The sequence below is a fragment of a genome, unplaced genomic scaffold (assembly GCF_019419815.1).
Source record: "Pyrus x bretschneideri cultivar Hongxiangsu unplaced genomic scaffold, Pyrus_bretschneideri_v1 Contig61, whole genome shotgun sequence".
Lineage (NCBI taxonomy): Eukaryota > Viridiplantae > Streptophyta > Magnoliopsida > Rosales > Rosaceae > Pyrus > Pyrus x bretschneideri.
Window position 1 is genome coordinate 1470836 of NW_025999800.1, and position 71302 is coordinate 1542137.

The 71302-nt window shown below is 37.4% G+C and overlaps 2 protein-coding genes, 2 long non-coding RNA genes and 2 pseudogenes across 9 annotated transcripts; 3 read left to right on the forward strand and 3 right to left on the reverse strand.

Moving 5' to 3' along the window:
- Nucleotides 1-11007: 11007 nt before the first annotated feature.
- LOC103935926 lies at nt 11008-28978 on the reverse strand (annotated as a pseudogene).
- LOC103935916 lies at nt 17292-19465 on the forward strand. Of its 3 annotated transcripts, none has more exons than XM_048572446.1 (3): nt 17292-17670; nt 17749-17851; nt 19032-19465. In XM_048572446.1, the coding sequence occupies exons 1-3, from the start codon at nt 17307-17309 to the stop codon at nt 19045-19047; spliced, it is 483 nt and encodes a 160-aa protein (XP_048428403.1). In that variant the 5' UTR covers nt 17292-17306; the 3' UTR covers nt 19048-19465. The 3 variants fall into 3 exon arrangements, with proteins under 3 accessions (XP_048428403.1, XP_048428402.1, XP_048428404.1); XM_048572445.1 differs by lacking the exon at nt 19032-19465 and adding an exon at nt 18470-19017; XM_048572447.1 differs by lacking the exon at nt 19032-19465 and adding an exon at nt 18470-19017 and having other exon boundaries at nt 17757-17851.
- A 4384-nt stretch (nt 28979-33362) lies between the features above and the next one.
- Nucleotides 33363-43383, forward strand: LOC103938460 (annotated as a pseudogene).
- LOC103938458 lies at nt 34266-37663 on the reverse strand. 3 transcript variants are annotated; one of them, XR_007253809.1, is made up of 6 exons: nt 37252-37663; nt 37003-37135; nt 36583-36636; nt 36343-36473; nt 35585-35648; nt 34266-34588 (listed from the first exon to the last, which is right to left on the reverse strand). It is a non-coding gene; the product is annotated as an uncharacterized LOC103938458 (long non-coding RNA). The 3 variants fall into 3 exon arrangements; XR_007253807.1 differs by having other exon boundaries at nt 36583-36656; nt 37252-37661; XR_007253808.1 differs by having other exon boundaries at nt 36566-36656; nt 37252-37661.
- Nucleotides 43384-48241: 4858 nt separating the features above from the next.
- LOC108866516 (cycloartenol synthase-like) lies at nt 48242-55850 on the reverse strand. Of its 2 annotated transcripts, XM_048572431.1 has the most exons (18): nt 55441-55850; nt 53616-53801; nt 53293-53382; nt 52958-53152; nt 52785-52869; nt 52412-52578; nt 51877-52065; nt 51603-51716; nt 51363-51485; nt 51159-51281; nt 50995-51093; nt 50499-50555; nt 50354-50400; nt 50127-50270; nt 49850-50027; nt 49588-49668; nt 49298-49381; nt 48242-48497 (listed from the first exon to the last, which is right to left on the reverse strand). In XM_048572431.1, the coding sequence occupies exons 1-18, from the start codon at nt 55654-55656 to the stop codon at nt 48384-48386; spliced, it is 2292 nt and encodes a 763-aa protein (XP_048428388.1). In that variant the 5' UTR covers nt 55657-55850; the 3' UTR covers nt 48242-48383. The 2 variants fall into 2 exon arrangements, with proteins under 2 accessions (XP_048428388.1, XP_048428389.1); XM_048572432.1 differs by lacking the exon at nt 55441-55850 and having other exon boundaries at nt 52958-53156; nt 53616-53757.
- A 1617-nt stretch (nt 55851-57467) lies between these two features.
- On the forward strand, nt 57468-59917 carry LOC125471738. The gene is made up of 2 exons (XR_007253815.1): nt 57468-57948; nt 58049-59917. It is a non-coding gene; the product is annotated as an uncharacterized LOC125471738 (long non-coding RNA).
- Nucleotides 59918-71302: the final 11385 nt, after the last annotated feature.

Genomic DNA, 71302 nt, shown 5'->3' on the forward strand with positions numbered 1-71302 from the left:
AATCGGGCCAAGCTTCAAGCCCAAGCCTCATTTGTGCAATCTAGGGCCTTCGGCCAGTTGACCCTAAACCCTAAACCATTCCCCTTTGGGCTGGGCCTTAAGCTCAAAACCCTTTGGACCCAACCCGGTCCAACCCAATACCCCTGACCTGGTTTGACTCAACCCTGTTTGACTGACCCGTTGACCCAGTTAACGGTTAGCGTTGACTTTGACTTTGACAGGTCAATGATCAACGTTGACTCTTTGATTTTTTTCGAGTTTTCATTCGGGACCCCTCTTAGGCTAATTTCAACATCATGGACCTATTTATGACGTTCGTTTTCCCAAATTAAATCGTTTGAGTGTAGTTTTACTAATCGTACCCCTTTATGTTGTTCATATCTGTGTCCATATCAATGCGAGTATCCGTGTCCCCATCCGAATGTTTTTGCATCATCTATAATGTTACCTCTTTTTGCCTCATCAACTGCATATGTATAGAAGTTAATATATATGTTAGCCCTTTAGTCGAACTTGGGGAGAGTATATCGAGTATACTGGAGCCAATACGAATACAAAATCCTAGCTATATGTTATTGAATTACGAACTGCGACACTATGACGAACTTAGTGAAAACAAAAACCAAATTCTTTCCACGACTGTATGGTTCATCCACAATATCTTTACTAACAGAATGACTTTGTTCCTTAGAGTTTTATCTTGTCGGTCAATGATTGCCACTGGTTCCTCAATATAGCTCACATCTTGACTCACCTCTAATGGTTTCGGCTGAATGACATGGGAGGGATCCGATACATATTTCCAAAGCATGGAAACATGAAAAACGTCTTGAATCTGCGACAACTCTAGTGGTAGCTCTAACCTATAAGCAATCGCACCAATTCTTTCTATGGTCTAATATGGGCCAACATAACGAGGACTCAACTTCCCTCGCTTACCAAAATGAACCACACCCTTCCAGGGTGACAACTTCAGAAAGACAAAGTCACAAATCTCGTAGTCACGATGATCCCTGGAATGTCGGTCAGCGATGCTCTTCTGTCAATCTTGTGCCGTATTCAAATTCCTCTTAATCAACTGGATATTAGTATTAGTGGTGTCGACAATCTCCAGTCCCACTAACACTCGTTTACCGACCTCTGTCCAACATAATGGCGTCCGACATGCCTTTCCATACAATGCCTTTCCATACAGTGCCTTAAATGGTGCCATGCTAATACTGGAGTGGTAGATGTTGTTCTAGGCAAACTCAAATAGTGACAAATAGTTATCCCAACTACCATTCCACTAGAAAACACACAGTCTCAACATGTCCTCCAAGGTCTGAATCATCCTCTCTAATTGACCATCAATTTGTGGATGGTAGGCAGTGCTATACAACAACTTAGTATTCATGGCTTCATGGAACGCCCTCCAAAACTTGGAGGCAAATCTTGGATCTCTGTCCGGAACAATGGTGACGGGCGCATCGTGAAGTTTAACGATATTATCAATGAATAATCATGTTAACTTCTCTAATGTGTAAGTCTGTCAAACAGGTAAAAAATGAGCAATCTTGGTGAGTCGATCCATGATCACTCAGATGCCATCAAACCTCAACCATGTGCTTGGCAAACCATACAGGAAATCCATGGTGATGTCTTCCCATTTCCACACGGGTATAGGTAGATTCTACATTAGCCCTTCGGGTCTCTGTCTATCTGCCTTCACATGCTGACAAATAATACATTTCCTTACATACTCTGCCGTATCCTGCTTCATCCCATACCAGTAGTAGAACGGACAAATGGGGTGATACAACTTGGTATTCCCCGGATGCATGGCATACGGCGAAATATGGGCTTCATCAAGAATTTCCTTTTTCACCACTTCATCATCCTTAGGTACAAACAACCTGTTTCCCAACATTAAGGCTCCATCTCTTCGGATTTTCAAATCTCATTTTGAACCATTCTGCACCTATTTCTTTAGTTCTGCACACTATTGGTTGAGCTCCTGAGCTTCTCGAACCAAATCCACCAAAACAGGTTGAATTTGGAAGTGTGCCAACAAAGCTCCATGTGAGTCTGGTGTCACTGCAATGTCGGTTTCTCGAAGAAAAAACAATAGCAGAACATGGATAGCTAGAATGGAGGCAAGTTGTCCATAAGATTTCTGGCTAAATGCATCCGCTACGACATTTGCGTCGCCAAATTTTTAGAGCAAAAACCACTACTCTGAGTTCCAGATCATGAGTGGGATAGTTTTTCTCATGAGTTTTGAACTGCCTGGAGGCATAGGCAATGATTTTCCTATGCTACATCAGAACACAACCCAATCCTAACACGATGCATCACTGTAACTCTCAAACTCACCGTCATCATTCGGAAAAGCAAGGACGGGGGCATGAGTAAGACGCTGCTTAAGTTCTTGAAAACTCAGTTCATAACTTTCATCCCAGTCAAATTTGACCCCCTTTCAGGTCAACTTAGTAAGAGGTCGAGCAATCACTAAGAAGTCTTCCACAAAACGTCGGTAATAGCCAGCCAGTCCCAGAAAACTCCTCACTTCAGTGACATTCCTCGGTTGTTCCCACATAGACATTGCAGAAATCTTCTGAGGGTCCACACAAATTCCCCTAGTGGAAACTACATGCCCGAGGAAACTAATCTGGTCAAGCCAAAACTGACACTTACTAAACTTTGCATATAGCTGGTTCATCCTTAACCTTTCCAATAATAACTTCAAGTGTTTCCTATGCTCAATATTACTCTTGGTGTGGCTCAGGATGTCATCAATGAATACAATTACAAACCAGTCAAGATACAGTCTGAAAACTCTATTTATCAAATCCATAAATGCTGCAGGTGTATTCGTTAACCCAAAAGGCATGACACGAAACTCATAGTGTCCATACCTAGTGCGGAAAAGCAGTCTTTGGTACAACTTCATCTCGGGTCAGCAGTTGATGATAACCCAAACGAAGATCGATCTTAGAGAACACCTGAGCACCCCTTAGTTGGTCAAATGGATCATCAATCTAAGGCAGGGGATAACGGTTATTCATTGTCACCTGATTAAGCTGCTTGTAGTTGATAAACAGTACATAAGCGCCCTAAGAAGACATGTTGGGCTGGATATAACCTTTATACATAAGCTCTTGAACTTAGATCTTCAATTCCCTCAACTCAACTGGTGCCATTCGGTAGGGTGCCAAGTAAATAGGGTTGGTACCTAGAAGTAAATCAATGGTGAACTCGATTTCCCTCACAGGTGGTAACCCTGGCCAATCCTATGGAAAACATTGGTGAATTCATTCACCACTGGCACATTCCTAGGACATAAAGAAAGTTCATCTCGTGTGACAACATGAGCTAAGAATCCTACACAACCTTTATGTAGTAACTTCGTCGTCTGGATGAGAGAAATAATGTTATTTTGTAGGATTTGTCGCTCACCCTGAAATGTGATCGCTGGTTGTCCAGGCTGATCAAATGTCACCATTTTCTCGATGCAGTCAACATAAGCATTATGCCTAGATAGCCAATCCATTCCCAGAATGATATCGAACTGTACAAGCTCGAATGGAATTAAATTGGCCTCTAAGAATTCCCATTTAACACTAATAAGGCAATCCCTATACTTCCACTATGCACAAAACAAATCTCCGGGGGCAATTGTATGTGCATATCATATCCGAGCGAAGTAGGTTGCGAGTTAACAACCCGTGCAAATTGTAGAGATATGAAAAAAATAAGTAGCACCCGAATCAATCAGAACCTGAACTAAATTACCAAAAGCACGTAACGTACCAGTAATGACTCGAGGGTCTTGTTCCGCCTCCTGCTGAGTTATGGCGTTGATACACTCATGGGCCTTATGTCCAGGACCACTGTTATGACCACCATGAGTCCTAATACCCTGAGTGTTACGGCTCGCTCGATTCCCCTAAGACCAACTGCCTGAAGCTACTCTTGAAAATTGCAGTTGTCTCTGAGTAGAAACCTGAGTACTCAGATTACCACTACCGCCATAACACTAAGTGCTCGAATTATTACTCCCACCGTAGTTAGAACCAGGAGTAAAATCATTAAATGAAGGTGCAGTGCCACAGTTACGAGCGATGTGTCCAAAGCCGCCACACCTGTAGCACTCATCCATATTAGTGGCATAATCACCCCGATGACGTTTACCACAATGCTCACAAGCTGTAACTGTCGGATTAAAATGGCTGAAGGATCGCCTCGCCGACTCACTGCCTGATCCCTCACTAGATGATCCCGAACCCTGACCTTGTCGTTTGAACAACTAAAAGTGTCTAGGGCCTAAGGAATTAAAAGAAGTAGGCTGCTCCCTCATACTCTGGGATAAAAAACCACGACCCCATTGATTCTAGTTCCAAGGCCTGTTCTAGTTTTGTGGTTAACCTTGATTCTAGTGTTGATCCCCTTGAAGTCTGTTCCACTGGTACTGCTCAACTTTCAAGGCCGCCTCAATCATATCCTTATAAGATACATACCAATGTGGTGCCAATAACTCACAGATGTCATCATTCATAGCAATCTCCAGCTATATCATCATCTAGTGAGAATTATCATAAACCATAGGGTGGTGTCTCGCCAAATGCCGAAAAGTGTTATCAAACTCTATGATAGTCAGGTCGCCTTGGCGAAAGTTAGGAATTCTTGTCTCTTCCTCAACTGATACTCTGGACTAAAAAGTGTTCGCTGAAGAGTCTCCTGACCGTAAGCCAAGTTATAAAAAGGTTATGTGGGCAGGAGTCCTTCACTGACTTCCACCAAAGTCTCGCTTGCCTCTGAAGGAAATAACCAGCGATACTCGCCCACTTACCCACTGGGCACTTCATACCCCCAAGCGTATCCTCTATTTTCTCAAGCCAATCCTCAGCCTCCTCACATGCACCAACTACTCTTAACTCAATAACGTCGTGGCTATGAGTAATTTCCATACAAGTACGAGTCAGCCCGCTATGACTAGGAAAAGCATTTCGCAAAGTGAAGGTCAACTGCTGAATTCCTCCCGTTAGACTAGAACGAGGTTGCTGAGGCATATTCGACACATTCCCATAAGAAGGATCCATGATTCTGATAAGAGGCAAAGAAGATTTAGAAAGACGAAAGATTGTGGCCACAAGAGGGATTATGATTACCAAATGGAAGAATGAAGTCCTAAGTATGCTCTGATACCAATCTCACACACCCTGATCCCAATGTCCAGGGGACAGTAGGATGGCCACATACTGGCCGGCACCCGAGGGTGATGCAAGCTATTTAATGAATGCATATGCCAAGAATATGTGAAACATGCATATAAATTTCACACAACTATGCAAGTAATATTCAAAATACAACTTTTCCGAATTATAAGAATATTAAACTGCTAACAATGAATTAGTGACAATGCATGAAATGTTCAGAGCATACTACTAAAACAGATTACAAGCGGAAGGTAATACAGAAGTGCCATTACAAGTGATGTCAAATGTAAACGAGATGACACAAGGATCACTGGTAGGAGAAGTTCTCGTAGCTCGGATTGTAAGCCTCATTTCTAAGTCCTGAGCGGGCGCAAAACAAACATGAGTGAGCCAAGTTGATATATAAGTAGTACGAACATAAATATTCCACAAAGTACTAACCCCCTCAAAGTTTATGAAAACTAGTAGCATATTAAGTGATAGGTTTTCCGAAAACCCAAGCATGCCATAAAACCTTTCATAAAACATATATCATATATAATATGCTAAATAATGGTATCAGTATCGCTTGAAGGCAGAACATTGCCCGTAGGCAGAGCATCGCCCGTAGGCAGAACATTGCCCGAGGGTATTTTGGAGATCTAGTACTAAACGAGTTGTGTTTTTCGTTTTCATTTCATATACGTTATTAACAGATCGTGTCATGTCAAGCTCGTTATCTTAACGTGTTCTTAAAAATTGACCCGATAACGACATAATACTCACTTTCTGATTTGGCCTAATAAAAAAAATGTCACATGTTCTTTGGTTTTTAAAGCACAAGAAAAATTAATAACATGTCAATCCTTTACTAGAGCAATAACATGTGTAAAAAAATATTGGACAAAATTAAAAGATGAGTACACGCTTATGAGTACCCAAGTATTATCCTTAAAAGTAAAGGATATCATTTGCAAAAGTTTTGCAGGTTATTGATGCATGAATTATACGCACACAAATTAAACCCTCTTTTTGACAATTGTAGTAAGTATATAAGTAGGGATCGTTCTGGACTGGGGATTAGGAGGGATTGTTAATCACTTGGATTTGACTCAAAAACGTAAAAACAAGTTTAAAACTCTATACTAGACTCAAAGAATGCAAAACTCAAAATAAGATAGATTAAGACTAAGACTTAAACAAAATATGGGGGGGGGATTGAGGTTTGGACGAGATTAAACTAAAATGGATAGATTGCAAAGAAAACAAATTGTAAATACGAATTTGACGGAAATGAATGGATGGGAAGCTAGCTAAGGGGTTCATCTCCACACATGTTATACTTGCATACAAAACGATTTCTAAATGCTTTTCAATAAACCATGAATTCTCAACACCCCGGGTTAATTAAGTCCGCTTAAATTAACCGTCAAGTTTTCCTTAAGTTAATGAATTGGATGATTGCATACGACAACCCAAAGCATTCCCCACAAGTTCCCTACATGAATTGCATAATAGAGATACAAGCAAGAATCATTAAGTTCTTTGAAAACTATAAGTGTTGACGAGGCATTCGTTACTATGATTGCATGAAACTTATGCCAAGAATTTATTTAACGCGATTGTTTATAAGCAACCTCCAATACTTGTGAATATAAGTTCATAACTATTAGGTGAAACTCACTTATATTCTAGCGTCATATTCATGCATGAAAATTAAGCGTGCACTCTCAATAAACATACATAAATAGGTTATCAATCAAACAGTTAAACAAATTGAATTCACAACTTATGAAACGTAATTAGAAGTAATAAAATCATATTGCAAGCATAAACATATATTTTGAATCCCCCCCTAGCTAAGGGGGGGGTTTAGTTCCTCATACGTACAAAACAAAGAGAATTGAAATTAAACATTGAAATCGAGGAAAAGAAAACACCTAAAAATTCCAACAACTCAAACTTGAATTGTATGAACGTTTAGGCCCTTCTCCTCCTCTTTGTTGTAGTACAAGGTCTAGGGATAGTTGGTTTGGGGGGATGGAAGTGTGGAATGGAGTGGGGAGTGATGGAAATGGAAGAGGAGTGGTGTTTGGATTATAAGGGAGACTCACGGCATGGAATGGGGAAGTGTTTGTGTTGTGGTATGTACAATGGAATGAGGTGTCTTGAATGACAAATGAATGAAGTGTGTGTGGTTTATATAGGGAGAGAAATGGGTGAATGTGCATGTGGCTGCAAGGTGTGAATGATTATGGGTGCATGTGGGTGAAATAATTAAGGGAATGCATGTGCAAAATAGCTAGGAAAAGTTGTGGAAATCTGGAAATGCATAAGGGGTACACGTCAAGACTTGTTGTTGGTGCTGGAATTGCATGTGTGTGCATGTGAAAGCTGCCAAGATGGGGGAAAATATGGAAAATGGAAGTGTGATGCACGGCTAAGGGATTAATGGGATAGAAATGGGAGTGAATGTGGCTTAATGATGAATATGGAAAGCTGGAAAGCATGTGGCAAGGTGTGTAGGTGCTGGAATTGTTGGTGAATGCACGGCAAAGGGGTAGAATTGGCTGCTAGGATGGATATGTAATGCACGGCAATGGAGATGTTGTTGGTGTGTGAATGCATGTGTTGAATTGGTGGTGCAATGATGAAAGAATAAGTGCATGTGGCTGAATTGAATGAATGCAAAGTGAATGAATAATGAAATGTGAAAGCATGACCAAGGTTGTAGTTTAGGGTGAATGGTGTGTACGGTTTTTGGGAGAGAATGTGTGTTGGATGCAAGTGTTGAATTGTGGTGCAATGATGAATGATTTAAAGAATGGGAAAGCATGTGGATTAAAAAGGAATATGGAAGTGAATAAATCAGAATAGGGCTGCAAGGTTAAGGGGCTAGGGTTTAAGTACATAGAATGGGCCTAAAATAGGGTGGTTTGCATGGCAAGGGAAGGGGAGAAGGGATAAGCCACGGCAAGGTTATGTAATTGGGCTAGGGCCATTGTTTTGTGTCCTAAAGTGCCTCAATTTCGTCCAACACCTTGGCTCCAAACATAAGCTATCCATCCTTAGCCCAAAAGTGCTCCAAAAGGCTTCAAAATGCACTTCTTTGCTCCTTAACCCCTTAGAACCTGAAAACACACAAAAGAAGCATAAAGGACTAAAATAACTAAAGAAACATAACGTAAATGCACAAGAACAAGTCATTTAAGTCGCATGAATATGCTCCTATCAGTTATTTGAATAGAGTGAAGCTAGGAGACCACATATTTATACCATGTCACATAATCTAGCAAATGTTTCATACAATCATTAGCCAATGAAATGAATTTATTAACTAACATGTCAAGTACACAACAGTTGCTACATTAGATAGTACATCAATGTGATACCAAATATGATTTCCGTAACATTTATCATTTGGATATTAGGATATTTTTGTTATATGTTGGATTAAAAATATTCTAACAAACACTTTTTATGGAAGGTGCGGTGCGAGAGGGATGCATGCATTTTAACTTCTCATCATTATTTTATCTCTATATAGACACACAAGAAAGTCCTTATTTGAAAAGAGTCTTCTTAGCATTTCTCTACCAAGTAATAGTATTATGTGATTTACCAACCAATTAGTCTATTAGGCAACGACTAGATGCATGTTAGGCTGTTAGCCAATAGAAAATATCCAACTACATGTTTTTGTGCAATCGTCTTTTTAGAGAGGACTAGGCAATGCTGCCCGCGCGTTGCAGCGGGATTGAAAAGTATGTTGGTTACCATGCTTGAAAAACGGAGAGAGTGCAAGAAAACAGCAAGATAAATGTAGATATACAAAAGATTGGGACCATTTACCATACTTCGTTGTTTTCACCCAATTCTAAATTGGGACCAGCATTTGTATACAAAAGATCAGAAAATGCTAGACTATGTACATGCAAAAAATATTGACCAACCTAAAATACACATTCTGGACAACATTTACACAGAAAGCATTGGAAAATGCTGGCCTATGTACATGCCCAGAATATTGATCAACCTAGATAACAAATTGGGACCAGCATTTGCATAAAAAATATTACAAAATGCTGGGCTATGTACATGCAAAAAATATTGTCTACACTGTTTGATGCATATTGATTAAAGGAGCGATAATAACATCAATTCAAAAGGAAGATTCAGAGTTCTTTCTGCAACAAATGGACAAGAGAAAGTTGATAACCGCCTTTTGCATGATCTGAAAAATACGATAAAACCAAGTGTTGTTTCAAGTAAGAAAATAGAGAAAGACAATCAGATAAAAGTATGTGGTATGTATTTTTTTTGTATAAGATAGAAACAGATAAAATGCTCTGGAGGAAAATTAAACAAACAATATTATATCAATTCGAAATAAAGTATATGCTAAGAACGCTAAATTTCGACTGAAGTGAGTTGGATGGAAAATGCTTAAATAATTGGAAAGTGAAAATAGATGTGTTTGATTTGTGTACAAACAAATTAACACTTGCAGAACAAGTAAGCATTAAAGGTAGTTACCTAGTCTTTTTTGGAGGGACCGGAATATGTTTTTGCAGCAGCCGGAGACGATATATTTTTCAACAACTTGATAGGAACTTCATCACTGTCTTAAATTTGTGACAAAAGCTGGCAAACATGAGTATACGATAGTTTAAAGATTGCACATTGCCAAAAATAAAAAAAAATAAAAAAATTATTAACTGAGGAACGACCTTTGTTCAGGACTGGCAAAAAGACATCTTCTGGCTGATTCTCTATTTCTTTTGAATGACTGGGCACTTGTGTCACGCATAGAAGTAGAAGATAAAACTGTGATTGACGACACTGCGATATCTCTTAGCAAGTTCTGTGGAGTTGCTGGTTCTATGGTTGAATCTTCAGAAACATTGTAAATCAAGACATTGTTCGTGTTCAACATGCTCTTCCTGGTTCCAAACCACAAATGAAAAATTTTCTTCTGCCCTATCAATCTCAGAAATTCGCTGGGCAAGTGGTGTTGATCGACCAGTCTTTGATTCATCACCAAGTCTTTACAACTTGTGCCAAAGAGTTTCTCACGAGATTTACCAATAATCAAAGCGTTCATAAAATCATTGCAAAAATAAATAAAGGAAAGCAAAACCAGACGGATAAATCCCATCAATGAGAAGGACTCCCAATCCAACACACCATCCTTGACTTCAAAGGTTCTTCTACAATACCCAAGTAAACAGAGATATTTGTGGCACTAATAAGTAGAGTGATTAGCATAGTTACATATGTGGCCTCAAGCCAACCTTATTTTCATTTTGGAAAGTTGGCGAGGGATGAGAAGTGTTATGTTTCTTTGATTATTTGCCTTATGTTTGAGGGACTTTCAAAATTTCAGGGCATTTTATTCTAAATTGTGAAAAATGCACTACAAGAACATTATCAATAAATTACTCAGTCAATATAAAAACACTAGAAATGCACTATAAAGACACTGACCAAAGGACTTTCAAAATGACACCTTGGTTATTTGAAAGTTTTCTCAAATTTATTGCATCTAATCATTTCAAGTCCTTCCATCTTATTTTTGTACGCAATACATTCTTAACGACTTTGGCCTAAATTCTTGCAATACACCCTTTAGTAACATGTCTCACAATCTATATTCGTCCTATAATATTGTAATTTTAGTCATCTAATAAGAAAATAAAGAATAAAAAATATAGCCGGCAAAAATAGATTTTTATTTTATGTTATATTTTCAGTTTGAATAAGTATAATTTCACTGATTTCCAAATAGGTAAATCTTGCTTCCTCATCTGATCGATACACAATTTGTATTATACATAATTTCAAGAACTGGCATTTATGCTTATTAAATGATGCTGCATGCAAGAGCTAAACAATACAGAAAGCCTAATTAGGCTTTGGAAGGCAATGGAACCCGCTTGCGGTGTTCTGCAAAAGCCCACAGTGGGTAGATGTTTCTATAAGCTGCATAATGTAGCATGCAGTTCTTCATGAACACTCCAATGATTTTCTGCCATATATAATTAGTGATTGGATGTTATAAAACGTTGCAAGTAAAATTTGAGCATACGTACGCAACACGATATGTTATTGTGTTTCATCTTTTTTACTGGTCAAGCTTCCAATGCAAGTGATGTTAGGGAAATATTTTTGGTTGGAATAGATGTTAGGGTAACCAAGATACCTGCTGAGGAAAATCACCATTTTCCAGCTGAGAGTTTATTATCAACTTTGCTGCACGATGAAGAGGTGTGGGGTCTCTTTCCGCCTGTCCTGCATGAATCAAACTGTTGATTTTCAAGGAATGAATTGTATCTTATTCATTCATCGTCTCTAGTTACAAGAACAACAAAACATATATAGAGGAACCTATAGAAAACTAAGAGGAAAGCTACGGAAACAATGGAGAGTTGAGACCCCTCCATGACACCTCCACCTAACTTAAACCACTAATTAATCCTTACAATGATGATGAGGTCTCCACTCTACCTAACTAAACATCATCAAGGCTTGCATTATGCCTAAAGTAGATATTAAACTAAGATGCACTAAAGCATCACTTAAGTTTTAGCCGAAAGTTTGAATCCATGCATTAGCTAGCTTTCCATTATTCTATTCTTCCATGATACTCCATGATGCTTCCATCTCTTAGGAACCCTACTTCCAACCCTACTTCAAATAAACAACCATCCAATACTCCCCTTCAAGCTGGATCCAGAAGGTTGATGGATCCAAGCTTGGAGAGGAGTCTTTGAAACTGATGAGAGGCCAGAGGTTTGGTGAATATATCGGCCAGCTGATCGGAGCTTTTTACATAATGTGTCTGAATCACCTGCGACTGTACTTGTTCACGAACATAGTGACAGTCGACTTCAATGTGCTTCGTCCTCTCGTGAAAGACTGGATTTAATGCTATGTGCATAGCAGCCTGGTTGTCACAAAATAAGGTCATTGGTTGAGTCGTGAACACACCTAAGTCACATAGAAGTCCTTTTAGCCATATCAGCTCACACGCGGTTGAGGCCATTGCACGATATTTAGCTTCGGCACTTGATCTTGCGATGACAGTTTGTTTTTTGCTCTTCCATGTGACCAAATTTCCACTGACAAAGGTACAGTAACCAGTGGTGGACTTGTGATCGATGGCATTTCCTGCCCAATCTGCATCGCAGTACCCCATGATTTGAGTGTTGTCATTCTTCGTCATGAGGATGCCACGACCAATGGACCCTTTTAAGTAACGTAAGATCCTTTTTACAAGGTTCAAATGCTCGATGGTGGGGGAATGCATGAATTGACTGGCTATACTCACTGAATATGAGATGTCAGGTCTGGTGATCGTTAGGTAAATCAGCTTACCGACAAGCCTCTGATAGGAGCTGATATCCGAGAGTGGTCTGCCTCCCAAGTCAAGTTTGAGCTTGCTATCGAGAGGAGTAAGTGCAGGCTTAGCATCGCTCATATTAGCATCCTTGAGTAGGTCCATGACGTATTTTCGTTGATTAAGAAATAGTCCCTTGTGAGAAGATGCCATTTCGATTCCAAGAAAATACTTCAGCACCCCAAGATCTTTAATCGCAAATCTTTGTTGAAGTGACTTTTTGAGTGTGGAGATCTCTGCAGCATTATCACCTGTAATTATTAAGTCATCCATGTATATCAACACAACTAATTTGCTTGCAGCTCCCGTGCGAACAAATAATGATGAATCTGCATTACTCCTTTTGAAACCAACACTATGAAGAACTGAACTTAGTTTTGCATACCAAGCACGAGGCGATTGCTTCAATCCATAAATCGACTTATGCAACTTACACACCAAATCAGGCTCCTGGCTTTGAGGGTGTCCTGGTGGCAATCTCATATAGACCTCTTCTTCAAGATCACCATGTAGAAAGGCGTTCTTTACGTCCATTTGGTACATGGACCAACCCTTATTGACGGCAACAGACAATAGGACCCTAACTGAGTTCATTTTTGCAACAGGAGCAAATGTTTCTTTGTAATCTACCTCAAATGTTTGAGTGAATCCTCGAGCCACCAGCCTGGCTTTATGTCTTTCAATTGAACCATCAGAATTAAACTTGATCTTATAGATCCATTTGCAGCCCACTGCCCTTTTTCCTTTTGGAAGTTTGGTGATGCTCCAGGTGTTATGTTGGTCCAGTGCTTTGAGTTCATCTCGCATTGCTTCTTTCCACACAACTTGGTTATTAGCCTCATGAAAGTTTTGAGGCTCACTGTGACTTGAAATGGTATTAAGAAAAGCAGCATGAGATGGAGTCACCTTTTGATACGACACGCAATTGGAGATTGGATACCTCGGTTTATATGTGACAAAATCTTGAAGTCTTGTGGGAGGTTGTCTATCACGCCGAGGGTTGCGTCGAGGTACTGGGAGAGTTGTCTCATCCTCGTTCAAATTATCAGCCACACTTTGAAGATTTTCTTGGTTGCCGCTATTATCATCATCCACAGAACCATCAGGATGAGTGCCTTCATTGTTGACTTCAGTGAATGGTGTAGGAGATTCATCATTGTTGTCATGGTTAGAACCTCTTTCGTTTAAAACATCTGGAGTGCTGATTTCATCTGGAGTGCTGATTCTAGGTAGAGGAAGCAGATCAAAGATACACTCCCCCTGACCTGTGGCTTCAAGTGACTTGCTAAAAAAAGGGTTAGCTTCATGGAATCGAACATCTTTGGATACAATGATTTTTCTCAGTTGGGGATCATAGCACTTATATCCTTTTTGTGTTGATGAATAACCAAGAAAAATGCATTTGAGAGCTCTAGGGTCCAATTTATCTCGATGGTGTGACTGAACATGAACAAAACAGACACAACCAAAGGTTCTAAGATGTGAGAGGTCGATTTTTCTTCCTTTCATGACTTCAAGGGGAGATTTAAACCCCAAGACTCGGCTAGGAAGTCTATTGATGATGTACACAGCCGCCATGGCTCCTTGGGACCAAAATCTCTTTGGTACATTCATGTGTAACATTAATGCTCTTGTTTTTTCCAGTATGTCACGATTTTTCCTTTCGGCTACACCATTTTGTTGAGGTGTGCCAACACAGCTTGTTTGATGCATGATACCATGATTGCTCAAATATTGTGACATGAGATGGGACGTGTATTCGATGCCATTGTCAGATCTTAAAGTTTGAATTTGAGAAGAAAAATGGTTCTTAACAAGGTTGTGAAAATCCTTAAATACTTCCATCACTTCACTCTTAGACTTTAAAAGGTACAACCAAGTGGCTCTAGAGAAATCATCAACAAAGATCACATAATACTTATAACCATCAAAAGATTCAAACGTTGGTCCCCATACATCTGAGTGAACTAGTTCGAAAACTTTACTAGTCCTAGATAAGGATAGGTTAAAAGGCAATCTAGTGTCCTTAGACAAATGACAGGTTGCACACGAAATTAAATCATTCCCTAAATTTGGAAACAAAGATGACAAAACAGGTTGAGAAGGATGAGCTAGACGTTGATGCCACAATTGACTATCTTGGGATGGATTTGACTTGGCTTGAAATCCCCTGGGACTGCTCTTTGATATGTAATAGAGACCATCTAGATAAAACCCTTCACCAATCGTCTTCTTGGTGAGACAATCCTGAAAAATGACATTGTGAGGAGAGAATATGGCTAAACAATTCAAGGTATTGATGATTTTTCTCACAGATAGAAGTTGAAATGGAAAAGAAGGAACATATAAGGCTACTGACTCAATTTTGTTCGACATTAAGTGGATATTTCCCTTGCCTAAAACCTTGGAACTCTCACCATTGGCAGTTGAGACTTGACAAGGTTGCGAAAATTTTTCAAACTTTTGAAACTTAGAAACATGATTGGTCATATGATCTGTGGCACCCGAATCAACAATCCAAAAATCATGCAACATATTTACATATAGAGCAGTTTTGAAAGCAGTCATGATACCTTGCATGTCATCTCGAGACATGTGTTGTGTGTCTGTCAAAAAACCAACGAACTTGCCTAGCAAAGCTGTTGAGTTTCCATCTTCAAAAACAACCGTTTGATCACTCTTAACCTCTTCTTTCTTGCTTTGAAGATATGCTGCAAACTCATTTATGAGTGCAGTCGGATTTGCTGTGAAGCTCTTGAGTGCGTCAGACCCATGTGAGGTTGAGGTAGATGCATTGTTGGCTCTGTGTGGTGCACGGTTCAGTCTTTGTGAGCCCTTGTTATCCTTCATGAACTCTGGCTTTAATTCTGGATGTAAAATCCAGCATGTCTCCTTAACATGGCCAGTATAGTTGCAATGTTGGCACTTCAAGTATGGATTCTTCACTTTGTATTTTCTTTCGTTGGTTAGGTAAGACCTTGCTTCAGTTACATTGGTCTTTGTGCCAATGTTCATGACTTTCCTTCGTACTTCTTCACGTTGGATTGTTGCACATACACTGGTGAAGGAAGGTAGTTCGGGGTTCATGAGTATGTGGCTTCGTAGGTCTTCGTATCCTGAATCGAGGCTTGACAAGAGTTGGAATATCTTGTCTTCTTCTGCCCTTTTCAGTAGCACGGACGCTTCAGTTGTATGAGGCCGATACATTTCCAACTCATTCCACATGCTCTTCATGCTGCCAAGAAGTTGAACAAATGGCTTTCCTTCTTGTTGCAGGTTAGAAATGTCCTTCTTTAGTTGAAACACACGTGCAGCATTGTTTTGACTGCCATACATCTCCTTGACTGTCTCCCATAGCTCGAATGATGATTCAGAATAACTGAATATTTCAGCTAGTTTACGCTCCATGGAATTTAGGAGCCATGACATAACTAGCTGATCCTTGCAAAGCCAATTTTCATATGTTGGTGAGGAAGCATCAGGAACTTCGATGCTTCCATTTATGAACCCTAGCTTGGACCTTCCACCTAGAGCAAGGCTCACTGCTCTCGACCAAGGTAAGTAATTAAACTCATTTAACAAGACTGAGCTTAACCTTTGATTTGGATTGACATCCACCTCAAACATATTTCCGGAAGAAAGAACCGGTGAACTTTCAGCATCTGACCTAAGAGGATTGTCTTCAGCCATCTTGAGGATTGATCACGTTCGGATGAAGCAGAAGCAGGTTATTTTTCCTGCTCTGATACCATGTTGATTTTCAAGGAATGAATTGTTCCATTATTCTATTCTTCCATGATACTCCATGATGCTTCCAACTCTTAGGAACCCTACTTCCAACCCTACTTCAAATAAACAACCATCCAATACAAACCCAACATAGCCCAAGCTGTGTGTACTAAATTTGATCGGTTTCCTTCAAGAGGAACGCACTCATGCATCACCCACCACAGATTGAAATATTTTAGTCTAAGACAATGAGATTAACTAAGAGACTTGGAGCTAGCTTCAAACATAATCCACCACCCATATTTTACCTTTTATGGACATGAAAGGTAGCTCTCTCCCCAACCACCGTTCTCTTTCTGGATTGCGAGTAGAAAATTACTAGCCTTGCGTATAACTGCACGGTTGTTGAAAGTCTTGCCAGCAGCTGTCAACCCTCCAAGAGCAAACCAGGTACCATACTCCCCAGTTCCCGTACCTGTGCAAATGTTTCTTAACTAAGTTGTTTCTCTGCTATAGTTGTTAATCAAAGAAACTGTGTATAATCAAATTTTTATTCAATAATATGATATATATACCATGAACCATATTCCATTTATATATTTTCAAGGTACTGTGCAGCGTTGGTAATAAATTGATCCATCTCTTTCTTCCTAAGGCCGGCGTACAACTTCTTAAACAAAACTAAAGCCCGAATAGCAGATGAGGTGCCTTCAACATATTCATGCTCAACAACAATGTCTGCGAAGAATTCCGTGGGATTCAACATCCGGGGAAAGAAAAAAAAAAGAAGTGAGAATGTCCAGTAAGTATATACTAATTAATAATGCCTTCAAAAACTTTAGTTTCTTACGCATCTAACTAAGTTCGACAAGATTACTCCAGTTCTTTAAAATTCTTACTTCTAACCATTCTGCTGCTCCAGCTGGTTCCCAGGCTGCTAATGTTACACCCCACCCCCGAATTATAGTGTAATTTCATAAATCCCCTAAAAAGTTTATGAAATGTCCAATTTGGTCCCCTATCTTAACCAAATCCGGACCCTCTATCTAGATTTCCAAACTCCCTCAAGCTGCCACGTGGCAGCACTCCCCAATTCCCCACTTCTCTCTCTTTCCCCCACCCCGAGGCCTCACTCTCTCACCCTCACTTTCAACTCTCTTTCTCTCTGCACTCACTCTCCCTCTCTCGAGACCCTCACCTCTCGCTCTCGGACTATTTCCCGATCGGCACACACACACAAGCAGCCACCATCACAATCACACCACCATCAACACCCGGTCGTCTCTCTCTCTCTCTCTCTCGTCGCTGCAAGGCGTGGCGAAGCCCAGAAAACACTTCGGCGAGTTTCCTCGTCTTCCCGACTCGGTAAGCCTCGGGTTTTCCCTCTCTCCGTTTTAGATTGATGCTTGGATGCGATTATTGAACGTTATACTCGTGGTCAAGGTTTTCAGAAAAATGGCTCGGAAAGGAAGCCCAGTTTTCCGGTGAGCCGTGGGTGTGTGAGCTTAAACCCGACCACCTCAGGCCCTTCCATGGTGAATCGAAGGTGAGAAAACACTTCCCCTCACCTTGCACGTCCTTTTTGTGCCTAGATCGGACCCTAGAACTAAGTGTCGCCGTCGGCCGGAGCTGGGGAAGCTCTTTGCCCCTCCGTCGAAATCCAGGCCCTTTAGGCCGTTCTAAACCCTCGGGCCTTAGGCCCGTTCGAAAACCCAACCCAAAACCCTTTTTAAATTATTTTGTTTTTATTTCCTTAAAACCCAAATACAAGCTGGCCAGGCCTAAAAGCCCAGCCCAATTGGAAACCTTGTGAACCCAGGCCCATGTGAGCAAACCAAGGCTTCAAGCCCTTAGAGTTAGGCCTTCGGGCCATGTGAGAACCAGGGCCTTCGGCCCGCTTACCTAAAACCCTAAACCCTTGGGCCTTAGAATCCAGGCCCTAAACCCGGTCCAACCCGAAGTCTAGATCCGTTTGACCTGGTCCGACCCGGACCTGTAACCTGTTAACACTGACCGTTGACTTTGACTTTGAGGTTGATGTTTCGGGTTTCGTCCAAAATTCCTCCTAAGCTAATTTCAACATCCTAAATCCATTTTGCAACATCCGTTTTTTCAAATTAAGTCGTTTGAGTGGAATTTGACTAAACATGCCCTTTATGTGCAGAGGTGAAATTAATAGCGGCGTTCCGATATTCTTTTTGGCACGGATTTGCACCAACGATATATGATGAGTGGATCTCTTCTAAAATGCATGTTTTAATAGCAGAAATGCATGCATGAATAAAACATGATTTAATTATTACATTTTATAAAACGTTTTATGAGATAATATGTTTACTGAAGCTATTTTGAATTATTATTATTTTTTCTATATCCTATGTTCTTTATGGGATATTTGATGAATGACGATATAATATTTAGATCATGTTTAGAACATCTCTTTATAGTATAAATGATGGATGATATTATACTATGAAGCTGCTTTTCAATATATGTATGTTCAATGGATTTGTACTTACCTAGTGGTCCCAATTCCGCTATGGGACAAGGGATAGATTTTAGTCCGTCCCGGATGATGGTTACGGTGTTGGACCCATCCTCTTATTCATTCAATTTTATATTATTTCTTTTTAGTATTTTAGTTAGTTGTATGTTTTGAACACATTCTTAAAATGCATATTCATTATAATTTAAATTTATAAGTCTTATCTATCCTTTGTTTTCAGCTTTTGCACTCAATAAATGGTATTTGTCACCCTCCGATGTCGGCCAACACGTGCCTATCCTGGTATTCATGGAATATCGAGATCGGGGCGTGTCAGCTAAACCACCAGTCTTACTCTACAATGAACAATAAAATGAGATTTGTAATGAGTAGAGAGACCTAATAGACCGTGCGGTGAAGAACAAATGTCTTGAAATGCTACAAGTTTTTGAAGGTTTTTAAAGTAAGGTAGCATGCATTAGGTCCAAAATTTGATTACGCAGGGAAACAAAATGCAACTCATACTCGTATATATGACTGACTGACATAATAGTTGTACCTGTAGGGAAATTAGGACATTGACAGCATCGTATATAACTGCTCAGGTTCCATTTTTTCACCAACCAGCTCCGGTGGCATCATCGATAAAAGCAGGCAACACCGTACAGGGGATTATGGTGAAAAAAATGGAAATAGCATTTAAGGTGGATAACTAAGTTGAAGTATTTGTTACCTTTAAACCCTCTGCATTGCAATCAGAAACTTGCCATCCATGGTCTTGATCAGAGAAAGTCCACAATCGTTTGGAAATGTGGCGGTGCGTGATTTTGAAGTCACCCGATGGATTGTCCTTAACCATTACAATTCGATTACAAAAAAATCACTAGTGAAAGAACAAATTAATCAATGCACATATACATTTCACCAAAAAAAAAAAAAAAAAAAAAAAAAAAAAAAAAAAAAACAAAAACAAGAAAGTTTAGTTGACTAAATAAAAGACGAACCTGAGATTTCTTGACGAAGTCATGTCCTCTAGCGAGCGTGGGTGCACAGATTGGAAGCAAGCAAAGCTTGAATGGCAAAACCAGTATCCCACTGTTGACCGCCAAAACTCTGCATGTATTAAGAAAGAGGTGTTCATCCATTTCCTCCCTGAACTTGTGACCATTAGCCAATTTTCCCCCCTCAACTTTAATTTTGGCCAATTTCCCCCCCCCTTCAATTCTCATAATTAGTCAATTTCCCCCCTCAACTCTTATAATTAGTCAATTTGCACCATACTGTTAATTTTTCAATTTGATCATAATTAAACAAGTGTGTGTAAGAAACTAAATAAGATGTATGTTAATCATGTTCCTATATCTTTATCCTATTACAAGTAGATTAAAATTTAGAATTTTACAATTTATCATAGATAGTATTATTAGTCATAATAAATCGGTATGGAGTAATTTTATTTGATTTTTGACCATACAAAATTAATAACGAAAAGGATTGATGTGTAAATTTTTGTATGTGAATACAATTTTCATTATAAACATGAAAGCTAAGTTCAAGTAAATTGAGGAGAATCGAGCTTTAGTGAAAAAATGGTTAGTCTATTCATAATTTTCGACTCCTTATTAAAAATAACCCATTTTATTGAAATAGGTCTAATCCATGAGCTTAGGATTATTATTTCTTCTTCTACATGCTTTAAACCCGATTCATAACTTTTTCTTATAATCAACTCATATCACATACTAACTGTATTATGTTTTTGTACATTTTACCCTATATTATGCGGGTGAGTTTATGTTAATTTTAGTACTTTGTTGGAAGTTATTAGAAAGATTGAAAATTAAAAAAAGAATAGATGAAAAATTTAAAAATAAAAAAAATTAACAGTAGAGTGCAAATTGACTAATTTTGAGAGTTGAGGGGGGAAATTGGCCAAATTAAAGTTGAGGGGGAAAATTGACTAATTATGAGAGTTGAGGGGGAAAATTGGCCAAAATTAAAGTTGAGGGGGGAAATTGGCCAATGGTCACAAGTTCATGGGGAAAATTGATGAATACCTCATTAAGAAAATGTATCACCTTATATGTTTTCCAATGATTTAGAAGAGTAAACTTTTTAAACAGAAAAAAGGGTAAACAACAATTCATCGTATCATGTACAGTATTAACAAAATGTGTACTAACTCGCATCTTCATCCCATCCTCGGCAACCCATAAATAATCTGGTATCCTGGCAAGATGCTTTTTAAAATAATCCCCATTTGGATCTTCAGCCCAACAAGCCAGCATGCATAAGACCTTTACCACACATCCAATTGTAATGTTTCTGCTGTTTTCATCTTCGTAATGAATATGCTCCATTGTTGCTTCGAGAGAATCAGCTTGTTAAATGGCCAGCGAGTAAGAAGAGGCTCCGTACATATGCAAGGATGAGGGTAGTAGATGTCCTCCTGCATGCAAATTAGTGCAATCAGTTTATGTACCTAAACAAGAAAACATTAACTAATTAGATATCTTAATCAAGTTAAACTCACTTTAGCGCAGTGATGACGCACTCCCTCCAGTTGATTTCGTCACAAGGTTGAGCATAGAGTTCTTCCCTTAATTGTAGTATGAGAGGTGTGATTGGACCAACAAATCTTTTCCCATATAAATAGGACATGGGCATGTAAACCATCCTACAGTAGCACAACATTTTTGCTGCATTTGCATGATGTAGAAGAGATTAAAAAACAGACTATATATAGGTAGAGAGAGACTAATTAAATCTATCAACATGTGAAATATTGAATTATTTGTATTTGTGGAGTCCGGAATTGTGCTAACCTGGATGCATAGGAAGAAATGAAGACAGAGTCTAAAACTCTGGGGGCATTGGGTTGCTTCCGGACCACTCAAACACACCAAGGGCCCGTTTGTTTGACAGGATTAAGGAGGACTGGACTGGAATGGACTATAGTCTCTTGTTTGGTCTGCTGCAGGATTAGGTTTAATGACCTTAGGTGGGACTCGCTCGGATTATACACCTCCTTACGAGGTCTTAACGAGGATCCCCAATTTCGGGCGGACTCGTAAGCCCAGAGAAAATCGTGAGAGAGTGACTTCCTGCTTCACTCCTACCCGCTTCGTCCTCCCATCTACCTCTTCCTCGCATCCCACAACCCATTTCAAACCCAGATCCTGCCAAATCCGAAACAAAAAAGCAACAAAATTTCCCAAGGTTCCCTTTTCAGAACCAGATCCAACTCCCAAAATTTAAATCCAGATAACCCAGAAAACCAAAAAAGAATTTGCAGTGGGATGAGCTTGAAATTTTCACCCAGAAAACCCAAACCAAATCCAACCCTCATCTTCTACCTTCGAGCCAATCACACATGCACCTCGCCTCCTTCAATCTCTTTCTTGCTATGTGTTTTGACTTTTAGATTTGCAACCGATTTTGTGAGAGGAAGTGAAAAGGCACGAGGCAGGAGGTGGAGAGGAATGAAGAAGCATAGAGGATTTGCTTTGGAAATATCAGTCTGTTCTTCAAAAAATAAAGGTTGTTCTTCTAAAATAAAAGTAAAGGCAGCAAATGAAACATTAATTAGGTTTTTAGAAGTTAAATAACTACAAATAATATTTTAATATTTGTTGTTTTGTTGTTTTGTTGTTTTTGAACGCAAAAGTAAATAAATAATAATAAAAAATAATTAGTCTGTAGTTTAGTCCGATACTACACCAAACGCTTCACTAAGCTAGTCTAGTTTAGTCTAGTCTAAGCCAGTCCAACTTAATCCCTGAAGCTAGTCCAGTCCGAGATAGTCCAGTGCAACAAACGCACCCCAAGGTTCTTAAATAGCACCAGAACAGCAGCAACTAGTCGCATTATACTTCCAACGAAAGAAAGCCTCATTGCATGGATAGAGTAAATGCAATTTAGACACACACTGTCAAATATGGCTCGATCACTCTTCAATATACTGAAATAGTTAGGGTTATAAGTGATTTGGTGTACTGTATGTAAAGTCATATTAATCTAGAGTTAAAAAGGAGGAACTCTACCTTTAGAAGATATAACAGTAGTATTTAATTCTATAGTTTACTGAATCTTTCTCCACAGAAAACAAATGCTAAAAGTTTAAAACAATTATTTGATTATGTATCAATGTATGCATTGGATACATATGGTATAATTTGCACCACTACACTTGAAGTTAAATATGACATATAACATCTATCTTTTCCTTTTAGATTGCAACTCTAATCCAGACAAATCCTATTACATATAATAATAGGGGCCCACAACTATTATAGTGTATCAATAATTATGTTATCTAACATTATTGAAAGTTATACGATCTTTATACGTTGTCGATATTGCCCCGCCATCAATAGTAAATATTCCAAATATTTCAACCATACATTGCATAGATAAGGTATCAATATGTTGATGATTTGCTATAGTTATAGTGAAATTTAAGAACAACAGTTTACTGAAGCCTAATAAAAGCAGTTGGTCTTAGTGCTGCAGATAGGCATACCGAAAGCCAAGTTTTACCCCAAGAGGGGATGTGGGTAACACTGCCATGATCAAGAATCCACTATCTAGCTCTTGCACAAGCATTGTCTTGGCCACCATTAGGTCCTTCTCCAAGAATACACATACAAATATAGTTGAGAGCTGTGCAGAACATGGTGCTATGTCCTCCAATGTGTAATCCCCAACCACCATCTTGGTTCTGAAATATCCAACACATTAATTAGCATTATTATTCAGTATTTTCTTTTATACAAGCGGGACTTACTTCGAATGCAGAAGTGAAAACTCTTGGCCAACTTAACTGCAACCCTTGTTAGTAGTTTAACACAAATAAGCACATTTTGAAAAATTATAATTTGATCCAATTTGTGTGGAAAAAATATCAAACATATATAATGTACCTGATGATTGTATATGTAATGCATAATTTCTTTTTGGTGTTCTACATGGAACATAGTATTAAGATGCTCTGTAATGTAAGTGCACATGACCTGCAAATTTTGAATAAAAATTGAAAAAAATAATTACCAAAATTCCCAAAAATTAAAATTTAGGTAAAAACTCGAGAAAATATGCTATTTATTTTTAAGCCCCAAAACGGGAACATGGGATTGCAAATAAAGTATTTTCATAGTTGGTTTAAAAATGGAAAAGGTTATGGCTTGAAAACAGATAGCACGAAGGTTTTGGATTTGTTTGATAAAAAGAGTTGTTATTTGGGGCTAGCAACCAGCAAGACAAATGCTGATATCATAGGTTTACGATCATCCTACGGGTTGCACATTTTTGAAAGTTGACATGAGGTTTATACTTAGTCAAAGAGACAAACCTAAATTATTCCTTTCAATTTTTGAAAGTCGACAACATTTTTTTTTTCCTTCCATGTACATTGGGTAATGCTAAAGAGATCATATATTTAAACTATATTTTGTAAATCATATGACATGTTCATTGATGACTATATTATTTCTTAAATGTTGATTAATATTCACATCACATGATTTTTAGGCTAAAAATTAATTTACCTAACATTGCTCATATACATTGGGTTCAAAACACGACCTCATAAACTTTTAAGAAGTTGGAGTAAATTTATCCCTTAATATAAGAGTTTTAACGAAACACGCCAAGTACTATTCATTTTTAACGAAAAATCACTTTTTTACCTTTTCCTGGTACTTTTTATTACATCTTTAGTTGTCATTTTTCATTAAAATTAAAGTTTTTTTTTTTGAACTTTTCGTTAGTTTTCCCTTTTTTTATTTTTTTTATTAGCACATTACAAATTGTTGAATACACTCTACTCAATATTTAATGATAGATCCCACATCGCCCAGGAGAATGGATCCTCTATGCTATATGTACATGCCCACCTCCATATAGCACGAGACATTTTGAGAGCTCACTGGCTTCAGGGTTTTGTAGGAACTTCGAAGTTAAGCGAGTTTGCATGAGAGCAATCCCAGGATGGGTGACCCCCTAGGAAGTTCTCGTGTGAGTTCCCATAAAAAAAAAACCTTGAGGGTGTGGTAGGGGTCCAAAGCGAACAATATCGTGCTACGATGGAGTCGAACTAAGGATGTGGTGGGGGCCCGGGTCGGAATGTGACATTTAATGTTTAATGAATTGTATAAAATGACTATTCATGCCTTAAAAAGTTAGGAAAAAAACAATTATTTTCTTCCTACACCCCAAATCATTTAAAAAGATTTTGATTTTTTTTTCCGTTATTTCCGTTATTGCTTATTTTAGTTATTGTTAATTTAATTTGTATTATGTCTCTTGATCAACTGAAATGCATTATTCATGAATTAAAGACTACGGCCGATATGGGTTTTGATGAACTCCTCGAACCGAAGTGATTTTTCACAGTATTGGAAAAGAAGAAGCAACAAATAAAGAATACAGTAGTCAAAACTGATATTTGGAGGTTGCAAATGTTTGTTTCCCTTCTCTCTTTTTTCACAAAGTTTTATTAGAGATTGCAAATGTGCTGAAGACAGACTTTAAATTATTTTTTGGGGACAAGATGAAGAACTTGATGTGGATTTTGGTGTGGGGTGTATGGAATGTGTGGTGTGTGAGGGTAATTTTGATTTGTAAGTGGGGTGTATTAAGATAATATTTAGTTAAAAAGTAAGTCTAAAATATTTGTAGTATGTGGGACATATTCAATAATATGTCAAGTGCTAAGAAAACAATCCAATATAAATGCGAGATTACAATGTATGAGAAAATAGAAATTAAATACTCACCAAAGGAGGAAGAAAAAACAACGGGCCGGTATTTGTAGCAGTCCAATGGCCATCACTAGCCTGCAAAGTTGAAAAGAAGTGGGGAAACCTTCTAAATGAAGCTGTGGCTTTCCATGTGTGATTTCCTCTCCATCCTCAACTTTAAATGAGAGAATTGTCTGTTTCAGGTTCTTCTCCCTTAAGAACTGCTAGTTAGTGAACACAGAATTAAAAGCAAATCTAATGAGAGGACTGAAGTGATGGTTAAAAAATTGGAGACTTTAGATGCGGTTCCTAACTATCAATGTTTATTGGCTGAAATCTTGTTCGTTTTCAGTTTTTTACAAAGTCCTTGACATTAATGTGATAATGTATTTCTATGTAAGTTATTATATTTTTTTTAATTAAAAAATTAAAATTCATAGTTGTTTGTATTAATGAGTTTTTAAATAAAACCCATAATTTGTGGGATTAAATATATTAAAAGATAAAGTATACTCTCCAATATATTGTATATAGAAACATGAGTACAATCATCAAAACTAACCAAAAAATTATTGTACCAAAACATGGGTAAATTTTTCAAAACCACGGAAAAAAAAAGTTATTAGGCTTAATAACATTATTAAATTTCTTTGATTAAACTTGACAATGATACATTCTTAAATCAAAGAAATAGAATGTACCCATATAAGTTTAAAAAATGGATTAAAAAAAACTTGGATGTATTTTATATTGAAAAATGGGTACATTTTATATATTTAAAAATGATAGATTTTACATATAACAAATTGATATATTTAAGAATGGGTATATTTAAGATTTATATATATATATATATTATATGAATGGATAGATTTTGTCACATCCCGGCCCGGGGCGGATCACTTCCCAGGCCCGCTCCACCACCGTAGCACGATATTGTCCGCTTTGGGCTTACCATTCCCTCACGGTTTTATTTTTGGGAACTCACGAGCAACTTCCCAGTGGGTCACCCATCATGGGATTGCTCTAGCCCCCTTCTCGCTTAACTTCGGAGTTCCTACGGAACCCGAAGCCAGTAAGCTCCCAAAAGGCCTCGTGCTAGGTAGGGATGGGAATATACATTTAAGGATCACTCCCTTGGGCGATGTGGGATGTCACAATCCACCCCCCTTAGGGGCCCGACGTCCTCGTTGGCACACCACAACCAGGGTTAGGCTCTGATACCAAATTGTCACATCCCGGCCCGGGGCTGATCACTTCCCGACCCCACTCCACCACCGTAGCAAGATACTGTCCGCTTTGGGCTTACCATTCCCTCATGGTTTTATTTTTGGGAACTCACGAGCAACTTCCTAGTGGGTCACCCATCATAGGATTGCTCTAGCCCCCTTCTCGCTTAACTTCAGAGTTCCTACGGAACCCGAAGCCAGTGAGCTCCCAAAAGGCCTCGTGCTAGGTAGGGATGAGAATATACATTTAAGGATCACTCCCTTGGGCGATGTGGGATGTCATAGATTTAAATTTAAAAAATTAAAAATCTTAATTAATGGACACAAACTTATTCTAATTTATTTTTTTATTTTGAAAATGTTTTTTTTTTTTTTTTAACAATAGGCTAAACTTCATAATAGACTAGTAATAATGTGGTTCAAATTCATTTTTAGCAATAATTGAACCTAAGACCTCTCATTTATAAGTAAAGAGGAATATTGTTAGATTGTAGTACTAGGTGGCGAAAATGATTTGAATTGAAACTTAATTAGGAGTTTAATAAGGGTGTGAGTATAAAACCCTAAAATCAATTCATAGTTTTTATTTTAAAAGATTATATAACTTACATGTAAATTCACAAGATCTCAGTCAATGAACATTAGTAATTAATGACCGAATACTAATTTTCCTTTAAAAAATTTATGATAAGATGTTATTACTAATTAAATTTTAATAAACCCTAAAAATTTATTGGTGTTGCCCATTAGATAGGAAAATGAAAACTTGCAAGTACTAGAAACAAGACAGACAAAAAGTTCTATTTTTTATTTTTATTATGTTAATACTATTATTATTATTATTATTATTATTATTATTATTAAAACTAGGGCTAGAAAAAATTCCTAAAAATCCCAAAAATTTCAGTACACATCCCGAACCATTTGGTATGGGAATTGATCTCACCATTTGACTTGTTCAATAATCCCGAACTGAACCAAAGTTAGAATATTGAGTTTAAACCCATATCTCACACTCTCTTTGCGTCTCATTCAACTCTTGAAGCAGCCACTAAGCCACCCCTCTCTCTATCAACCCTCCAACCTTTTTAGTCTTTCACATTGAGCTTGAAACTCTCTGCCCACCCAGTCGAGTTTGAACCTTCACTCTGTCTTTCTCTGTCTTTCTCTCTCTCTCGCAACCTTCACTCTCTCTCTCTCTCGACCTTCACTCACTCTTCACTGATTCACTGTGTGTGTGTGTCTGTAGATTGTGTATGTGTGTGAATTGCTTTCATACCAAATTGAAGTTAAGAATTGGTGTGCACTGTGTAGATTTGGAACAAGCAAAGTTGCAACATGGAAGTGCAAGCTATTTTTAATTGAATTGTGAAAATATTTCAGGAATTCTGACCCATCCCGAAAGACCGATAATATTTTGAGAATACCGAAATTTTGGTTCGGGATTGGTGTTCAAATTCCTGAAAATTTTCTATTTGGGATTCGGGATCCCATTTTCGATTTGGGATTCCATATCGAACCACCCCTAAATACAACTTTTTGTGCACCCGCCAACCAAAGCTCCTTAATTTCAAGTCAAACTGGACTGCCCCTCAGCCCAATAGCTCGAATGGGCTAGAGCCACTTTGGCATGCAATTGGGTTGCAATTGTAGCCAGTCCACAGGGCAAATGTCCATGCTGAAGCTACTCTAATAAGATCGAGAGGAGTCGAAGGCCCAGTGTAAAACCTGCAAACCAAATACTAAGGATAATGCTAGTGGTTAAATAAAGAGATATTAGCCGGACTTTAAAAATAACAATCCTTTATAAAACCAAGGAAGAAAATACACTTGGGTAAAGTTTGAGAATCCCACTATTGCACGAACTGCATTTGGGGAGCACTGAGCAGGGACGCATTTCATGGAACATATCACTTCCTGGAAAAATGTGGCATGGGAAAAGTAAATCCCAACGCGAAGTAGTAGGGGTGAAAGTTTATAGCTTTCTTCCTAGCAGAGGCACCCTCGCCACATGGTTCATGGCTACTATCATCTTTCACCCGCTTAACGCGAACCTTTGACAGAATCGCATGCTTGTACACCTTAAGAAAATCCCGAAACAGCTCGTCGAAATTGATCTTGACGTGTGCATCTTTGAAGTAACCCACTTTGCCGGAAAAACCACCTTGACAGTACAAAGGTAGAGGATATTTGTCACTTTTGCAGTCGGAGGAAGGCATTTTAAGGTCTATGCAAAAAGTATAAGGAAAAATATTTAGAAGGTAACTCATGAGAAGAGATTAAAAAAAAAAAAAAAAAAAAAAGAACCCACGGACTGCAGGGCTTAGTGCCCTAACGCCAAGCCCTATGGCCCAGCTCGCAAATCCCCACTCTCTCTCTTACATGCGGTCCGTACTGTTGAGCCCAACATGCAGAAGGCCTGCACCTCTCTCCCTTCTTCCTTGCGCCCCAAGCATCTCATCGAGGCCCAAGGCCTCATGACCCTCTCTCTTTTGCAAGTAGGCCAACCCAACGCAAGGGAAAGTCTACACCTTTTCTCCCATGTTCACTTACATGCTAGGCTCCCCAAGAAACAAGGTTGGGCCACACAGCCCAGGCTACCAAAGCCCGAGAGTTGACCCAAGTTGGATTCTCCTTCTCTCTCGCATTTCTATTGCACAGGCCCCTACCCAGCAGCCCACAAAGTCCGGCCCAAGCCAACCTTTCAGCGTCGCCCTTTCCTCTCGGCCTTAGCCGAGTAAAGCTCAGCACATTGACCCTTTTTCCACACCACCAAGCTACACCGTGGCATCCCCGTCAAGCGTTTCTTACTTCCTCGGCCCCCGCCGAGCCATTTTTTTTCAAGTCCCAAGACTTCCAAAAAATTCAAGAAGAAGAAAATTCAAATTTTTCTTACCTTGGTGCGGCACGGAGAAGAAGAACTACAACGAGAGACAACTCTTTGCAGGGGCAAGAAAAGAAGAACGCTAGGGGAGGGGGAATAAAAATTTCCTCTGGCTTCTCTTCCTTGTTGGAATAATGATTGCACTCCAAATTTATTTAATCCCCTACTTAAGGCATAATTAAATAGGTATTGGGGGCAATTGTTTTTCTTTTCGTAGAAGAAGTCTATCTCCAAATCAAGAAAGAAGATCAAGTTCAAATTGGGAAGCAATTTTATAAGTCTAAACAGCTTGGGATTCCTACACGTACTATCCTTTTCTTGCGTGCAACACAGTAGGTGTGGGGGCATTTGTGGAGCCTAAAATAATTCCAAAAATTCTAGAAGCGACACGTGGACTTTTATTCAAGAAAGACAAGATTGCTCTCAATAAATTGGCAGGCTTCTCAAATGCTCCCACGCGTAGCTCACATCCCTGGAGGTTCTAAGAGCTGAATACGATGCTCACAACTCACCTGCCCTTGGCAAGGGATTAAAGATAAGGATTAATTACCCAAATCCTATCTTTAATACATTCCCATTTGAAGATTGACTCCAATTAAGTAAGTAATCCTAATTTAAATCAATTAGGGATAATTGCTCGATTATCTCAAGATATTATTTCCTATTAAATATCTTTGGAATATTTAAAGAATATCTCTCCATTAAACACTATGGCCGGCCCTATCCCTATAAATACCCCATATTCTACCATATTCTATCAAAAATGAAGCATTCCAAGTTTGCATCAATTGAGCGTTCCTCATTTATCATGTTGATAAGAGATAGAGCATCAGACTCTATCTCTAGCATCTCATAATGCATGCCCCTAAATATCACCAAAGCTATACGAATTGCAGCTGCTTCAACTATAGCTACATCATTGAAAAACGCTCATGAGGTGTATCCATGGGTGGAGTTACATGAGGACAAAGAGGGGAAAATCACCATTGAGAGTGAAGATTTCGCCCCTCTGGTCCTCTAAACTGCCACCGAAATTAATTTCTTGTGCAACTATGCTGTTTCTGTGTTTTATGCTTCGCTACTTCTTTCACACTTTTAGTTTTTTAAATATGCAAGTCAAAACGACATCGTTTTGGTCCTGCGATAAAAAAACATAAAATAGAGTCGTTAAGGAGGGAAACCATGTTGTGAGTGTGCAGAGAAGTTTCCAATTCTATAAGGCTCTATTTAAGGCCATTATGCTCCACAATTGATATATGATGGTCAAGAGGTACTTTAATGCAATGTTGAGTGGGGGAATATAGCCCAATAGGAATGCTTATAAATTATATGAGTCATTAGTCATACCCACAAGGTGTTTGATGAAACACCCCACTTAACTGTCTCTCCTTTGAATGCTAAGTCAGGAGCTACTGCAGAGAGAATCAATGGGATGATACCTTGTATCTCTTCCATAACATGATATCTGAGCCAAGTGGGAATGATGAGAAACTCGATAATTTCAATATTCCTATTGCTTTGAAGGCATGTCCAAGGTTAAGGTCTTCACATATGAGAAAATAATACACGGGTTTGTGAAGAAACATGACAAGGTTGCATTGAATATTTTTCTGGGATATGCGTTGATTGAATTATACTCCAAATATGGAGAAATAGGTGAGGCTATGAAAGTGCTTAACGAGTTTCACAACCGAATATGTGTAACGAATTTCACTATTCCTACTACTCATCTTTTTTTTGGCTATCGAATATCTAGGCAACTTTTGAGGTGGTTAGCATGTCAATTTGGTACCTCTTTGCCTCTTTCAGATTCTTTAGCTATTTTTTGGGATTTCTATGTTCATAAGCCCTTTTCCAAATAGTTGCACAATCTATGAATTTTGCCGGTCTTTCTACTATTTCAGCTATTTGAAAGGCTATTTGGAAGGCTTGAAATAAGTTTATTTTTTAGGGTTATCCAATCTATTTTCATCGTCTTTGCGTGTCTATCAATTCTGCAAGGTGAGAAGTTTATTCCTGGTTACTCTCAGGATTTTGACACTCGAATCATTTCTTCTTTGGGGATCTGACCTATCCCTTGCAAGGCGCTTACTATTTCTTCCTGTCTTTTGGTCTCCTTTTTGGTTTCTTTGGATTCAGCTTAATACAGATGGTTTGTCTAAAGGAAATCCCGGTTTTATTGCTTGTGAAGGAGTTTTCAGGAATTGCAATGGTCATTTTCTTGGAGGTTTCTGTCAATGAATTGGTCATTACAATTTTTTTTTTTTTTTTTTTTGTGTAGAATTATCAACAATTATTATTAGTATAAAGTTTGTATATCAGCGGGATTGGCATTGTCTTTGGCTGGAAAGTGACAGTTCTAGTGTTATTTCTATTCTTCAATCGTCTGATTTTGATCCTCCTTGGCCTCTTCGTACGCAATGGTCTATTTCTTTGGATCGTATTTGGAAAATGACTTTCTATGCATCTCACATATATTGCGAAGAAAATCTTATTGTGGACAAATTTGCTAAAATGGGCTTGTCTTCTTCATCTTTAACATGGCATGATTCTCCATCGTTGGCGGCTCGTGCTGCTTTATTTTCAGACTATGTTAGCTTGTCTGGCTATCGTTTTTGAAATTAATGTGGATGTCGGCATCTAGGTTTGTCTCACTTTCTTGTTTTTTTTTTTCCCTAACTTTATGGTGTTGTTTGACTTGATTTGCAGGTTTAGACCTTTAGGTTTGGTTTTAGAAGGGTTAGGTTTCATGTCCTCACCTTCCGCCCCCCCCCCCTCTTCTTCTTTGTATCATTCATGTTTTTGTTTCTAAAAAGAGAAGGTTTGTGTCTCCCCTTCTTTTGCGTATTCCTTTTTGTTTTCTTTATTTTTTGAGGGTAAGGTGTATGTCCCTCCTAACTAGGTGTAACTTATTTTTCTATCATCAATAAAATCTCTCATACCGTCGAAGTTTCTCAAAAAAAAAAAAAAAAACAATGGTCTTAGACGGATTTATGGAAGATATGAATTTTCTCAAATAGTTGGACAACCAAGAATTTAGTCAGATATTTTATGGCAACATAGCTATGAAAGATATACAACAGTTGACTTTGTTAGAAATTTTATTCAAACTTATACAAAGTATTGATGTGGGACATCAATGATGTAGGGTTTCAATTAGTCCATTTCAATAATTCATCAATGATGATGGAAACTCAACTCAACACTTGAAACATCACGCCTGAATGCCATGAGCAATGTACATTATACTACCGCAAGTTACAATGCCAGGTTACACAGTAATAACAGATCAAACAAAAAGAAAGGAAGGACCAAAATTGCAAGAAACAGATCCGCAGCCGTCAATGGTTATATGCACAATAATTTCTTGTTGCCGTGTTGTGTTAAGAAATAGTATGCTGGATATATATAGTTTAATTTTTGTTTAATTTTTCGATATATAAACACACACACACACACACAAAGGAAGTTGATGAATTATATATTCGTCCATTGAAAGCATGGTTAATTTTCTATATGCAGGTATCTCTCCGCAGCCCTCAGTGATTACGTGTTGCGTTAAGAAATAGGACGCTGTATATATATATATCGTTTAATTTTTCTATCTATATACAAAGGAAGTTGATCAATTATATATTCGTCCATTGAAAGCATGGTTAATTTTCTATATGTAGTCATCTCTCTCTCTCTCTCTCTCTCTCTCTCTCTCTCTCTCTCTCTCTCTCCCTCCCTCCCTCCCTGATAAGAAGAAAGAAACAAAGAATATAGAAGAATGTGGAAGCTTAGGGTCGCAGATGGTGGCAGTGATCCATACATCTACAGCACAAACAACTTCGTGGGAAGGCAGATATTTGAGCTTGACCCTGAAGCAGGAACTACCGAAGAGCGAGCTGAGGTGGAAGAAGCTCGTCTTCATTTCTACAATAATCGCTATCAGGTTAAGCCCAGTGGTGACCTCCTATGGCGAATGCAGGTATGCTTTAGTTCGTCCAAACTCTTTTTGTAAGTTAGTTTACTGCAAATGTAAACCAGGTTTCTAATAAATGTGAGTTCTAGTTATCTTGGTTCCACCCATGTTGTTATTGTCCACTCACTTATCATTAATGCACCATACAAATTTCATAATCAATAAAGACATTATTTCACTTTTTCACATTATCTAAAGATCATGTTTGCTAAAAATCAAGCAATTTGGATATCATTTAGTCAACCACATATATCAAATATGATTAACAGTTTTGATAATAGTTTATCAATCTTTCATTCATTTGATGCATTGTGATGACTAAACGTTCTCTAACTTGGTTGATTTTCAGAATATAAAATGAATAAGCAAATTCTAATAATGAAGTTTGTATGTCAAAAATTCGTTAATTACAAGTAGACAAATGCACTCATAAAGTGGACAAAAGTATCATCCATTAGTAAATACATATCAAATAACACTATACTCATATTCTCCCTCCAACCTCCCACCAAATGTTATCTTGTACTTTGCCGAAGTGTATTTTCTTCCTTGGTTTTATAAAGGAGTGGAATTGATATTTTTAAAGTACCGCTAACATCTCCATTTCAATAGATTTTATTTATTTATTATTATTATTTTTTGTATCACTTAATACTACAGTTTAATACTATTTCTCTTTATTTAAATTTAAATTTTACGAAGTTGAGTTTTATACCAAGTTATTCTCACTCTTTAGTATAAACTAGCTAGTAATGCCCGCGCGTTGCTGCGGGATTACAAATTCCAAGAATAACAAATTTGTAAGTGGAAGAACCTCATTGAAAGCCTTCTGGAAGCAATACAACACCTTTTGGAACATTTGCCTCATTCTGGTCCGGAGTGCATAATGTGCAAGCAGTTTAAGCATTTCCCAGCACCACAGAGCCTCATATTTCCTAGGATTAATCAACAATGGCTCCTCCAGCTTTGAAATAGCAGCTGGGCAAACAAACACAAATCCACATTTACAAATTTTCACTTCACTCCCAAATAAATAATTAATAAAAATAACATGGAGAATTTCTACGTCTAAATAATTAATAAAAAAAAAAGATATTTCGGAGAAATTCAAAGTTAGCACCTTGAGTTAGCTTTTTTTATTCCAGTACATTCCAAAACTGAGACAGATTGCTCTCTATTTTCTTTCATAATACAGAAGTGCAGTTTCTATTTTTTGATCAACCAAAGCATAGTCGACATCTTTTACAGTCACTTAGATTGCATCTCCTTACATGATTGAAAAAACAATTGAATCACAATTAACATTAACAGAATTTTTAAATCATATATCCAATCCCACAGAGAGATCACAATCAAATAGTTGTTATCTGGCGATGAAACTTAAAAACCAAAAATGCACCTTAATGTCCTAGAGAGAACAGAATTGCAAGCAAAAGTAGAATATTGAAACAATATCGTGATAATCACAAAATAAGTTTATGCGTTTGCTAATATTGATTTATTAGGTTCCAACTTTGTCTCAATTTATCATTTTCTGTTAAACTGAAAGTGTAAACATTTAGGCACTTACCAAGAAAAAAGCAATTAATTATTTGATGCTACTTACAAAACCAATTGGCATATATAGGCTTTGGTTAAAAGGTTAAGTATTTACCAAAAGATTCCAGCTGCAAAAATGCATGGAATATCTACAAAGTGTTTGATAAATCCAGAAATAGTCATGCTTCCAAACAACTGAACACAATTGATACCAAATTGCAACAATTTCTTTAAATTAGTCAAATTAATCTATTGATGCACAAATAGAAAATTGTTGTATATATTCAGTTTCACCTTTTGCAAGGAGTAGTTAATGATATCCAAGAACGATGTGAAGACATATCATGGGTTAAACTATCTATGAGTTGAAAAAAACTAAAACGCATTGTACAGAGCAATGAAATAGCTAAAAAGCAAATGAAATAACTAAGTTACCATTCTTTGTCTTAAGCAGCAAAACTCTCATTCCATCAGGTACATTTCCACTTCTTCATATCCTCTGCAACAAAATAAACTATATCAACATCGAAGTGATACTCACCAATTGAAGCCCACATGATACAAAGCCTTGGCGAAAAAAAAGGACAAAAAAAGTAGTTAATAAGAAACAATTTCATCAAGCAAAGATACAAAGTGGACTATAGGATTTTATGAGAAAACTCATATATTAATCCTTTATAACCCAGCAAGAGATTGGCCAATGCATCATTGAGTTGAGTTCTTATACATATTTGACTGCACAAACCAAAAGCTCAAAGTGGGATTCAAAAAGTCAACACGTTCAAATGCTATATTTTTATAGGGATGTAACACTTGGTAATTTCTCGAGTAGTAAGTTCCCATTCTTTATCTATCTAATTTCACACGCCTACAACAAATAAAATAGTTGAACAATTTCAGTTTTTGAAAAAGGAAACACAGATGGAAGAAAAAATTCAACAATTTGATCTTGTAACTCATAACCACAGAGAGTCAAAAGCACTTCAATTATGTAAGGATGGAAAAGGGGTGCAAATAACTTATGCCCAATCGATCACTGCCTAATTGTCAACTTTTATAGACAAAGATTAGAAAAGTTTTGAACCAAGCACAATAGTTAAAGTTACTTTAGATTTTCCAATGTTCATAATCATTTTGCTGCTATATAAACTGATGTATTGGCAATGGCATAGAATGCCTATAAAGCTACTTACAGCGCAACAAATTCCAATGCATATATACTGATGTTCTTGCCTTTGCAAGCAGCCAGCTTCTATTGACCCATTGAAGTTTCAATAAATATTATCTATTCCAATAATTGAATCGAAGCCTCCTTCCAAAAATCCTAATCGCAAAACCAAGAATCACAATAAAAACAAATGATACAAATACATACACAGAGATATACATTTATATCTAATTAGCTACTGTACAAACCGCTCTTTTTTCTTAACCTTGGCTTCAAAGTAAACCTTCGTACTACACTTCAACAGCCTCGTTATTTCTTCCTGCAAGTGTTCGAACGAATCTGTAAAATAAAGTGAAAGAGTAAAATAATAGATTATCATAGCAAGAACTAAAGAAATTCATCCAAATTGCCTTATTCAATCACATCATTCCCTTTTTCCCTACTAAATAAAAAAGAGGTCAGTGAGATTCAATACAAATATATTCACAAAAATAAAAAATTCTTATATTTTCCTGAAGGGATATCCCAGAATTTAAATTCACCCATTCCCTAATTGTCTTAATTGGAGCGAACCCAGAAACAAAGTAACGAAAAAAAAAATGAAAAACTTATTCTCAACATCTAAACAGTTCAAAGCCCAGAACCAATAAAAAAAAAATAAAAAAATAAAAAACACAAAGAATACCTTTGCGGGTTTGGGCCTCTTTTCTCCTAAGTGTTACAGTATTGGTGCTGCGCCTTAATCCGTCGTGTTTCCGTCGGTAATAATCAAAGGTGGGGCTACAGGTTTGGATGAAGAAGAAGAGGAGGATTCGAGCCTACAAACAAAATCACAAAAAGCAAACTTAAACACAAAACCCATCTGCAAATCCTAAACCACCAAAAAAAAAAAAAAAATTAAAACACCCACGCTAAGAAAGGCGGAAAAACTCACCAGTAACCGCTAACTTTTCTGGGTAAAAAATAGAATCGATTCGAATGAAAAATCAAAAAAAGTTCTCGCTGCAGAGTGCTGCTGCACACGCGAAGACACGTTCACAAAGCCTTTCAAAGGCTGAGATTCAACTTTCAAATATGAAGACTTTAACCCACAATTGTTCTTTCTTCCCCCTGAAACCCTCATTGAAGGACAGCAAATGAAACTGTACACGCCAACCCCCGAATTCAGTGAAAACCGAGAAGACAAAACCCATTTTCCCACTTTTGAAATCCATCACCCATACCTCTCCCCTGCGCTTTCTTCCCATCGGCATCTCTCTCTCTCTCTCTCTCTCTCTCTATTTCTTCCGCTCTCTGTCAGAGTTTCCATCCCCCGAAACCCTCATTGAAGGACAGCAAATGAAACTCTACACGCCAACCCTGAATTCACTCAAAATCGAGAGGACAAAATTGCCCTTCCAACCTAGTCCACGTATAATGGGTTTCTTGCAAATAAGGTGAAATGAAGGGGTAATTCGTCCTAAACCCTCCGGACAAAATTACCCTTCTGAGTTCAAATAAATACCCTTCAAACCCAGCCCAAATCTCATGGTTTTATTGTAAATAAGATGAAATCAAGAGGCAAACAATTGACTGTAGCGGAATGAACAGTCAATTGCTCCTCAATTTTAGAATAGATAATATTCCCATTCTTGGTTGGTCCGGTGGGTGCACATCAAGTTGTAATAGTAATAAGAATATAATAATATTTAACATAATAAAAAATAAAAAATAAAAGAAAGTAGTGCTACCCTTACTATCAACTTGTACCATCATTTATATTATTTCTCTAATAGATGTAAGGTTTCCCACCACATGTGAGTCCTATCTCTATTTGAGATATGGTACAAATAGATGGTAAAAATATCATTTTTAAATAAAAATAGAACTTTTTGTTTGTCTCGTTTCTAATACTCACAAGTTTCCATTTTCCTATCTGATGGGCAACACCAATAAATCTTTAGGTTTTATTAAAATTAAGTTAGTAACAACATCATCATCATAATTTTTTTTAATCATCACTTCAATCCTTTCATTAGTATCGCTCTTAATTCTCTATTCAATTACCGGCAGTTCCTAAGGGAGAAGAACTTCAAACAAACAATTCCCCCAGTTAAAGTTGAGGATAGAGAGGAAATCTCACATGAAAAGGTCACAGCTTCGTTGAGAAGGTCTGTCCACTTCCTTTCAGCTTTGCAGGCTACCGATGGCCATTGGCCTGCTGAAAATGCCGGCCCGTTATTTTTTCTTCCTCCTTTGGTGAGTATTTAATTTCTATTTTCCCGTACATTGTCACCATTTAGTATATCATGTTAATTAATCATGCAATCTCCCATTTATATAAAGGGATAAATTTACTCCAACTTCTTAAAAGTTTATAAGGTCACATTTTGTGTATATGAGTAATGTTAGGTAAATTAATTATTTAGACTAAAAATTATGTGATGTGTCACTAATAGAAAATAAGCATGTTAATCAACATTTAAGTAGTAATACAATCATCTACGACCACATTATATGACTTATAGGATATAGTTTAAATAGCATTACCCAATGTATTTGGAAGAAAAAAAATGTTGTCAACTTTCAAAATTTGAAAGAAATAATTTAAGTTTGTCTTTATGACTACAGAGTTTAAACTTAATGTCAACTTTCAAAAATGAGCAATGATCGTAAGCCTATTATATCAGCATTTGTCTTGCTGGTTGTTAGCCCCAAATACCAACTCTTTTTATCAAACAAATCCAAAACCTTTGTACTATCTATTTTGAAGCCATAGCATTTTCCATTTTTAAACAAACTATGAAAATACTTTATTCGGCTTAAAAATAAACAACATAGTTTCTGAGTTTTTACCTGAATTCAAATTTTTGCAAATTTTGATAATTACTCTTTCCAATTTTTTACTCAAAATTTGCAGGTCATGTGCACTTACATTACAGGGCATCTTAATACTATATTCCATGCAGAACATCGAAAAGAAATTTTACGTTACATATACTATCATCAGGTACATTATATACATTTTGGTATTTTTCCACACAAATTGGATCAAATTATAATTTTTCAAAATGTGCTTGTTTGTGTTAAACTACTAACAAGGGTTGCAGTTAAGTTGGCCAAGAGTTTCACTTCTGCATTACAAGTCCCTCTTGTATAAAAGAAAAGACACAATAAAAATGCTAATTAATGTTTTGGGTATTCCAGAACCAAGATGGTGGCTGGGGATTACACATTGAAGGACACAGCATCATGTTCTGCACAGCTCTCAACTACATTTGTATGCGTATTCTTGGGGAAGGACCTGATGGTGGCCAAGACAATGCTTGTACAAGAACTAGAAAGTGGATTCTTGATCATGGCAGTGTTACCCACATCCCCTCTTGGGGTAAAACTTGGCTTTCGGTATGTCTATCTGCAGCAATAAGACCAACTTCTTTTATTAGGCTTTAGTAAACTGTTCTTAAATTTCACTATAACTATAGCAAATCGATCGTCAACATATTGATACTTTATCTATGCTACATATAACAAACTTATTTGAGATTATTTGTTATTGATGACAGGATAATATCAACAACGTATAAGAATGTATTACTCTCAATGATATTAGTAGATAACATTATTATTGATACATTCTATAACAGTGGCGGGACCCTACTATTATCAGTAAGATTTACCTGGATTGGACCGTCTAAAAGGAAAAGATAGATGTGATGTGTCATATTTAACTTCATATGTAGCGATGTAAGTTATACCGTATATATCCAATGCATACATAATCAAATAATTGTTTGAAACATTTAGCTTTTTGTTTTCATTAGAGAAAGATTCAGTCAAATTTAGAATTAAATATTACTCTTATATCTTCTTAAGGTAGAGTTCCACCTTTTCTACTCTAGATTAATCAAATATGACTTTGCATATATAGTACACCAAATCATTTATAACCTTAACTATTTCAGTATATTGAAGAGTGATCGAGTCATATTTGGCATTGAGAACACTGCACTACTATTATTTAAGACGATTTCCCCTTTTAATTAATCCTGCTCAATTGATTCTTGAAGATACTTGGTGTGTTTGAGTGATCCGGAAGCAACCCAATGCCCCCAGAGTTTTGGATTCTGCTTCATTTCTTCCTATGCATCCAGGTTAGAACAATTCCGGACCCGACAAGTACAAATAATTCAGTCTTTCACATGTTGATTCATTTAATTAGTCTCTCTCTACCTATAGTCTTCTTTTTAAATCTGTTTTATATCATGCAAATGCAGCAAAAATGTGGTGCTACTGTAGGATGGTTTACATGCCTATGTCATATTTATATGGGAAAAGATTTGTTGGTCCAATCACACCTCTCATACTACAATTAAGGGAAGAACTCTATGCTCAACCTTATGACAAAATTAATCATTACTGTGCTAAAGTGAGTTTAACTTGATAAAGATATCTAATTAGTTGTTTAGCTAGGTACATAAACTGATTGCAGTAAATTGAATGCAGGAGGACATCTACTTCCCTCATCCTTGGATACAGGACTTTCTATGGGATTGTCTGTACATATGTACAGAGCCACTTCTTACTCGCTGGCCATTTAACAAGCTGATCAGGGAAAGGGCTCTCGAAGTAACAATGAAGCATATTCATTATGAAGATGAAAACAGCAGATACATTACCATTGGATGTGTCGAAAAGGTGTTATGCATGCTGGCTTGTTGGGCTGAAGATCCAAATGGTGATTATTTTAAAAAGCATCTTGCCAGGATACCAGACTATTTATGGGTTGCTGAGGATGGGATGAAGATGCAAGTTAGTACACATTTTGTTAATGCAGTATAAGTTGATACATTGTTCTTTACCATTTTTTTCTGTTTCAAAAGTTCACTCTTCTAAATCATTGGAAAACATTATAAGTTGATACATTTTCTTGATACTTGCAGAGTTTTGGCAGTCAACTATGGGATACTGGTTTTGCCGTTCAAGCTTTGCTTGCTTGCAATCTAACCGATGAAGTTGCACCCACGCTCGCTAGAGGACATGATTTCATCAAAAAATCTCAGGTTCTTTTTATATAGTCAACTCAATTTTCATTTTTTGTAAAATGTGTGTGTGCATCAATTAATTTGGTCCAACAAGTGACTTCAAAAGCATGGATGGCAATTAAAGGTAAAGGACAATCCATCAGGTGACTTCAAAAGCATGCACCGCCACATTTCCAAAGGATCGTGGACTTTCTCTGATCAAGACCATGGATGGCAAGTTTCTGATTCCACTGCAGATGGTTTAAAGGTAACAAATAGTTCAACTTAGTTATCCACCTTAAATGTTATTTCTATATTTCTCACTATAACACCCTCTACAGTGTTGCCTGCTTTTATCGATGATGCCACCAGAGATGGTTGGTGAAAAAATGGAACCTGAGAGGTTATATGATGCTGTCAACGTCATAATTTCCCTACAGGTGACAACTATTATGTCTGTCAGTCATATATATGAGTTTGAGTTGCATTTTGTTTCCCTGCCGTAATCAAATTTGGATCTATGCATGGCGGCCTTACTTTAAAAACCTTTTAGCATTTCAAGACATTCGTTCTTCATTGCATGGTCTATTAGGTCTCTCTACTCATTAAAAATCATTTTTATGGCTCATTGTAGAGTAAGAATGGTGGTTTAGCGGCCTGGGAACCAGCAGGAGCAGCAGAATGGTTAGAAGTAAGAATTTTAAAGAATTGGAGTCATGTTGTTGAACTTAGTCTGATGCGTATGAAACTAAAGTTTTTTAAGGCGTTATTAATTAGTATACCTACTGGATATTCTCTCTTCTTTTTTCTCCCCAGTTGTTGAATCCTGCAGAATTCTTCGCCGACATTGTGGTTGAGCATGAATGTGTTGAATGTACTTCATCTGCAATTCAGGCGTTAGTTTTGTTTAAGAAGTTGTACCCTGGCCACAGGAAGAAAGAGATTGATCAATTTATTACCAATGCAGCACAGTACCTCGAAAATACACAAATGGCAGATGGTTCATGGTATATCATATTTTTAAATCAAAATTTGATTATATACATTTTCTTTGATTAACAACTGGAGCAAAAAAAGAACTTAGTTAAGAACATTTGCACAGGTACGGGAATTGGGGAGTTTGCTTCACATATGGTACCTGGTTTGCTCTTGGAGGGTTAACAGCTGCTGGCAAGACTTTCAACAATTGTGCAGTTATACGCAAAGCTATAAGTTTTTTACTCACAATCCAGAAAGAGAACGGTGGTTGGGGAGAGAGCTACCTTTCATGTCCAAAAAAGGTAAAATATGGGAGGTGGATTATGTTTGAAGCTAGCTCCAAGTTTCTTAGTTAATCTCATTGTCTTAGACTAAAATATTTCACTCTGTGGTGGGTGATACAGGAGTATGTTCCTCTTGAAGGAAACCGATCAAATTTAGTACACACAGCTTGGGCTATGATGGGTTTAATTCATGCAGGACAGGCGGAAAGAGACCCCACACCTCTTCATCGTGCAGCAAAGTTGATAATCAATTCACAGATGGAAAATGGTGATTTTCCTAAGCAGGTATCTTGCTTAGTGTAACATCCATTCCAACCAAAAATATTTCCCTTACATTACTTGCATTGCAAGCTTGACGAGCAAAAAAGATGAAACACAAAATAACATATTGTGTTGCGTATACGTATGCTCAAATTTTTACTTGCAACGTTTTATAACTTTTAATCACTAATTATATATGGCAGGGAATCACTGGAGTGATCATGAAGAACTGCAGGCTACATTATGCAGCTTATAGAAACATCCACCCACTGTGGGCTCTTGCAGAATACCGCAAGCGGGTTCCATTGCCTTCCAAAGCCTAATTAGGCATTCTGTGCTCTTGCATGCAGCATAAATAAGATCGGTTTCCCAGGAATTTAGGCAATAAATTTGTTAAGATTGTAACACGTACATAAATAAGATGGAAGAACTTGAAAATGATTATATGCAATAAATTTGAGAGAACTTTCAAATGACCCCAAAGTGTCATTTTGAAGGTCTTTGTTTAGTGTCTTTATATTGCATTTCTAGTTTTTTTGCATTGATTGAGTAATTTATTGATAATGTTCTCATAGTGTATTTTTTACTATTAGAATAAAATGTTCCGAAACTTCGAAAGTCCCTCAAACATATGGCAAATAATCAAAGAAACATAAAAGTTCTCATCCCTCGGTAACTTTCCGGAAATGCAAATAAAGTTGGCTTGAAGACTTAGATAAATAAAGAATGTCTTTTGAACATAATATGTGAGACATAATCAAATTATTTAGAGTTGTATACTCCGCCCTCTACACGCAAATTTAAATCCAATTATGATTTTGAGTTTCTACCTTTCACTTTTTTGAAATGAAATCCTTCACCAACAACATCAAAATTCAACCAGCCCCTAAAAATCCCTAGGTGCAAGAGAAAAAAAACCAAAAGAAAGAAAAACTTACCGCTGACCCCAACCCTTGGCCTTGGTATCAGCGGCAATCCTTTTTCATCCCTTCCTTCTCTTTCTTTTCATGTTTTAATAGTGGTCACTCTCTCACTTTTCGAGGAAGCCTTTGTGGTTGTAGTTGTGGTCTTCTGAGAAGGGTATTTTTTACTATTAGAATAAAATGCTCCGAAACTTCGAAAGTCCCTCAAACATAAGGCAAATAATCAAAGAAACATAAAAGTTCTCATCCCTCGGTAACTTTCCGGAAATGCAAATAAAGTTGGCTTGAATAAATAAAGAATGTCTTTTGAACATAAAATGCGTGACATAATCAAATTATTTAGAGTTGTATACTCCGCCCTCTACACCCAAATTTAAATCCTATTATGATTTTGGGTTTCTACCTTTCACTTTTTTGAAATGAAATCCTTCACCAACACCATCAAAATTCAACCAGCCCCTAAAAACCCCTAGGTGCAAGAGACAAAAAACCCAAAAAAAGAAAAACCTACCGCTGACCCCAACCAACAATCCTTTTTCATCCCTTCCTTGTCTTTCTTTTCATGTTTTAATAGTGGTCACTTTCTCACTTTTCGAGGAAGCCTTTGTGGTTGTAGTTGTGGTCTTTTGAGGAGGAGAGCTTTGCAAAGGTTATGATCTAATGCTTAATTCCGGATCTTAAAGTGAATTGTTTTTTAAGTCTACGGTGGTAATTTAGTGGTTTGTGCTCTTGGCAAGGATTATAATTAAGGAGAAAACTCGATGTTTGTTGGAAGTCACTCAAAGCAGGGTTTTTGTCGATTGCAACATTAAAGGGTGGTGAAGTCTTTCTTTCGTGGGGCCATTGTAGTTGTTCGAGAAATTCACAATCATGTTTTCTTGTCGTTGCAAAGTCTTCAGATGATGGTAAATGTTTACCTTGTGTTTCTTGATGGTGTTAGGTCCGGCTCATAGTGTTTATGTCTTGTGAGCTTATTTTTTTTTTGTATTGTTTTAGTTGTGATTTTGTTGTCCTTTTTTTTTTTTGGCAAAGGACTATGATGACATCTTCGTGATCTCTCATATTGCCGAATAAGCGTCGTATTTTGCAAGTTCATTAGAAAGTGATATAAGGTTTTGTCTTCTTTAGTGTTATCATTCTTTTAGTTAGATGTGGTTATGTGGGGGTAGGTTTTGTATTATCTTTTTGTTGTGTTTATAAGGTCAAATAGCCTAGTAGATAGGGTGTTGGGTTTTCATCCATGCGCCTTGGGTTCGAAACTTCCCCCTTCCCTAAATTATTGTAATAATTTTGAACCCTCTCCTTTTTTTTAATAATAATAAGTTTATGAAAAAACCATGAAATGATTCTTAATATATAATGTTTCTCATTTTATTTGATTAATGAAATAGTTGTTACCTGAAAAGATGAAATCCTACAACAACTTGGAATGTGCTTGGCCAACTTGGGATGAGGCCAATCAAATCCATCCAACCAAGTCCTTATTATATTACGACTCGGACTAACAAGAAGGGAAAAAGGTCCAAGTCCTTATTAGATTGAGAACTGGCTTAGTAATAGAACTGGTAATTTTTTACACGATCCATTAACACTACACAAAAATAATAAAATAATGAGTTTCGGTTCAACTCGATAACTAATATGGTCGTTATTAGGTCACCCGTTCTTAACAGATTTAGACATAGGTAACCCGGTTCAATCCGTTAAGAAAAAAGTCGGTTTGATAATTATGAACTACTAAAAAAAGCTTTCTAGTTACCACAATAGCCATAGTACTTAAATCTCACATAAGTGAGATTAAAAATTTATAAAGCACATTAAAATACAAATAAAATTAGGAGAGAAATGATGTGTGTTTATTATCTCTCTAGCAATAAATTGTCAATAACTTTTAAAATATGTAATGTTACAAATAAAATTAGATAAAAGTTGTCTGAGATAATAATTTATTCTTAAGAGTTAAATGTCTTATTTTTGAGCTTGTGTGTACGTAATAACTCGTCGGAACCTTGTTGTTGGCATGAAACTTGTGACATTAAAGAGAGCATTATACATACAAGCATTAGCCATTTGAGAATAAGCGTTTTCTCTTTTTTCAATGTCAGCATCTTGAAATTGACATGTTCCACTACTAATGTAGTTCTTTGTATTCATACAACTTTTAAAGTATGACTAAGTTAAAAAATAATTTGTGTAGCTACACCTCTATTAAGTAAGAACATCTCTACAGTAATAAATTGGTTTGCTAACAACATTATATCTATATAGATTAATTACTATATTTAATTTTATGCTATTTTGTAGACCTTGTAAACAAGTTGTATTTGTTGTTTCATGTCATATCCGTTATCTTAATAGGTTTTGTCGTATCAAACTTGTTATCTTAACGCGTTCTTAACAAGTGACTCAATAATGACCCGATTTGTTAATGGATAGTGTCGTTTTGTGTCAAGTTAACGGGTCATGCAAAAAGTTGTCATGTCATGTCTAGATCTCGCAAACTATTTCTTATTCGGGTTTTTAACGGGTGACCCGATGATGACCAGACTTATAAAGGGATTCTTAACAGGTAACCTGATAACCACCCGACTCGTTAACGGATGAACCGTAACCTATTATTTTCGTGTCGTTTCATGTTGAGTTAACAGGTTGTGCAAGAAATTGTTAAGCGTAATATTTTGGACCAAGAAAATAAGAAAAAATAAATAAATAAAATAAAGGCCTAGTGGTTTAAACTGAATGACGAGTTCCTCGGCTAGTGGCATCTTAAACCCGCACTCAATCTTCCTGACCTAGCCCCATTTCGAACATGTGGGGTTGGTGGCTATAACCATGTAAGGTGAACTTGCAATCCGAAACGGACAAAAGCATAAAAGCCCGGATTCAAAGTGCATGGAGGAGGATAATTAAGGTAGTTTGCATGACAAAGTTTATAAAATGAAAGGATACTAGGGCCAACTTCAACCAACCCAGAAGAGGATTCAAGCGAGCCAAGTGCAAAGTGCGAAGATAGATGCAAGGAGGCTATCCAGGGAGACCATCTCCCTATACTTAATTTGGGAAAACGATTTCTACCCACCTCTTGTCACCGTCTTCACCCACTTAATTATTTTTATTTATTAATTCTCTTTTAGTTATTTTATGGCTACCCAACATTTTGTCAAATGCATGCAGCCAGCTTCAAAATTTAAAATTATATGACTAATGTGTTGTAATAAGAAATGACTATTTAGGCGTAGAAGGATTTTAAATAAATTTTATTATCTAAATACACCCCCAAGTCATTTCTAACATTAGATAACATATGAAGCGATGTTAAGGCCTTGAAGGTTTTCAAGTAAGACAATACATGCTTTAAATAAATAACAACAGTGCTGGGTCAGTTTTTGTTTGTGCCTCGAAACTCGAAAGTCATGAGACGCGATGGCAAATTAGAGAACTCTGGTAGAGGGAGGGTTAATAATAGCCGCTGCAAATATTTAAAAATCAGGATCAAGACCTTTAAGGACAAAGCTCACCAAATCAGTATTAGAAATATGTTGATTAATAGGAGCAAGAGAACAATAAACTAAGCCTGGTGAAGATAATCAGAGATGGAGCAGGAGCTTTTCGTAAGTGCCAGAAGTTGAAATCGAAGATTCGTGGCATTAGTCAGTGAAGCCTGAGAAAAATGCATATGGATATCTTTGGCAGAGGTTTTGCCAATAGTAAGTGACAAAATAGGTTCAAAAAGAGTGGAAGTCAAATAACTGACAACCAGTTGATCAGTCTGAAACCACAGAGCAATAGTCGGATTCGGTTTGATAGGTTCCTTGTCAATAGCAGGAAGAGTGGCGGCAGGGGCCAGAGTCATGCCATCAGCATAGCCAAATAAATTGTGACCGAGAAGAAACAACTTCATCTGACTAAGCCAAAAGAGGTAGTTGGAATCGGTGAGTTTCATAAAGTGAGCAACGCTAGGATAGGAGAGAGAGGGTCTAGTGAGGGTAGAGGATGAAGACGCTTGTGTAGCCATGGGGAATAGGGAGTAGGTAGGCACGGCAAATGAAAAACAATTTGGGGACTATTAACTTAGAAGGGGACGGCAAATTGGGAAGAAAGAGGAAGGAGGCTAGGGTGTACTAGGAAAAGGGAACCTAAAACTAGTAATACCATATAGAATTGTAATTCAATGATTTGATAACACAATATTACAAATATATACTAGCAGCCTACCATCCCAACCGCCGTCGGAGCACCTCCAACCGAGCAGCCTCCAATCCAGCACGAACCAACACCTCCAAGAGACGCTGGAGATCAAGTCACTCCAAGCCCCAAAATCAGAAAATAAGAAATTTTCAACATCCACTAACAGCCACAACAAAGATCTAAACCACAAAACAAAGGAAGCCAGAGGGAAATTACATCCCACGGGCAACGGAGCCGAGAACGACAAACACAAGGAAGGTGGTGGTGTGAACACTCAAGCCAGTGGGAAATTAATAACAATAAGATTATGAAATATGTTAGCAATTGAATTACATTGTTTTGAGCTGAATTTAAGGAGCTCTCACACAGGTTTATAAACAACAGTTCATTATCCGGAGTACTAAGCGTTGAACAATAAACAGACGTCATTCAGAGAGCCTCCAATACTTGGCAACGATATTCTCCAAGGGCCCAAATGGGAAAAATGTTCCGGTAGGCTGAATAGCTGATCATACAGTTCTTGTTGAAGACACCAGTGATCTCCTGTATGGGAAGTGTAAACGTTATTGAGGTCATATAGCCTTCGTAAGTGGTAATCATAGTTACAAACTTCCTGCATGAGATTTACACTCTAAGATCTTGGTTTCCGGTACATATATACTCAATGAAGAAAGCGGAGGTTCCACCGTAAAACCAATTGGTAATATGAAAAGTAGCCCAACAACTTATAAGCACATTGAAGGTCTCTTCTGTCCTCAATGTATGATTAATACGTACTCTCAACACATCCCTCATGTGTGGCGAACTTTCAAGCCTAACACATGGACAACACAAATTGTGTGACGTGGAGCACATGTGCCCGTAGATCTTCACACGTGGACAACCTACTTTGATACCATGAATAAAGTTGAGGTTCCACCATAAAACCAATTGGAAACAGGAGGAGTAACCCACTTACTTATATGCACAAGCAAGGTCCCTCATTTCCCCGATGTGGGATTTATATTCTTAACACTTAAGATTGTTCAATTTGCCTATTTGAATAACACTAATTACTTATATTACTCGCCCCGAAAGCTATACATATATTTATAAGGTTTAATTACTCTCTGCAGCCTAGAAAAGTACTAAAGGTCTTTACACCTGCATTTCTCTCTGTGCAGTTTTCTTCTACATTGGCAAGATGTTTTGAAAATTGCAGTTAGCATGTCTGTAATCAAACCAAACCAAATGGATTTCTATGAAGACAGAAAAAACCATGTTAGCTTGTAATTGTAGATTGCACGGTCAAGAGGGTATAAAGACGTTTGTGTGAAACATTATGGAAAGAGTTGCCAATTTACCTTCTGAGGGAAGTCTCCATTTTTCATTTGAGAATTGATTAGTACTCTAGCTGCCCGATGCAACGGAGTTGGGTCTCTCTTAGCCTTTCAAGGAGGAGAACATAACAAGAAATACAGGTATTAAAGTGAGCAACATATGGATGTCAAACGGTTATTCGTAAAAAGGTTCCAAAAATTCTGCAAATGAATAATCCTCTAGATTCTAATTTACAACAAATTGGGTATCCATGGGAGAAGGATGAATTTGATAAATCACATGGAAAGGAGAATGAGTGATGAATTTGTTGTACCTGCCCAGCACCAATAAGGGCCAACATAGCCCATGCAGTTTGAACTATATGTGGCCTATTGTCCTTGAGATTTGTATACACCTGACACACAAACAGTCGGCATTAAGTTATGCAAGTCGAAAGTAGATCATACATTTTGACAAATGCGTATGCAAATGAAAACCAAGAATTGGGTGAAGGATTTGTCATAATAGAGGAATAAAGAAAGCTCCGGGCCTATGAAAGACAACGAAGTATATTTCAAATTTGAGGAATCATTAACCTTGTTCTGACATGATAGATAGCTTTCTCCCCATCCACCTGAAGGAAGCTCTTTGGATAACAAAAAGTTGCATGCTTTATGGATGCTTGAGCAGTCTTCGTATGTCCTTCCCGCGGCAACTAACCCCTTTATTCCAAACCAGCCAGCATAGGTGAAGCATACTCCCCAGGAACCATACCTATACAACCAAAAACATAGAGCAATCATACACCCGGACCACGCATTGAAATGTCCCGTATATGTATGCATGTATTTTTAATTGAAAGACAAAACAAACCAAGATCCATCTGTTGCTTGTATCGTTTCAATGAACTTTGCAGCACGAGCAATGCAGTTTTCTATTTCATCACTCCTATGCCCAGGACATAACCTTTTGAACAATGCAAGTGCTTGAATTGCTGCTGAGGTGCATTCAACATATCTGCATCCCCGTTCCAATCAGGCATTTTCCATGATATAGAATAAAATGTATGGAATTCAAAAGGTAGTGTACAGAAATCGTACGGATAATCAATGACGATGTCACCAAAAGTTTCGGCAGGGTTGATTAGCTGAAAATAGAATACAAATAATCATATGCATATTATCTCACCATCATCCATATAGAAGGAAGAAAACGAAATAAAAAAAGCTCATAAATGATACTTACCTCTAACCACTGATATGATCTAGTTAGTTCAAAAGTGGCAAAACCACCATCATCATTCTGCGGTGCAGAACCCAAAGATTTAGGAATTAGTTAAATAATTGTAAAACAAAAATGCAGGAACATGTAAATATTTTGTCAACAAATTTAGACTTGAGCTGCTGATTAAGAATCATGACATGCTTGACAGAACTAAACATGCATGTGTGCATATATCATACAGAAATACTTGCATGTACAGTCTTTCTTTTATATTCTCATAACTATATAGCCTACACTTTCTCCATAGCTTCCAATTTTTTGATGGCTATTAGAGTAATATTTTCTACCGTAGTCTACAGATTACATAATAAAATGGTCAATTAAGCAGGGATATATTTTTCATTTCATATATGAAGAGAGACAAGGAGGGTTCTCTTGAAAATATAGATTATCATAAAGAATATGGGTTGCCACGTTATGTCTGGTCAGATTCAATTCCCGTATAGCCAGTGATTACCTGTAAGGAAAGGATAACATTTACAGCATCATAAAATCGCTTCATATCCAATGATTCACCAACTGTTTCTGTTGGAAGTTTTGATAGTAATAAGGCAGCCTGCACAAAGAAAAAATATTAAGAAAAGTAATGTCTGCATGTGAAATGTTGAGTGTTCAAGCTACCTTCAGTCCTTCAGCTGTGCAGTCAGAGACAGGCCACCCATGATCTGCTGTTGAGAATGGCCAAGCACCTTTTGAAATGTGACGATACCAATAATCCAGATCTCCAGGACAATCTTCCAAGACCTTCAAATCAAAGTATTAGTTGAGCAACGATAATTATCATATATGTTGAATGATACAGTTCGATTTTCTGCCTATGAAAACCTGGGAATCTTTGATATACTGATGCGCTTTTCTTAAAGTAGGTCCATATTCTTCAACCAGGTTAGTTGATATAATCGCTTGAATGGCAAGGGAAGTATCCCATGCTTGACTTCCATTGTAGCCCTGCAGTAAATGGAAAACTAACATTAAATTAGAAACAATCAGGTAAGAAAGAGGGACTGTGGAGAGAGATAGGGAGGAACTTAAATCTGTTTGAAACAATTTAATGCTATAACTGACCTGCATTTTCATGCCATCTTCAGCAATCCACAAATAATCAGGGATTCTCGGGAGATGCAATTTGAATGCCTCTGAGTTTGGATCCTCCGCCCAACAACAAAGCATATTTAACACCTACATCGTTTAGGAAATAGACAATCAAGAATCACACAACTACTTACCGAATCAATCTGTAAGCCAAAAATACATGTCAAATGCGCAATTCCAATGGCAAAATATGTATGAGATCTATTGGCAGATGATGATGTGCATAAAATATATTCTGCATGCATACCTTGTTAACAGGCCCTATGCATATGTACCGAGTATTTTCATCTTCATAATGAATATGCTGCATTACAGTCTTCAAAGCACTCTCCCTCAATTCTTTTGCAGGCCAACGTGTGAAAACAGGTTCATAAACATAGTGAAGAGACCCCCACAAGACATCTTGTACCATTGGGCGTGGATAGTATAGATCTTCCTAGAAATTGTATAAAGCATCCCATGTAAGCATCAAGAACATATGCAAGTGAATTGTCATTAATAGATTTACCTGTACAACTAAAATTCGATGGAAAAATGCATGCGCACATATACATAGATGCTGGGAAAACATGTTTTATTGTATTTGGAGAGTTATAGGAAAGCAGTCCAACAATTAACCATGTCTAGGACCCTAAAATCAAAATTGTACTTTCACAAATAGCTATCATATATTTCACCCTATGAAAGATAAGAATGTTCATTAAACTCACAGACATGGGATCTTTTCGCAGGGTAGGTGGAGGAAGCAGAGTATATTGAAAGCACAGATGTTTCTTACCAACCTTTGCACATAGATTGCGAGCTTTATTCCAGTCAACTTCATGATAGGGGACTGTATAAAGCTCCTTCCTCAATGACCGGATTGTGGGTGTGATAGGTCCAACAAACCTTTTCCCATACAAATACGACATAGGCAAATACACCATTCGGCAATGACACCACATTCTTCCTGTAAGTGTAAAATTTGAAATTCATAAACCGTAAAGATTAGAAGTTAGGCAGTTAACAGCATGGACAAGTCTATGGACATATTAATGCTAGTAAGACCTCTATTATTTAATCAAGATTTTTAATGAAAGGAGGTTTGAATTTATCTTATCCTGCCTAGAATGAACTTAAAGCACCGAAATGAAATGTCCAATAATGATGAGAGACCTGGATGAAATGGCAGAGAGTAAGGACATAGCCATACTTCAGGCGGCAGTGGATTATTCCCAGACCATTCATATGCCCCAAGTACCTATCATCATCAGAGATGCATGTCAACTAATATTTCTGAATGACTACACCGTGGGAACAATCCAACAAGATAAACATAGAGTTCATACTGAAAGCCACATTTTGCCCCAAGAAGTAATTGCAGTCACGCCACCATGGTCTAATATCCATTTCCGTGCAAGTTCGATTGCCCCTTGTCCATCATCCGCACCTTCGCCAAGCAACCTCAAAGTAACATAATTTAGTGCAGTACCAAACATGGTACTTGGCCCCTCGATATGCAGACCCCATCCCCCATCTTCATTCTGCAAACACAATTCATCCGTAAATTTCTTATCGTATTATCAAACAGAGAGAAAGTAACCTGAAATTCTATATGGAAAGGAAAGCGTTCTTAATAAAATAAAAAATGAAAAACTATGATTTCATGAGAAACCATTCTTGCCTGATGATTATAAAGATATCTGCACATCTCACGTTGATGCTCTTTGGATAACACAGCATTTAGAGCTCCAGTAATTGAAAGTGTAATGACCTGTTGCAATTGATGAGTAATACTTAGTCACCCAACAATTACCAACTGGATCAAATAATAAAGAATTTAATCATTTCAGTAAGAAGAAAGGATGTTAAGTTCCAAAACGACATGCAGCCATCTTTTGGAATGTCAAACTTATTTCTCAGATTTAACCATGATATCTATGTTTTCCGTGTTTAGGGTACAAGCATTGATGGAAACACATAGTGATTACTGGTTTTATCCCGTACCAAACCAGGGAGCAGAAACATGGGACCCCCACAATCCCCAGCCCAATGACCGTCATGCGCCTGGATTGCTGAATAAAAACTGAGAGCCCTTCGTAAAGTGGTTGCCACTGCCTCTTCCTTCACCCCTTCTTGATCTTTAACTTTGAGTTGCGGTAGATTAGTGGCACGTGGATTCTCCTTTGCCAACTACATTTCAGAAATAAGAACAAAACACATTCATTTAAAAAAGGAAAGTAGGGTTACAAAACATGGGTAATTAAACAACCCAAATACTAACCTCAAAACTAGAGATGGGCAAAATACCCATGGGTTTGGGTAGCTGCAGTTATCCGCCCATTTAAAGTTTACAGTTATGGTTATAGGTAACCGTTTAGACGAACAAACGGTTATGGGTGTAACCGTTTATCCGTGAAATTTAAATGGGCGGTTATGGGTATTACCCACGGTTATAACGGGTATCCATCAGTTATAGTTATTACTCACGGTTATAACGGATATCCATTTACCCATTTAATTTAATATATGTAAAATAAAAAATAAAAAATAAAAATAAAAACCCTAAATTTTCAATTTCTTCGCCAAACTTAGAGTCGCAAACACCTCGTCCCCCGCTCATCTCTCCCTCCTTGCTGCCATCTCTCTCATCTCTGAACTAATCCCGAAAATTTCAGCTTGCGATTTGGCTACATCTTTAAAAGTGTTCGGTAATCTCGAACCGACCGAATATTATAATATATATATATATATATATATATAATTAGAAGGCATACATGATACTGAAACATTATACATAACATAGGCATATATAAAATTAGAAGGCATACATGATACTGAAGCAGTAAACTATATATTATACATATACACTGAAGCAGTAAATAAAATGTTAAAAGGTATTTCGGGTTTAATACAGCTCTTCCAAGCAACTTTGCCCTGTCTCGCTTCTGTCACCCTCTTCTGATTCCTCGCATAATACCTATCCAAATTATCTTTCAAAGACAGAGACTATAACGGTGTTTAATTGTCAGAAAACAAAAATTATGACAAATTTTTCTTTTGTAATTTTCAAGATGTTAAAAAAAAAATGTAGAGGGTGAAAAGGGGTAAATGGGTAAAAAAATGATAAACGGGTTTAAAAACGGATAAACGGTTATGGTTAAATGGGTAAACGGTTATGGTTAAATGGGTACACGGTTATGGGTATGGTTAACCATTTATAAACAGTTATAGGTATAGGTATAACCGTTTATGCAATTACCCAACAGGTAAACGGTTATACGGGTATGAACACAAACGGTTATGAGTAAATAACCGCGGTTACCTGTCCGTCATAACCGTTGCCCATCCTTACTCAGAGCTCATATGATTTGGCCTAAACTAACTAAAATTATTTGCTCACATTGGCAGGCGATTAACAAATTAGGCACAATTTAGGAGACTAATTGCAAGGATGGATAAAACACACCGGCAGCTATAAGTTTTATACAAAAGCACTCCAACAGTTCACTTGGAGAACACGGTACCCGAAACACATATCCCTCGAAAGAAAAACGTCATTCAAACTTACAATGCCTAATACTACACAAGAAAGCCTACAATGCAGTGTGAAAAACCTGACCATCTTGTTCAACAGCATTATCAAATTCAAGAGTTCTACTGATTTTATACATAATTCGACGATCCAGAACACCACAACGATAATTTGAACAGATTACATACAAATTTCACTAAATAAATAAATACCCTTTTCCCAGCCATATGCAGTATATTCAATTTCTAGAGAATGAAATGAGAAAAAAAAAAAAGCAAAACCCAGGTGAAAAAGAACCTGAATTCTCATGAGGAGGTCAGAGCTGTTCTGCCTTTCGAAACGATTGTTCCAGAAAGCCTTGCGGGCATCTTCAATTTGCTGAAGCTCTTCTGGGGTTCCAATCTCTGGGTGGAACTCCCACACTTGGCGGCCCAAGTGGTTGTTCACACTCTTCAGCCACTGACCGCCACTTTCTCCTCCTACTGTCTCTGCCCCTACCTTCAGCTTCCACATTTTTTACTTCTCTTTTAATTCTTCAGAACTAATGAGTTCTTGCAAATTTGCCAATCAATGCCAAAGAAAGTTTGAATCTTTTTTTATGGGTTTTGTGTTAATTGGAGAAATTGATTGAAAGAAAGACTCTGTTTCTTCAACTTGGAATTGGGTTCTGAGTGGAAAGAAAGAAACTTGGAATTGGGCATTTGAAAGTTGCCACTTGGTACAACATTTGTGCTGAATAATCGTGCATTTATACAAAAAAGCATAATTTTGCTGGCCATGTGAGCACATCAATAGACAATAATCGTGCATTTATACAAAAAAAATATCCGTATTATTCTAATATATAGTTAAATACTATTTTAGACTTCGACATAAAAAGTGTACTCAATTAATTATACTTAAGTTGATCTGTTAATTTTTTGAGGGTAAATCTAAGGAAAACTAATGAAAAATGGCTTGATAATTTTAAGTTTTAACGATAAGGACAAAATAAAGGGTAAAGTGAATAGTACCAAAATTGACTTTTTAGTGTAAAAATGTGGTTTTTCGTTAAAGTGAATAGTACCGGAAACTTTTCATTAAAGTTCATGTAAATCTATACCGTTGGTGTTTGTGCTAGTACCGGTAGTGTATGTGCTTATGTTAGTTATTTGACGATTACTATTTATGCTTGTTTGTACGAATTATCTCCAGATCATTAAATTTAACTGGAAAATACACTCATGTGGTAACCTTGTAACTGTTATAGTCCGTTAATGGAATTTTGTTGTCGCTCCTTAGAAATCTTTTGACAAATTTCTTGTATGAGATATTTTTTCACATCATCACGAGAATTCGCCTCCCCTAAAAGAATAGAGTAAATTGTAACAATAGTCTTTCAACTTTAACTCAATTAGAGCAATAGTCCCTTAACTAAAAATTCATTACCATTGATCTCTCAACTCATCAAAACGTGCAGCTATAGTCTCTCAACTAAAAATCCATTACCAATGGTCCATCAACTTTAATCAAACTGGAGAAATGGTTCCTCAACTTTAACCAAATTGTAGCAATGGTCCTTCCAACATAACTCATTTTGACAAAATTCTGACGAAGTTAACAAAAAGGATCATAGCTACACATTTTGATGAATTGAGGGACCAATGGTAATAGATTTTTAGTTGAGGGACCATTGCTCCAATTTAATTAAAGTTGAGAGACTATTGTTACAATTTACTCAAAAGAATATTGTTGTATAAATAACATACTAGTAGTTTGACTGTTTTGTTGAATTGAATGGAAAATTGGTTCTTGTTGCATAATTTGCATTAAATTAATCAGATCTAACTTCTAACAACTACTAGTGTAAATGGATAAAGATGAATGCACACAATTCTCATCCATAGCTGGATCATTATCACTAACAAAGTCTAGCATAGCGCCTAGTCACTACATAAATGCTTATTGATCTACATTGTCCATGCTCACCATAACCAATTTATTTCAAAACTAGGGTCACCACCAATCACAACCATATATTATCGAGACATTATTGTATATAATATGTGTGATGACATGTCCTTATTTTTTATGTAATTTTTTCCCGAGTATGTGAATTGACTATTATGCCCTTAGAGGCAAGTGACGTGGACGTGTTTATTTCTCCCTCAATTTATTTTCTCACTTTCATAATTAATTTGTACACACTGTTATGAGTGTATGTGAATTTTTATCAGTGTAGAAACACTATTACGGATAGATTTTGATTTCTTTTTACTGTAGAAAACCTAAAACCATATCCCTTGTATTCTTTAAATCCACCCGTGCCCTCTCTCCTTTTTCTTCACTCATCAATCAACTCCCTCAAATCTCTCATCAATCTATCCTTTGCCTTTACACGACACCCAATCAGAAAAACAAGAAAATATCTCACTCTTTCTCTTTTCCTTTTCTCTCTCTACAGAAGCTCTTTTCCTCTGCAACTGCTATGAACAAGCCCAAAGCTCATAGATCGAGCTTAAAAACCTCAACATTACGTTCATCTCATCTTCACGAACTCAACCATACCAACCAACCTTAGTTTGACATAGTTTTGGACGTCGAACTCGGAATGTCCGAACTCAATGAGTTTGAGTTCATCAATTTTCAGGCCAAGTTAAGGAATTTTGAAGGTCGAGGAAGCTTTCCCACAACTTCCTGAGACCTCTAGGACAATTTTGAAGGAGCTTGGATGTCGAAACAACTGAGTTTTGATGAGTTCACTTTTGGCCGGAACTTTCGAGGTGATTTTCGACCACCTCTGTCCACTTTTTGGACTCCAAAGAGGTATAACGCGATTCTATTCTTTATAAGATTCAAATCCATATAAAGTAGGTCGAAAATGGTTGAGAAATGAAGAAGTTATGCAAGTTTGAAATTTTTCCAGCAAACCGGTGAGATTCGGGTTGCAGACGGCAGTGCTGGCGGTGGAGGACGGGAACAGACGACAGAGCTCACCAGAGAAGACAGGGAATATTCCATCAAAATCGATGGAATATTCTAACGGCGTTAGTTGCGTTAGGTAACGCCGTTAATCTCTGTTAAGCTTTTAACGGAATATTCCTAACGGCGTCAGTCATATTGACGGCATGTGCCTGCGCGTGGGGGCTCATCTAGCCGTGCCTTGGCTGGTGCGTGTGGGGTCCAAAAATTTATCTGAAAATTTGTGTAGGTCTGTGACGTCGAATAAATCGATTTAATGTATTTAAACCCTAGGTTTGAGCAAACTATAGGGGTTTTATTTAAGTTTCCGTATATGTGCTTTAATTAATTCTATTAGAGTTATTTCACATATAGGGGAAATGTATCCCAAGGACTTACGGGGTCAAGCTAGGCTCGGGGGCTACGACTCGGCAACGTACTTATGAGTGGGCAGTTTATTTTATACCTACACATATTTTTAGTTTTCCTAAATGCGTAGTTACTTCACTTTTACGCTTATAATGCCAAGTATTCATTATTGTGATATAAATTGTGATAAATGCTGCTATATGGTTGAGATATTATTGTCATGACATTCATACATATTTGTACATGCTCATCTGCTCCACCTCGGTGTTACCAGGGCTAGGGCCAATCCTTCACGTGTATGTTCACATCTGCACCATTCGCTCGCCTTGGATCCAAGTTAGGTTTCAGTCATGTCGTACATATTGCATTAGGCAATTTCGACTCCTATGTGATCGCGCCTCGACACCAGTCTTCACATGATCGTAGTACTAGAACGTATTGATTACAACCAGTCCTGTTTTACAGGTTGCATTATGAAACTCCGACTTGTGTGCTAGCGTAAATTGATGAGCCATTGATTATATTTGTTTATCACATGATTATATTACCATGGCATTTGATATATCATGACTTGGCATAGTTCTGGTTATAAATGTTGTTGTATTATTGTTTACATACTTATGTAGTATGCTTTAAGGAAACTATACTTGTTTTATGATGAGGGGTTAGTATGTTCAAAAATAAAGATTTTCGTACGACCGTTGTTTTGCTGACCCACTCAACTTTGTTTTTCGCCCCTCCAGGATCTAGATAGCTGATTTCTTCGTGGCACTCGAGGAACCTTTGGTAGTTCTAACATATCTTCGGTTTAGACGTACGAACCTATCACTGTTGTGTAATAAGTGTACTTTAGCTGCTTTGACTACTCTTTGGTAGTCGTACTGTCTTTTAAGCTCTGAATAATTGTAGTGGGTTATTCCCATGATTGCGCACTCTTTCACTGATTAGTATAATTAGTTCAAATTAGTTTTAAATTTATTCACTTTTTCACATCACTTTCCCTTATGGTTACGTTACCTCACAGTGATGGCCATCACGCTTCGACCTTCCTAGGTCGGGGTGTGTCAATATGAAAAATGTTAGGAAGATTAAATTTTTGTATGGTATTAGCGTACCATTTGATATAATAAGGGATATTTACGTGTTGTGCCAAGTAATACGTTTTTCTCATTAGATGTTGGTTAGATATGCATCATTTACATTAACGTCATCAAAAATTTTTATCAAAGTTTTGTAATGTATGTTTCAATTTATTATGAGCTATTACATGTAATTATTTGTAATTTATTATGGGAGTATTATTTGTCGTGATCTTATCCATTGGAGTTAGTTTTGTAAAATTTGGCATAGATATTTGTCGTAAAATTATTATGAGAGTATTATTTGTCGTGTTCTTTTTCACTGGAGTTAGTTTTGTAAAATTTGGCATATATATTTGTCGGAAAACGAATTTTGTTGATGATTACTTTCCTCGTTTCTGTTTATATTACAATTTGGAATTCATCCTTTTTGAGAAAAAATTTCTTTATTGTCCACTATTAATCGCTTGGCCTCGTAACATTCTTATATAGTTTTTGTTTTCTTTTGCATTGTATGCCCTGTTATCAACCAAAAGAAAGAGTTAAGTAGGATTAGTCGGGCCAACATGTAAAACAATGGCAACAATTACGAAGAAAAATAGTCATGGCTCAGAGGGCACACTGGTAAGTTGACACAGCCAGCCATAACTTTTTCTGACCAAGTATTTGGCCGAATATTGTTTGGCCTTTGTAGGAAATAGCATGTCTAAGCAAGTATTCGTCTGTCTTCTCACATAATTCTAATATTCCATAAATGACAAAATGAGGTTGAACTTCATAAATGATGAGTTTACAATTAATTTATTTTTCACTTTCTTAATATACATATATCGTTATATATAAAAAAAAAAACAAAAGCCGTGAATAACAACTATACAATATTAAAAAAAAAAAAGACCCTGTTAAGTTTTTTTTTATTTTTTTTTAGGTAACATAAGACCATCTCCAACCCTTGGGATAAACCTTAAAAATTTAAGCCAAAAAATTTTAAGCCATAAGTCAGAAACTATTTTTCGCTTCTAGCTCTTGTGGCTTAAAATTTTAGCCTGTGATGATTAAATAATGATTTTAGCCTAATTTTTTGTTTTCAGTAACTTTTTTTAAAATAAAATTTATGTAGATTATTTGTAACGACCCGTTCCCAATTTTTACGGTTTATATAATTTTAATAAGTGAATTTACAAAAATGCCCTTCGAGGCAAAGATGTTGACTATTGTTGATTGCCTTTGTTGGAAGTATGCCCACAAAGCCACTCATTTGATGTAATAGCTTTTTGGAATACTTATTATGTTAAACTTTTATATGTTTAATAGAAGGGCAAAGCTTATTGTTAATCACTATTTATAGTATCTTGTGTTTAAGCAATAAGGGAATCCAAAGAATGTATTTGATCTAAGAGACAAGTGATTTAAGTTAGTTAAATTAACGAGACCTTTCTCTTATGTTCATTCCTAAAACGTTCCTAGCCATAGGATTGCCAATTGGGCATTGACAATCCGCTAAGGTTAGTATGTGTTATGTCGACTCAAGCGTGAGTATGAACTAGTCTCAAGTCATTTGGTGTTGGACACTAAGGCAAACACATAGGTGCTCGAAAGAGTAATCGAGTACACTGAACTACGATCAAACAAGAGTTCGAACATACATGTCATGTAAGAACTCAATAGTTGCAATATGCAAAGTAGTCCTTTGACCTGAGGCATCATTGATGTCTAATGGTTAGGTCCTTGATCTTTGATTATGTCAACGGCATTCCATTGGAGTGTCCACGGCATTGTTGGGGTCAAGCTATCTAGTCATGTAGGCATATGAATGTACAACAAGGGATCTCTAACCTTCCATGATGGAAGGAGAATACTCTAAGATATGATTCGAGAGTCTTTGGCCAAAGCATATGAATATGACTAAGGAAGATGTTCCAAATCTTATTCGATTGAATCATATAAAGAAGTATCACATTGGATAGTAGACATGAAACAAACTATCACTCAAACAATGTGATTAAGAGTATTGTATTAGAGAAGGACCGTATTGCATTGTAGTTGTAACTGGATAGGTTCTCCAACCACTTCTACTTAGCTTGGGTAACCATGACATGCTGCTAGGCGTCACCCATGGTTTGTGGAAGCCCTAAAGATTAGCAAACACTAATTTAAGGGAGAATTGAAATGTGGTTTCAATTCACAATCGATAGTTAAGAGTAACATCGCCCACTGCCTCGCTAATTGGAACCTAATGGATCGTACACCGAGTAAAGATATAAGTGAAGAAATTATATGAAATGGATATGCAATTAAATGGTTTAATTGAAGAATGGTCAAGATTAATTAAATAGTTAATTAATTATACGAAACGTTCGTATTGGGCGTTTAAGTTAGTTTTGGGCTTCGGGGCACAAAAACGTTTTGGGCCACAAGGCCCATTATGTTTAAGTTGTATGACAACTAAAACAAAATGGGCAATTAAGCCCAATAACAACTAATGGCCGGCCATAAGGGTGGAGGGTAGTGAACTTGGCTTAATTGCAAGTTTGCCACTCCATTGTGAGGTGGTATAAAGACATCTTTATAGCCATTTCATCCTTAGGGTTTCTAATTGAATTTGGGTGAAACCTATTCTCTCATTTTCACCTTAGGGGAGGAACATCTAGCAATCTTTCTTCCCTAAGTCATCCATTTCATCTTCAAACAATATCTTTGGTGTGGAGACTTAGAGACACCAAACTTTTGGTGTTTTGGAGAACAAATCCTCAAATCCTCAAAGAAGAAAAGGAGCACTAAAAGGGAGGAAATCACAAGGAAGATTCAAGGAGCAAGGAGGTGACTTGAAGGCCCTCCACTTGGGTGAATCCCTTGTGTAATCAAGGATGAGCTTCAAGGGTAAAGAATCTCTAAATTCTTATTCTCTTTAATTTTGTTAAAGAGTCTTACGGTTCACCATATACTAGGCTTTGAAAGTCATGGGTTTTATGAATTGTTTTTGAATGCATGCCTACTTTAAAGAGTTATTAGTTTGCATATGTATTCAAATGTTCTTACATGTTCTTAGCTAGGACAAAATTTTTCCTTCAAGTGGTATCAAGAGCCTAGGCCTAGTTTATGGTGGATCCTTTTGGGTTTTGTGATTTTTCATATTTTGTGATTTAAGTGTTGTAAATGTTACAAGCTTTGTTCTTGCTTTGAATATAAATTTTACTTGAAAATTTAGCATCTCAAATGTTGTAGATGTATTTCATTAAAGCATGAATAATGGAACTAAAAGTTGGTGCCAAGTGTTTTGGGAATTTCGGCCAAATCCAAAGGGTGATTTTTTGGGTTCATGTTAGGCTTGTTAAAATGGTTTTAAAGTGCTTTTTGGAACCCCTAAGTACCCTAGGATAATAACCCTCTTTTGAGTTGTGAAAATTTGAGTTTTGATGGAAGAAAACATCCATGGTGCTATTATGAGTTTTCATGTATGTTCTTCATATTTCTTGAAGTTCTTATCAAGAACAAAAAGTTTTGAAGTTTTGATTCAAAAGTTTTATGTTTTACATAAAGTTTTGATTATTAGTTGATGGGTGATGATTATGTCAAAAATATATTTTTGAATATTAGTTAATGGATGATGTTTGTTGGTAAGAAATGATTAAATGGTTTTAATTATATCAAAGGTATATTTTCTTTTCAAACCAACCCCACTATCTTTAATCTCACCCACCAAAATCCACTTACAAAATTTTATTGTATCAAAAACTCAATATATCTATGAATGGCCGGCCACCCCTCTAGTGGGGGGCTTTTGTGCAATTAAATAAAGTTTTGATACTTTTGTGTATTTGTATTATGGCCCAAAAGTTTGTGTATTTGCAAAATGGCCCAAATAGAATGAGAACAAAAATTGTTTTGTCTCTTTAATGAGAATTGGATTTTCATTATATTTAGTTCCATTTAAATCAATTCTATGGATCCAAAAACCAATTGTTTAAAGTTGCTTTCTTAGTTAATTTAGTTAATTGAGAAAAGGGTGATTATGAACCAAAGGCCTCGATAATTGAGCTATGTGATTGGCCGATTTACATTATGAATGCTTGGGTTTTAAGTAATGTAGATATGAATGTAATTTGATTAGTTCAAGTTGTTGTAAAGGGCATAAGCCCATTATTTGTGTTGTAAAAGGGCATAAGCCCTTCTTATTATTTCATGTATTCCTCTTTGATTATATGTATGCAAATTGGAATAGTTGGGTCCAACGCCCAATAGGAAATAACGGTTTAATTGGATTAAACGCGTAACTAAAATCAACAACTATCTACCTTAAACCCAAGGTCCAACACAAGGCTCGTGTTGGATCAAATCAAACGGTTCATAATCATCCTAAAACCTAATATGACTATATAGTCCATATGAGGATGCAATGCGTTCGTTAGTAGTTCCATATAGTCTCGCTTGTTTCAACGAAACAGTGGGAGTATTATATGCTACTAAATCATATTAACTTGGACCAATAGTTATGATAGGGCCATGTTCTTTTAATATGATTAAAATGTTTTGATGTAGCCCAAAACTACTCCCTCAAACGAATATTAAGTTGATAAACGAGAGATGTTTTGAACATTTCTTCGTAGGCCTTCCACCGTGGTGGGCTCCAATCGTTTGTGACTTGTACACCGGCTTCACCCTATCATGGGGGAGTACAAAGTGCATGCTTACACTCAGGAGGAGTCCATAAACATATGATGAGGTAAGTGTAGGCAACGAGGATAGCCAACATCGTATCATCGTGAGGTTATTCTTGAACCCCTACATGAACTAAGCATGGTGGGAATAACTTAACTAAGTGCAATAATGCCAACATCGTATCATCGTGAGGCAACATTCTCTAGAGGCCAAACAAGATGGGTAATTACAAACGTTGTAAATGAGTAATGCGTTATTCTCTCATCATTATTTTTGCTAACCAACATCGTATCATCGTGAGGTGGGCTTGGTAATGGTGAGTCTCCCATACCCCGCTAAGAGTTCAATATAACTCTCGAATTCCATTGAGGGATGTGGAGTTTGCCAAAAATAGTGGGTGATACTATTTGATTCAAGACCCAATCAAGTAGATTAATCAACAATCTAATACGATTTCTGTTATGTTATGTAGTTAACGACATGCCTAAAATACTACCCACCATTATACTTGACAAAATGGCCCAAGACTTTTTCCTTGCATATCTCTCGGATGATTTCACTAAGTTTATTGTAAACTATAAAGTGAATAGATTCGATCATACTTTTAACGAGATGATTGACATGTGCTGTAAATTTGAAAGATGTTTCAAAAAGGACAGTGGGAGTAAGAATGCAAAAACAAGGAAAAGGTTTCTTAAGAAGAAGGCAAAGAAATCCAAAGGAACATGCTTTCATTGTGGAAGGGATGAACGTTGGAAGAAGAAATACAGGGTGCGCATTGCGAGCCTTATGACACGAACTTTTGAAGAGACTATTTCGGTCATAGAAAGTGCTTTTACAGTGAGCTCCAATTCCTGGATATTTGATTCAGGTGCTAGTCAACATATCTGTAATACGATGCAGGGACTAGTAGGGAGCAAGACACTGCGCAATGGGGAGATAGTTGTGCGAGTTGGGAACGGCGCCAAAATCTCTGCAAAAGCAATAGGCACCTACATGCTTAACCTACCCTCTGGGGAAGTCCTGGAACTTAAAAATTGTTTATATTTTCCTTCATGTATAAAGAATTTGATTTCTATCTCTAAGCTTTTACGAGATGGGCACTCAGTATTGTTTGACAAAATGAGTTGCACTTTATACTTGAACGGTCGTATTATCTCTCATGGTAATATGATAGAGGGACTTTTTCACCTAGAGACGAATAGTGGGATGCACTGTATTGAAAGCGGGAATACCTCAAAACCCAAAAGGGCTAGAGAAGAAGTTAACCAAGAAAGGATGTGGCATCTTAAACTTGGACATGTGAACCTTGAAAAGATTCGCAAGATGTCGAAAGACGGATATGTCCACCCATTAGGTAATGACCAGATGGGTACTTGTGAATGCTGTTTGAAAGGGAAGATGACCAAATCTCCATTCACTAGGAAAGGAGAGCGTGCCACTGAAATTCTAGGGTTAATCCACACTGACGTATGTGGACCTATGTCTACTACGTCGAGAGGAGGCTTCTCCTACTATATCACATTCACCGACGATCACTCTCGGTTTGGCTATGTGTATCTTATGAAGTACAAGTCAGAATCCTTTGAAAGGTTCAAAGAATTCAAGAATGAAGTTGAGAAGCAAACTGGGAAACAGATAAAGATCCTAAGATCAGATCGAGGGGGTGAATATCTGAGTAATGAGTTCCTAGATTATCTCAAAGAGTGTGGAATAAAATCACAGTGGACTCCACCGGGAACTCCACAACTTAATGGAGTTTCTGAAAGGAGAAATCGAACCTTAATGAACATGGTTCGTTCTATGATGAGTTCCGCTGATCTACCAGTAACATTCTGGGGATACGCTCTATATACAGCAGCTTACTTGCTTAATAGAGTACCTTCCAAATCAGTTTCACAAACGCCCTATGAGATATGGCATGGAAGAAAGCCAAGTCTTAATCACATTAAGATTTGGGGTTGTGAAGCATATGTCAAGAAGCTTGAAGCTACTAAGCTTGAAGCGAGATCAGAAAGGTGCTATTTTGTGGGATATCCTAGAGAAACTATGGGATATGAGTTCTACCATCCTGACGACCAGAAAGTCTTTGTCGCCAGAGCTGCTAAGTTTCTAGAGGACGAATTTGTTCTCAAAGAAACTATAAGTAAAACGATGGAAATTAATGAGATTAATGATGAACCACAAACAAGCACTCGACATGTTGACAACCCTGTTCCTGAACCCCTAGCTCCACGTAGATCTGAACGGGTCAATAAGCCACCTAGGAGGTATGGCTTAGACAATGACTTTGCGGAATTGCACCTTCTAGGTGACAATGACACAAAGGAGGACCCTAGAGACTACAATGAAGCAATGTTCGACATTGATTCAAAGAGATGGCATGAGGCCATGAAATCCGAGATGGATTCCATGTATCAAAATCAAGTCTGGACTCTTGTAGACCCTCCAGAAGGTATAGTACCTGTTGGAAATAAATGGGTATTCAAGAGGAAGATAGGCGTTGATGGGAACGTGGAGACTTATAAGGCTAGATTAGTAGCCAAGGGTTACAGGCAACGAGAAGGGATTGACTATGAAGAAACTTTCTCTCCTGTAGCCATGATTAAGTCCATTCGGATTTTACTTGCTATAGCTGCGTACCATGATTATGAAATCTGGCAAATGGACGTGAAGACAGCCTTTCTGAACGGCTACCTAGAGGAAGAGCTTTATATGGCTCAACCCGAAGGTTTCGTGTCCAAGTCTGAAAAGACTAAGGTATGCAAGCTTCAGAGGTCCATTTATGGACTTAAGCAAGCCTCCAGGAGCTGGAACATTCGTTTTGATACTGAAATCAAATCGTTTGGTTTTACTCAAAACGAAGACGACAATTGTGTTTATCAAAAAGTCGTTGGGGAAGCAGTTGTATTCCTAGTGTTATATGTAGATGACATATTACTATTCGGGAATGACACTGCAGTACTTTCTTCTGTAAAAGTGTGGTTGTCCAAAACCTTCCACATGAAAGATTTAGGAGATGCATCTTATGTACTTGGGATAAAGCTCTATCGTGATAGATCCAGAAAATTAATTGGATTATCCCAATCTATGTACATTGATAAGGTGCTAAGTAGGTTCCAGATGGAACAATCTAAGAAAGGTCTTCTTCCTGTGAGACATGGAATTCACCTTTCTAAGTCCATGGGACCTAAAACTCCTGAAGAGATACGGCAAATGAATATTATTCCTTATGCTTCCGCCATAGGAAGTCTCATGTATGCCATGATATGCACAAGGCCTGATATCGCATATGCTGTGAGCATTACTAGTCGATATCAATCTAACCCAGGATCAGAACACTGGGCAGCTGTCAAGACGGTCCTTAAGTACTTAAGAAGAACTAAGGACATGTTCCTCGTTTATGGAGGAGCATCAGAGTTGCGAGTGGAAGGTTATACAGACGCAGATTTCCAATCTGACGTCGATGATAGAAGTTCCAACTCCGGATATGTATTCACTCTGAATGGTGGGGCTGTCAGCTGGAAAAGCAAGAAACAAAGTGTAATTGCTGATTCCACGACAGAGGCTGAATATGTCGCTGCAGCTGAAGCCGGCAAAGAAGCGTTCTGGATGCAGAAGTTCATCACTGAACTTGGAGTGGTTCCAACCATTACGTCACCAGTAACTTTGTACTGTGATAATAATGGGGCGATAGCTCAAGCCAAGGAACCCAGGGCACATCAAAAGAACAAGCATTTGATAGGCGCTTCAATATCATTAGAAGATATGCTGCCGAGGGGAAAGTAAACATCCTCAAAGTTGCTTCGGCCGATAACGTAGCAGATCCACTAACGAAGCCAATGTCTCAAATCCAACTTGACCGCCATATGGAAAAGATGGGTATTAGATACATGGGAGGATGGCTTTGAGTGCAAGTGGGAGATTGTTGGAAGTATGCCCACAAAGCCACTCATTTGATGTAATAGCTTTTTGGAATACTTATTATGTTAAACTTTTATATGTTTAATAGAAGGGCAAAGCTTATTGTTAATCACTATTTATAGTATCTTGTGTTTAAGCAATAAGGGAATCCAAGGAATGTATTTGATCTAAGAGACAAGTGATTTAAGTTAGTTAAATTAACGAGACCTTTCTCTTATGTTCATTCCTAAAACGTTCCTAGCCATAGGATTGCCAATTGGGCATTGACAATCCGCTAAGGTTAGTATGTGTTATGTCGACTCAAGCGTGAGTATGAACTAGTCTCAAGTCATTTGGTGTTGGACACTAAGGCAAACACATAGGTGCTCGAAAGAGTAATCGAGTACACTGAACTACGATCAAACAAGAGTTCGAACATACATGTCATGTAAGAACTCAATAGTTGCAATATGCAAAGTAGTCCTTTGACCTGAGGCATCATTGATGTCTAATGGTTAGGTCCTTGATCTTTGATTATGTCAACGGCATTCCATTGGAGTGTCCACGGCATTGTTGGGGTCAAGCTATCTAGTCATGTAGGCATATGAATGTACAACAAGGGATCTCTAACCTTCCATGATGGAAGGAGAATACTCTAAGATATGATTCGAGAGTCTTTGGCCAAAGCATATGAATATGACTAAGGAAGATGTTCCAAATCTTATTCGATTGAATCATATAAAGAAGTATCACATTGGATAGTAGACATGAAACAAACTATCACTCAAACAATGTGATTAAGAGTATTGTATTAGAGAAGGACCGTATTGCATTGTAGTTGTAACTGGATAGGTTCTCCCACCACTTCTACTTAGCTTGGGTAACCATGACATGCTGCTAGGCGTCACCCATGGTTTGTGGAAGCCCTAAAGATTAGCAAACACTAATTTAAGGGAGAATTGAAATGTGGTTTCAATTCACAATCGATAGTTAAGAGTAACATCGCCCACTGCCTCGCTAATTGGAACCTAATGGATCGTACACCGAGTAAAGATATAAGTGAAGAAATTATATGAAATGGATATGCAATTAAATGGTTTAATTGAAGAATGGTCAAGATTAATTAAATAGTTAATTAATTATACGAAACGTTCGTATTGGGCGTTTAAGTTAGTTTTGGGCTTCGGGGCACAAAAACGTTTTGGGCCACAAGGCCCATTATGTTTAAGTTGTATGACAACTAAAACAAAATGGGCAATTAAGCCCAATAACAACTAATGGCCGGCCATAAGGGTGGAGGGTAGTGAACTTGGCTTAATTGCAAGTTTGCCACTCCATTGTGAGGTGGTATAAAGACATCTTTATAGCCATTTCATCCTTAGGGTTTCTAATTGAATTTGGGTGAAACCTATTCTCTCATTTTCACCTTAGGGGAGGAACATCTAGCAATCTTTCTTCCCTAAGTCATCCATTTCATCTTCAAACAATATCTTTGGTGTGGAGACTTAGAGACACCAAACTTTTGGTGTTTTGGAGAACAAATCCTCAAATCCTCAAAGAAGAAAAGGAGCACTAAAAGGGAGGAAATCACAAGGAAGATTCAAGGAGCAAGGAGGTGACTTGAAGGCCCTCCACTTGGGTGAATCCCTTGTGTAATCAAGGATGAGCTTCAAGGGTAAAGAATCTCTAAATTCTTATTCTCTTTAATTTTGTTAAAGAGTCTTACGGTTCACCATATACTAGGCTTTGAAAGTCATGGGTTTTATGAATTGTTTTTGAATGCATGCCTACTTTAAAGAGTTATTAGTTTGCATATGTATTCAAATGTTCTTACATGTTCTTAGCTAGGACAAAATTTTTCCTTCAGCCTTGTCATTTCATGTCAGACTCGTTTTCTTGGCATATCCTCATAGTACTCGTCGCAACGAACGCGTGGGCACAAACAGAATGTAATTTGGAGTTATAACGAAAGAGATATTAATGTTCAAAACTAGGGATAGTTTTGTAATTTTGACCTTGCTAGAAGATTCCAGATTTTCTGGAACCATCAGATGGAGCCACGTTTGTGGCTGGGATCAAGGATGAAGAGAAGGGAGAGAGATGTACAGTTGGGATAAAAAGAAAAGGAGATAAAGGAAGAAGGAGGAAGAGAAATCGACCAATAAGGAGAGGGGAGGGAAGAGGAGTGGATGAATAGGAAAGGGAACAAAGAAGGGGCAGGGAGAGAAGAGAGAGACACGGGATCACGAGTCCCTGCCCAGTTTGTGCGACCCGACCTGACGGGGCTTGCAAACCCGACGCTGTTCATGGCGTTTCATGGTGAATTAAGGCAAATCACCACCTGGAAACGACTCCCTAGCCTTCCCCCTTCCATTTCCACCCAAAATTAGGGGGAATTTGGTGCTAGTTTTGGGGAAAAACCGACGGTGGAGCTTATGGGTGTACGGCAGCGATTCACAAATAGTAAAGCTAACTCAACCCATTTCCACCACCAATAGGCTTCCCTCAACCTCAGAAACAAAGCTGAAACATTGGAGGAGGCGTCGGAGCAGGTATGGAGGTTGAATTGTGGATACCCAAATTCTAGGGTTCCGACGAATTTTAGAGAAACTGAGACTTTTCCCGGCCAAATTGGCCTTAGTCACAGGTATGAAAGTTGGTCAACTCACTGAGATCTTTATTTCTATGAAGTTTGAGAATTTTTAAAAATAGTTGAGTTTTCCGGCGAGTCGAGGCGGTCGATCGCCACCGGCGGTGGCTCGTGGCCAGTGGGCCGCCGATGCTATTTTACGCTAAATTGATATCTTGATCTCAAAATTGATATCCATATGATGTGATTTGCTTATTGTGAATCTAGTTTGATTAAGGTGCGTTACTTGATAATTATATACATCGACGATCCGACCATTGGATTGTCACCAAATTTAATACATTATAGTGCGTAATATTTGAGGACAATAGAAACTTACGGATTGGGAAACTGACGTACGGATATTTCCGAATTGGATTTGTAAGTTCATAAAATAAAACATTAACCGGCACTTGAATTTGCAATTGGCGGAGATCCAACCATGGATTGTAGTGAAAATTTAGTATGATGTTTTAGAAGCATAATGTGGATCTTTGTAAGTTACTGATCAGAAATCTGAGATGCCGGTCTTCCTGATCAAGTTATGTAGGGTTAGAGACCCTACAATCGATCTTTGACT

Excerpts from the sequence above, each read along its gene's own strand:
- LOC108866516 (XM_048572431.1), bottom strand. The coding sequence starts at position 55,656 with ATGTGGAAGCTGAAGGTAGGGGCAGAGACAGTAGGAGGAGAAAGTGGC. Across the intron at positions 53,153-53,292 it reads GATATCTTTATAATCATCAG|AATGAAGATGGGGGATGGGG; the intron begins GCAAGAATGGTT and ends TTGTGTTTGCAG. Across the intron at positions 50,271-50,353 it reads GACATCGTCATTGATTATCC|ATATGTTGAATGCACCTCAG; the intron begins GTACGATTTCTG and ends ACGGGGATGCAG.
- LOC103935916 (XM_048572445.1), top strand. The coding sequence starts at position 17,307 with ATGTCCAATTTGGTCCCCTATCTTAACCAAATCCGGACCCTCTATCTA. Across the intron at positions 17,671-17,748 it reads TTCCTCGTCTTCCCGACTCG|GTTTTCAGAAAAATGGCTCG; the intron begins GTAAGCCTCGGG and ends CTCGTGGTCAAG. Across the intron at positions 17,852-18,469 it reads CCTTCCATGGTGAATCGAAG|AGGTGAAATTAATAGCGGCG; the intron begins GTGAGAAAACAC and ends CTTTATGTGCAG.